This window comes from Oncorhynchus masou, unplaced genomic scaffold, assembly GCF_036934945.1.
Source record: "Oncorhynchus masou masou isolate Uvic2021 unplaced genomic scaffold, UVic_Omas_1.1 unplaced_scaffold_2458, whole genome shotgun sequence".
Taxonomy (NCBI): Eukaryota; Metazoa; Chordata; class Actinopteri; order Salmoniformes; family Salmonidae; genus Oncorhynchus; species Oncorhynchus masou.
In genome coordinates this window covers 1-65,274 of record NW_027008911.1, presented here as the reverse complement: position 1 = coordinate 65,274, position 65,274 = coordinate 1, and the positions used below count along the sequence as shown (strand labels likewise).

At 42.7% G+C, this 65,274-nt stretch overlaps 2 protein-coding genes across 11 annotated transcripts; one reads left to right on the top strand and one right to left on the bottom strand.

The window, feature by feature from the left end:
- Positions 1 to 46,425: 46,425 nt before the first annotated feature.
- On the bottom strand, positions 46,426 to 57,288 carry LOC135533570 (putative uncharacterized protein DDB_G0290521). 10 transcript variants are annotated; one of them, XM_064960853.1, is made up of 13 exons: positions 56,992 to 57,163; positions 51,944 to 52,037; positions 50,255 to 50,316; positions 50,008 to 50,040; positions 49,790 to 49,840; positions 49,393 to 49,548; positions 49,261 to 49,299; positions 48,930 to 48,986; positions 48,808 to 48,846; positions 48,523 to 48,570; positions 47,743 to 48,060; positions 47,370 to 47,408; positions 46,426 to 46,863 (listed from the first exon to the last, which is right to left on the bottom strand). In XM_064960853.1, the coding sequence occupies exons 2-13, from the start codon at positions 51,949 to 51,951 to the stop codon at positions 46,853 to 46,855; spliced, it is 861 nt and encodes a 286-aa protein (XP_064816925.1). In that variant the 5' UTR covers positions 51,952 to 52,037; positions 56,992 to 57,163; the 3' UTR covers positions 46,426 to 46,852. The 10 variants fall into 10 exon arrangements, with proteins under 10 accessions (XP_064816925.1, XP_064816926.1, XP_064816920.1 ...); XM_064960854.1 differs by lacking the exon at positions 56,992 to 57,163 and adding an exon at positions 55,704 to 56,495; XM_064960848.1 differs by lacking the exons at positions 51,944 to 52,037; positions 56,992 to 57,163 and adding an exon at positions 50,815 to 50,974.
- Positions 56,790 to 64,731, top strand: LOC135533569 (casein kinase II subunit alpha-like). The gene is made up of 13 exons (XM_064960846.1): positions 56,790 to 56,871; positions 57,637 to 57,733; positions 57,966 to 58,040; positions 60,122 to 60,250; positions 60,392 to 60,503; positions 60,629 to 60,730; positions 62,179 to 62,229; positions 62,341 to 62,400; positions 62,901 to 62,984; positions 63,238 to 63,348; positions 63,517 to 63,618; positions 64,029 to 64,129; positions 64,533 to 64,731. Exons 4-13 carry the CDS (start codon positions 60,150 to 60,152, stop codon positions 64,714 to 64,716), a joined length of 1,008 nt encoding a protein of 335 aa, XP_064816918.1. The 5' UTR covers positions 56,790 to 56,871; positions 57,637 to 57,733; positions 57,966 to 58,040; positions 60,122 to 60,149; the 3' UTR covers positions 64,717 to 64,731.
- Positions 64,732 to 65,274: the final 543 nt, after the last annotated feature.

Here is a 65,274-nt window from a genome sequence, read left to right as displayed (position 1 = left end):
GAATGTATGAATGTATAGAATGTATGCATGTATATAATGTATGCATGTATAGAATGTATGCATGTATAGAATGTATGCATGTATAGAATGTATACCTTTATAGAATGTATGAATGTATAGAATGTATGCATGTATAGAATGTATGCATGTATGAATGTATAGAATGTATGCATGTATAGAATGTATGCATGTATAGAATGTATGAATGTATAGAATGTATGCATGTATAGAATGTATGCATGTATAGAATGTATACCTTTATAGAATGTATGAATGTATAGAATGTATGCATGTATAGAATGTATGCATGTATAGAATGTATACCTTTATAGAATGTATGAATGTATAGAATGTATGCATGTATAGAATGTATGCATGGATAGAATGTATGAATGTATAGAATGTATGCATGTATAGAATGTATGAATGTATAGAATGTATGCATGTATAGAATGTATGAATGTATAGAATGTATGCATGTATAGAATGTATGAATGTATAGAATGTATGCCTTTATAGAATGTATACCTTTATAGAATGTATGAATGTATAGAATGTATGCATGTATAGAATGTATGAACATATAGAATGTATGAATGTATAGAATGTATAGAATGTATGCATGTATAGAATGTATGCATGTATAGAATGTATACCTTTATAGAATGTATGAATGTATAGAATGTATGCATGTATAGAATTTATGAACATATAGAATGTATGAATGTATAGAATGTATATAATGTATGCATGTATAGAATGTATGCATGTATAGAATGTATGCCTTAGATTTGCAACATAGAATGAATACATAATGTTTGACTAAGGCAGCTAAACATCAGAAAGAGGATGACAATGTTAAAATACTCTTCACTATCAGGAAGGAATCATATTTATACAATGCATGAAGAAATATTTCAGATTTATAATGCTGTGAATGGTTTTAATTCAAAGTTCAGCGACTATAAAAGTTTTACAACAGTATAATTGGTCATTGGATTTGGACTTTTGGAAACATGAAAACATATTCTGACCATATATCCCAATAATGAATCCAGAATTAATGTATCCTGGAAGTCATTGGACATTGTTAGAATCCTCCAGAATAAACCAGCTAATGAGATAATTGCCCTTTAAATGATTGAACCAGTGCTGAACCCTGTATTCATTCTGCTGCTGGTATTTGAACCAGATTGAGTGAGCTCTTTTAGCTCTTTGATGTGATGCTGAAAGTAAAACTGGTCTCCATAACAGCTCTCACTCATTTCTCCCATTAAGGCTGTCCCAAATGGCACCCCATTTCCTTTAAAGTGCTTTACTTTGTACCAGGACTCATAGGGCTCTGGTCAAAGTAGTGCACTATATAGGGAATAGGGTGCCATTTGGGACACAATCCAGTGCTCATTACTCCCAGAAAAACACCCTTCAGCAGCCACTCGTTTCTTTGTTTCTAAAGAAGAAGAATATAATTAAATGAAGCATATGTGAACTATTCAGTATATAATACGAGTGCAGTTTTGTCTTTTCAACACATTTCAAGACCTGCAGAGTGGGCTAATGAGCTATTGTAGACTGTAGAGAGAGAGCACTGTGTAAAGTAAAACATCATTGTCTCTTCAAAGTTTTTCCAAGTGTTTTTACCCTCAACTGAGGCAGAAAATGTATGAAAATAAAGTCATACATGCTTAAGCTATGACTTACTGTGTAGGAGACTACATGCCTCAACCATATCATGCCTATCGAGTGTACTTTATCAAAGCTCCATACTATACTCTCTATTCCATTTAGACAGAGCATGGCCAGCATGTATGAATGATGTATATTCTAGCTCTAGATTTATAGAATTATAAAGTGGAAAAACCCAGTAAATCTATAGTCTCCATATCAAGGTTAGAATGCCAGGGATCTTGGCTCCATGGGAACTAGTGATGATGCTTGGCAGTGAAGACTCCCATTACAAACCAGGCTTCTCCTTAGGGTCCAAACATTACAGCAACATTGGTCCAGCCCAGTACCTTTAGTTAAATGGATACTGGATATTGACTATTTAACCAAATGCAAACTCAGACGTGCTGGTGACACTTCATAAAAACGTTTATGAGTAAGCCATTATAACTACTTGTACATTTTTACCAATATTGAAATGCTTATTTATAAATAGTTGATTAAATAGTTTAATAATCATGCTTATTCATGAAAGTTATGATAAAGTGTTACCAATCGAACAAAAATTGAAGTGAATGTTTTGTGTTCAGAGGAAGCTTGTTGTTGACTGTTGCGTTCCCTCTCTGCTGTGAGCAGTACTAATAGTATGTACTCTAAATGGCACCCTTTTCCCATAGTGCACTACTTCTGACCAGAGCCCTATGAGTCCGCGCACTATAAAGTGAATAGGGTTCCATTTGTGACGCTGCATAGAGTTGAGTGCTGTGCAGTGCTGCTGCTCCTGCAACTGTATTCCACCTCATGCCTTGTATTTTATTCAAATGATCTTCACTGGGTATTTTATCATGGACAGACATGTGGAAGTAGTTTAAGACTAATCCAACACGAAACCGGAGTCAGTCCTAAAGTGCACATTAAATAAATGAGCGCATTTAAATTAATTGTCATATTAATGTAATTAGATTATCAGCAACAGGATCGTCGTAAAGACAAATTAAATTGAATAGAGATAAAACATAGAACAAATTCTTATTTTCAATGACAGCCTCGGAACAGTGGATTACTGTTGGACTCTGGCATCCTATTAACTGTAACTTCCGGTTACTCGTCCAGCGCTCTAACCACTAGGCTCCCTGCCACCTCAGTGTCAACGTATGACACTGAGCATGATGAATTTGTTTGAATGTATTTTTTCCAACTAGTTAGTCATGTTGGAGTAGTGCTGCCCTATTCAGGACAATGTAATCATTTTAACTTTTATTTATTTCATAGAATAGCCAGGACACAACTATTTCATTAAGTCAAAAAGAAAGCGTGGAAAATCCATGCTTAGTAAATCAGTATTTTAGATACTGTTTCAATACAAAAGGGATATGCGATTAATTGATAAGCCTCCTTGAAGGGCGTATTTAACTAATGCAGATGAAACCTCCTTAATATAACAATAATATTTATTCAACAAATGATGTTCACATCTAAAGAAAACAGAAATAGATTCCAGCAGACTCTCTTATCCAGAGACTTACAGTAGTGAGTCATTTAGCAGACTCTCTTATCCAGAGAGACTTACAGTAGTGAGTCATTTAGCAGACTCTCTTATCCAGAGAGACTTACAGTGGTGAGTCATTTAGCAGACTCTCTTATCCAGAGAGACTTACAGTAGTGAGTCATTTAGCAGACACTCTTATCCAGAGAGACTTACAGTAGTGAGTCATTTAGCAGACTCTCTTATCCAGAGAGACTTACAGTAGTGAGTCATTTAGCAGACTCTCTTATCCAGAGACTTAGGGTAGTGAGTCATTTAGCAGACTCTCTGTCAGGATTTGGCCAGGGTTGTTCCGGTTTTTGGTCACTAGATGCCCCCATTGTGCTTTTTGACCTTTTGTTTTCCCTTGATCCCCATTATTATTTGCACCTGTGCCTCGTTTTCCCTGATTGTATTTAAACCCTTAGTTTTCCTCAGTTCTTTGCTCGTATGTTAGCACCCAGCCCTAGTATTCTGTGAACTCTTGTTGATCCCGGTGGACTCTCTTGTGGAATTCTGTTTTTTGTTCTTGTTTATTTATTTTTGAGTATCTTTTGAGGCTTTTTATGCTATACCTACCACCTTGTGGATTTACCTTTGTCTTGGAGGATTACCTTTGTTCTTGTGGAATTCCTTTTGAGGTTGTGGAGTTACATGTTTTCCTGAAGGACTTCACTTTTTACAATACACCGTCTCAAGTACTGCTGTGTCTGCCTCATCTTCTGGGTTCTGCCGACTATTCGTGGCTCAGTTGGTTAAGTGACTGTTTCTCACTCCGGAGTCAGAGAGACTTACCTTAGTGAGTGCTTACATTTTCATTCTGGTCCCCCGTGGGATTTGAACCCACATTCCTGGTGTTGAGTCAAGCAGACACTCTTACAGTTGCAAGCAGACTATGCTCTACCAACTGTAGTCACACAGGACCACAATTACAGAATTGTGTTAGTGTATAAATCACCCAGGAACATTTATTCTGAACAAAAATATATGCACAACATGTAACGTGTTGGTTCCATGTTTCATGAGCTGAAATAAAAGATCCCAGAAATGTTCAATACACCCAAAAAGCATGTTTCTCTCAAATGTTGTGCACAAATTTGTTTACATCCCTGTTAGTGAGCATTTCTTCTTTTTCCAAGATAGTCCATCCACCTGACAGGTGTGGCAAATCAAGAAGCTGATTACAGCATGATTACACAGGTGCATCTTGTGCTGGGAACAATAAAAGGCCACTAAAATGTACAGTTTTGTCACACAACACAATGCCACAAATGTCTCAAGCTTTGAGGTAGCGTGCAATTGGCATGCTGACTGCAGGAATGTCCGCCAGAGCTGTTGCCAGAGAATTTAATGTTAATTTCTCTACCATATGCCGAATTTGTCAGTTCGTCCAACCCGTCCTCACAACCGCAGACCACGTGTAACAACCCCAAACCAGGACATCCGTCTTCTTCACATGCGGGATCCTCTGAGACCAGCTGATGAAACTGTGGGTTTGCACAACCGAATAATTTCTGCACAAACTGTCAGAAACCGTCTCAGGGAAGCTCATCTGCGTGCTCGTTGTTCTCACCAGGGTCTTGACCTGACTGCAGTTTGGCGTCGTAACTGACTTCAGTGGGCAAATACTCACTTTTGATGGCCACTGGAAGGCTGGAGAAGTGTGCTCTTCATGGACGAATCCCGGTTTCAACTGTACTGGGCAGATGGCAGACAGCCATCATCTCATGTTTCAGCATGATAATGCATGGCCCCATGTCGCAAGGATCTGTACACTATTCCTGGAAGCTGAACATGTCCTAGTTCTTCTATGGCCTGCATACTCACCAGACATGTCACCGATTGAGCATGTTTGGGATACTCTGGATCAATGTGTACTACAGCATGTTCCAGTTCCCACTATCCAGCAACTTCACACAGCCATTGAAGAGGAGTGGGAAAACATTTCACAGGCCACAATCAACAGCCTGATCAACTCTATGCAAAGGAGTTGTGTCACATTGCATGAGGCAAATGGTGGTCACACCAGATACTGACTGGTTTTCTGATCCATGCCCCAACCTTTTTTTAAGGTATCTGGGACCAACAGATGCATATCTGTATTCCCAGTCATGTGAAATCCCTAGATTATCTCCTAATGAATTTATTTCAATTGACAAATTTCCTTATTTGAACTGTAATCTTTGAAATTGTTGCATGTTGCGTTTATATTTTGGTTCAGTGTATTAACATTCTGTCCGTAGCCATAAGATTTCCCCAAAAGCTTCAGTAAGAAAACTGACCAGAGCTTGTTTTGAAATCTGATTAGACTCCATTTGACTCCAGGAGCATTGATTAGGAGCTCCTGCTCCCTCTCCGCTTAGCTCACATATGGTACGGCCTAGCTCTGACTCAAGAAACAATGCCATTCCAATAACTTACAACCTCCTCACCAAAAGCGAATGGACGTAATGCAAGCCAGGTGTGTCACAAAACACAGAGAGGTGAGAAGGGAAAATATGAGGCTCTGCTTGCTGCTCCCGAGGCTGGCTTCCTGGCCAGACAACCTGGACCCCAAGGAAATAACCACAGGAGAAAAATCAAAGGGTGCTCTGTTTTGATAGAACAGACAAATGCTAAACATCCCATTCTGATTCAAACACTTTATTTTTCACTCTGTTGGCCAAGATTACAATGATGTCATTGTGACTGCAGACTGAAAAATAAGGTGAAATGGAGAGCTGGGCTACATCAGTTCATGCAGCTAATCTAATCTAATCCCAAATGGCACCCTATTCCCTATATAGTGCACTACTTTTGACCAGAGTCCTATGGCCCATAGTCAAAAATAGTGCACTATTAAGGGGATAGGAGTCATCTTCAGTGAGTGAAAACCAGGAGGTCTGATGATGTTTTCTCTCTTTCAGAACAAAGACAGAGACAGAAAAACAACTTTAAGAAGATAACGCCTGAAGGACAGAAACATCCAGAGGATAAATATCCAACACTAATGTGAAGGATCAGTTCACTTTGCCTATTCTTCAAATGAAAGTTGTAATTGCAGTTGTGTACTTAATAAGAATACAATATTTGTATCATGTATATATATATATATATATTGAAAGCACAATGGTGTATTTAAGACCATGGAGGATTTGATATGTGTGTTAAGGGAGGATGTGGCAGCAAAAAGTCCATGAAACATGGGATGATATATAGACTCATGACCATTTAGTTAATATCTATCCTTAAACTACTGGGCATTATAATGAACAGGCAGAGGAGGACAGCTCTTTCAACGGCTGCAGCCCAAAAGGCACTATATTCCCTATATTGTGCACTACTTGGGCTCTGGAAACACAAATGACTCATTACTGAAACTTCCACGGACTTCAGAGCACCCAAATATGACATAACACAACTCTAGAACCCTCTCTGGACTGTATGCCCTTCACTCTCATCAATACGTGCTGGATGTTCGTGTTATTGATGTTAAACATGTTGTGCTATTACGCTGATGGATCTGAAGTGTACTGGTTGGATCATGGGAGAAAGAATCCTTTAGGAAGAATCCGCAGTAGTTCAGTACCATGCAAACCCCGACATCCCCCAACCTTTCATCAATTACCAATCAGATGGATTTCTAAAGCTCTTCTTTTTTTTACATCAACAGTTGTGACAGAGTGCTTTTCAGAAGCACAAGCAGAAGCACAGCCCTCAGCCTCAGACAGTGGTGATGGTGACTGGCAGAGCAGAGGAACAGATCCTAGATTACATCTGCAGGTAGAGCTCTGGAAGTCTGCCTGTCTCGTCCCCTGACTGTCCTCTCGTTTACCTTTGGAATTCCATGTGCTCCCTCCGTCTCTCCTCCTCTTCTCCTGCGTTCTTCCTTCTTTTTCCCAGGAGCGCTACTGACTCACAGGCTCTGTTCTGATCGCTTTACAATGTGTGCAGGGTTCACTCAGATTGTCCTCTGTCCTGCATCTTCACTGCTTCCTTTTCTATCTGCCATCCGTGACCCCTGTTTGAAGAAGAAGAAGAGGTCCACTTCATTGTGCTTTATCCAAGGATGTCCAACTGCTCCTTGTCTTGTGCTTTTTGTCCGACCCCCTCCGAAGACGTACACACACATGCAGTGGTTTGAGAGCTCTGACAGATTTCGCTCCACCTCCTGAAAAATCATCAAGATCTTTTCATAAATAGTTGAACATTTGGAAATCTGGGCCAATGTTGTGTATTGTTTATGTGTTTTTGTATTGTTTATGCATTGTTCGATAAAAATATGTTTTATGCTAATGCTCCTTTTCGTGTTATATCATGTGGTCTTCGGATCACAGTTAGTGCAAATCTTTGAAGTCAAATATCTATTATGTTGCCATAGTAGCTAGGTGGCTAGATTGTCTGAACTGCTTGTGTGGAGCAGCTTCATAGAACACTCCCACCATTCCCAGACCCCAGACCAAACCTCTCAGATCATCACCAGTGACATCAGCTAAGAAAACACAGTCCATAAGGACATCTGGTTTTGGGTTGATGATACTCTCTCTGCCCAATGGAAACCCAGTGACCTGTGGACAGTTTAATCAGACCATATAACCCACATCTTTCCCTTCTCTTTACTTAATCTATCATCCAAAAACAACAAACGGTCATCATCTGTCTGCCCCTGGACTAGTGGAAAGAACCTAACTAGACTAGACTAGACTAGACCACCGGTGACAAACAGTGTTAATGGGTTATTAGGACCACCGGTGATGCTGCTGGAGTGACAGACAGTGTTAATGGGTTATTAGGACCAGGACCAGCGATGATGCTGCTGGAGTGACAGACAGTGTTAATGTGTTATTAGGACCAGTGACAGACGGTGTTAATGGGTTATTAGGTTGCTGCTGGAGTGACAGACAGTGTTAATGTGTTATTAGGACCAGTGACAGACGGTGTTAATGCCAGCAGTGATGCTGCTGAAGTGACAGACAGTGTTAATATGTTACTAGGACCAGCGGTGATGCTGCTGGAGTGACAGACAGTGTTAATGGGTTACTAGGACCAGCAGTGATGCTGCTGGAGTGACAGACAGTGTTAATGGGTTATTAGGACCAGCGGTGATGCTGCTGGAGTGACAGACAGTGTTAATGGGTTATTAGGACCAGCGGTGATGCTGCTGGAGTGACAGACAGTGTTAATGGGTTATTAGGACCAGCGGTGATGCTGCTGGAGTGACAGACAGTGTTAATGGGTTATTAGGACCAGCGGTGATGCTGCTGAGTGACAGACAGTGTTAATGGGTTATTAGGACCAGCAGTGATGCTGCTGGAGTGACAGACAGTGTTAATAGGTTATTAGGACCACCAGTGATGCTGCTGGAGTGACAGACTGTGTTAATAGGTGATCAGGACTACCAGCTGCTAGCTCAGATCAATAATCACTCCGGGGACACAGATGTACAATTCCTACACCAAAAAATTCTTATTGGTAGCACTTTACTGTAGGTGTCCTTATCCATGCATTCATAAAGCCTTTTATAACAGCCATATAACACATTATGTATATGTATATAACAGCTGTCATAAGTAGTTTTAAATAGCATGAGATGTTATAACATCAGTTATAATGAGTGTTAAAAATGACTGAACATAACGTTGATGTACGCTCTAATGTCAACTATTATTACATCTGCTACTATACAGTCTGCCTGACAACTTATGTCATATGTTATAGCAGGGTGTTATCTCATTTACAACCTCTCTGTCACAGTGAATGGAAAGATGGGCATCATAACCATGTCATATGCCCTTATAGAGGGTGCATAGACACCTTAAGTAAAGTGACATTAGGTGTTATAGAACTATGAATGTTCTTATACCACAGAATGAGTTGATAGAATCACAAAACATTACCATTCAAAGGATCTCCAAGAAACATGGGCAAATGGGAGCATTGATGTACTTACTCATAATAATACAAACACAGGGTGATTCTTGGTCTTAAGACATTCTACTTTGCAACAAAGTATACACCTCACACACATGGTTATGGGCTTACAACAATAATACACCTGCACCATGTCAGATACACAATTATAATGTCTTACATTTTGAGTTTGCATCCCCATATTACACTGTACATACAGTACCAGTCATAAGTTTGGACACACCAACTCATTCAAGTTTTTCCCCCCTATTTTCTACATTGTAGAATAAAGGTAAAGACATCAAAACAACACATATGGAATAATGTAGTAACCAAAAATTGTTTCAACAAATCAAAATATATTTATACTGTATTTGAGATCAAAGTAGCCACCCTTTGCCTTGATGACAGCTTTGCACACTCTTGGCATTCTCTCAACCAGCTTCACCTTGAAGGCTTTCCCAATATTCTAAAAATGTTAATATTATCTTCAGCTATAGATTTAATTTTTGATTGTACTTATGCTTAATGGTGGCCAATGAAAACTATACTGTGACTAGTACATCCTGAATAATTTCGCTAGTTAAATTTACTCAGTATGGCTAGCTTATTAGTGATGTGTGATTCGCAAACAATTAGTACATTTTTGTAGTGACTAAGAGTAAAGATTAGTCTCTGTGACCCGCTATCGAGACAGTGAATGTGTCATTAGGAGAGTTGTTTTAGGTCTAAAACATGCCTTGTTCACATGAAGTTGGGACCTCGTGAATAAGTCCATCCTACTGGGAAAAATGCACGCGTACACCCCCCCCCAACTCGTAATTACAACTAAGAAACTCTGGTATTATCTCTGGACCAAGCTTTCCCACATGCTGAACTCTGATGTCACGCACCACTGAAAATGTCAACAAATATGACTGCAATTTCTTAGTCAATGGTGAGAAGCTCTTTCCAAGCACGTGAACGCTCTAAGTCGTTCCTCCGAAGTCAACATGACGTTGCACCGATCAATCAGACATGACAACAGTCCTCTCCCTGGGAGGAGGAGCAACGTACTACGATTGGCTCCTCCTCAGTTGCACAATTTTTTTTTTTTTTTATTTTTACCTTTATTTTACTAGGCAAGTCAGTTAAGAACAAATTCTTATTTTCAATGACGGCCTAGGAACAGTGGGTCAACTGCCTGTTCAGGGGCAGAATGACAGATTTGTACCTTGTCAGGTCGGGGATTTGAACTTGCAACCTTTCGGTTACTAGTCCATCGCTCTAACCACTAGGCTACCCAAGTCCAGTGGCACAATCAAATAGCGTAAAGCGCTTTGCTAAGAGGCAGATTGGTGTGAACCACCCTCTTTTTATAGCCAAAGGTGCTGAGTTCCATATCATCTTAGGGTGCCACTTTTGCCCATATATCTCAACTTAAGCTAGCTTTTACCTAACCTTAACCCTTACCTTAAGCCAGGTTTCCCAAACTCGGTCGGGGGGCCGAGTGTCTGTGGGTTTTCGCTCCTCCCTGTTACTTGATTGATGAATTAGGGTCAGTAACTGGTAAAGAACTCCCCTCACCTGGTTGTCTCGGTCTTAATTGAAAGGAAACACCAAAACCCACGCAGACACTCGGCCCTCCATGGAAGGAGTTTCACACCCCTGCCCTAAGTAGTTGTTTTACATGCCGAAACTTAAGCTAACCAACTAATGTTAGCACTTCCTGTTAACGTCACTCTCTTTTGAGGTGGTGTGTTTACATCTCAAGCACATTCTTTGCAGTTCTGAACCCAGGGAATGGGACAGTTTTATCTCTCCAATTGAGCAATACTTGAGGCCAGTGTACACTCAGTTATGCTTGAAATTGGACAATGAGTCCCTTTACAATGAACAAGAATCTTGTAAACTGAGTCCCTTTACAATGAACAAGAATCTTGTAAAACCAGCCACACAAAATCTTTACAAATAAGTTTAAAATAGTATTTCAAATACTGTTAAAACCAGGGTTGTTCTGGAGCTGAGTATTTATTTAAACAAATGTTAAAATCAGAGAAAATAAAATGTTTAAATACAAATACCTATGTTTTATTTGACCCAGGTCTGCATAACTTAACAATAATGTAACGTTAGAGGTTGACTTTTGACTTTGACAGCTCATTGATGTTGAAAAGTGGTATAATGTGGTATAAGTTGCAATGTACTACGTGTGAAACAGGTAGGAGTTGTATACTGCTAGGTGAAACTGTAGGTGTCAATAGGAGTTGTATACTGCTAGGTGAAACTGTAAACTGTAGGTGAAACTGTAGGTGTCAATAGGAGTTGTATACTGCTAGGTGAAACTGTAGGTGTCTGTTGTAGGTGTCAATAGGAGTTGTATACTGCTAGGTGAAACTGTAGGTGTCAATAGGAGTTGTATACTGCTAGGTGAAACTGTAGGTGTCAATAGGAGTTGTATACTGCTAGGTGAAACTGTAGGTGTCAATAGGAGTTGTATACTGCTAGGTGAAACTGTAGGTGTCAATAGGAGTTGTATACTGCTAGGTGAAACTGTAGGTGTCAATAGGAGTTGTATACTGCTAGGTGAAACTGTAGGTGTCAATAGGAGTTGTATACTGGTGAAACTGTAGGTGTCAATAGGAGTTGGTGAAACTGTAGGTGTCAAAACTGTAGGTGTCAGTTGTATACTGCTAGGTGAAACTGTAGGTGTCAATAGGAGTTGTATACTGCTAGGTGAAACTGTAGGTGTCAATAGGAGTTGTATACTGCTTGGTGAAACTGTAGGTGTCAATAGGAGTTGTATACTGCTAGGTGAAACTGTAGGTGTCAATAGGAGTTGTATACTGCTAGTGAAACTGTAGGTGTCAATAGAGTTGTATACTGCTAAACTGTAGGTGTCAATAGGAGTTGTATACTGCTAGGTGAAACTGTAGGTGTCAATAGGAGTTGTATACTGCTAGGTGAAACTGTAGGTGTCAATAGGAGTTGTATACTGCTTGGTGAAACTGTAGGTGTCAATAGGAGTTGTATACTGCTAGGTGAAACTGTAGGTGTCAATAGGAGTTGTATACTGCTAGGTGAAACTGTAGGTGTCAATAGAGTTGTATACTGCTAGGTGAAACTGTAGGTGTCAATAGGAGTTGTATACTGCTTGGTGAAACTGTAGGTGTCAATAGGAGTTGTATACTGCTAGGTGAAACTGTAGGTGTCAATAGGAGTTGTATACTGCTTGGTGAAACTGTAGGTGTCAATAGGAGTTGTATACTGCTAGGTGAAACTGTAGGTGTCAATAGGAGTTGTATACTGCTAGGTGAAACTGTAGGTGTCAATAGGAGTTGTATACTGCTAGGTGAAACTGTAGGTGTCAATAGGAGTTGTATACTGCTAGGTGAAACTGTAGGTGTCAATAGGAGTTGTATACTGCTAGGTGAAACTGTAGGTGTCAATAGGAGTTGTATACTGCTTGGTGAAACTGTAGGTGTCAATAAACTGTAGGAGTTGTATACTGCTAGGTGAAACTGTAGGTGTCAATAGGAGTTGTATACTGCTAGGTGAAACTGTAGGTGTCAATAGGAGTTGTATACTGCTTGGTGAAACTGTAGGTGTCAATAGGAGTTGTATACTGCTAGGTGAAACTGTAGGTGTCAATAGGAGTTGTATACTGCTAGGTGAAACTGTAGGTGTCAATAGGAGTTGTATACTGCTAGGTGAAACTGTAGGTGTCAATAGGAGTTGTATACTGCTAGGTGAAACTGTAGGTGTCAATAGGAGTTGTATACTGCTAGGTGAAACTGTAGGTGTCAATAGGAGTTGTATACTGCTAGGTGAAACTGTAGGTGTCAATAGGAGTTGTATACTGCTAAACTGTAGGTGAAACTGTAGGTGTCAATAGGAGTTGTATACTGCTAGGTGAAACTGTAGGTGTCAATAGGAGTTGTATACAATGGAGTTGTATACTAGGTGAAACTGTAGGTGTCAATAGGAGTTGTATACTGCTAGGTGAAACTGTAGGTGTCAATAGGAGTTGTATACTGCTAGGTGAAACTGTAGGTGTCAATAGGAGTTGTATACTGCTAGGTGAAACTGTAGGTGTCAATAGGAGTTGTATACTGCTAGGTGAAACTGTAGGTGTCAATAGGAGTTGTATACTGCTAGGTGAAACTGTAGGTGTCAATAGGAGTTGTATACTGCTAGGTGAAACTGTAGGTGTCAATAGGAGTTGTATACTGCTAGGTGAAACTGTAGGTGTCAATAGGAGTTGTATACTGCTAGGTGAAACTGTAGGTGTCAATAGGAGTTGTATACTGCTAGGTGAAACTGTAGGTGTCAATAGGAGTTGTATACTGCTTGGTGAAACTGTAGGTGTCAATAGGAGTTGTATACTGCTAGGTGAAACTGTAGGTGTCAATAGGAGTTGTATACTGCTAGGTGAAACTGTAGGTGTCAATAGGAGTTGTATACTGCTAGGTGAAACTGTAGGTGTCAATAGGAGTTGTATACTGCTTGGTGAAACTGTAGGTGTCAATTGTATACTGCTAGGTGAAACTGTAGGTGTCAATAGGAGTTGTATACTGCTTGGTGAAACTGTAGGTGTCAATAGGAGTTGTATACTGCTAGGTGAAACTGTAGGTGTCAATAGGAGTTGTATACTGCTAGGTGAAACTGTAGGTGTCAATAGGAGTTGTATACTGCTAGGTGAAACTGTAGGTGTCAATAGGAGTTGTATACTGCTAGGTGAAACTGTAGGTGTCAATAGGAGTTGTATACTGCTAGGTGAAACTGTAGGTGTCAATAGGAGTTGTATACTGCTGAAACTGGTGTCAATAGGAGTTGTATACTGTGAAACTGTAGGTGTCAATAGGAGTTGTATACTGCTAGGTGAAACTGTAGGTGTCAATAGGAGTTGTATACTGCTTGGTGAAACTGTAGGTGTCAATAGGAGTTGTATACTGCTAGGTGAAACTGTAGGTGTCAATAGGAGTTGTATACTGCTAGGTGAAACTGTAGGTGTCAATAGGAGTTGTATACTGCTTGGTGAAACTGTAGGTGTCAATAGGAGTTGTATACTGCTAGGTGAAACTGTAGGTGTCAATAGGAGTTGTATACTGCTAGGTGAAACTGTAGGTGTCAATAGGAGTTGTATACAAGTTAGGTGAAACTGTAGGTGTCAATAGGAGTTGTATACTGCTTGGTGAAACTGTAGGTGTCAATAGGAGTTGTATACTGCTTGGTGAAACTGTAGGTGTCAATAGGAGTTGTATACTGCTAGGCAAACTGTAGGTGTCAATAGAGTTGTATACTGCTAGGTGAAACTGTAGGTGTCAATAGGAGTTGTATACTGCTTGGTGAAACTGTAGGTGTCAATAGGAGTTGTATACTGCTAGGTGAAACTGTAGGTGTCAATAGGAGTTGTATACTGCTAGGTGAAACTGTAGGTGTCAATAGGAGTTGTATACTGCTTGGTGAAACTGTAGGTGTCAATAGGAGTTGTATACTGCTAGGTGAAACTGTAGGTGTCAATAGGAGTTGTATACTGCTAGGTGAAACTGTAGGTGTCAATAGGAGTTGTATACTGCTTGGTGAAACTGTAGGTGTCAATAGGAGTTGTATACTGCTAGGTGAAACTGTAGGTGTCAATAGGAGTTGTATACTGCTAGGTGAAACTGTAGGTGTCAATAGGAGTTGTATACTGCTTGGTGAAACTGTTGTCAATACTGCTTGGTGAAACTGTAGGTGTCAATAGGAGTTGTATACTGCAATAGGAGTGTATACTGCTAGGTGAAACTGTAGGTGTCAATAGGAGTTGTATACTGCTAGGTGAAACTGTAGGTGTCAATAGGAGTTGTATACTGCTTGGTGAAACTGTAGGTGTCAATAGGAGTTGTATACTGCTAGGTGAAACTGTAGGTGTCAATAGGAGTTGTATACTGCTAGGTGAAACTGTAGGTGTCAATAGGAGTTGTATACTGCTAGGTGAAACTGTAGGTGTCAATAGGAGTTGTATACTGCTAGGTGAAACTGTAGGTGTCAATAGGAGTTGTATACTGCTAGGTGAAACTGTAGGTGTCAATAGGAGTTGTATACTGCTAAACTGGTGAAACTGTAGGTGTCAATAGGAGTTGTATACTGCTTGGTGAAACTGTAGGTGTCAATAGGAGTTGTATACTGCTAGGTGAAACTGTAGGTGTCAATAGGAGTTGTATACTGCTAGGTGAAACTGTAGGTGTCAATAGGAGTTGTATACTGCTTGGTGAAACTGTAGTGAATAGGAGTTGTATACTGCTAGGAAACTGTCAATAGGAGTTGTATACTGCTAGGTGAAACTGTAGGTGTCAATAGGAGTTGTATACTGCTTGGTGAAACTGTAGGTGTCAATAGGAGTTGTATACTGCTAGGTGAAACTGTAGGTGTCAATAGGAGTTGTATACTGCTAGGTGAAACTGTGCTGTGAAACTGTAGGTGTCAATAGGAGTTGTATACTGCTAGGTGAAACTGTAGGTGTCAATAGGAGTTGTATACTGCTAGGTGAAACTGTAGGTGTCAATAGGAGTTGTATACTGCTAGGTGAAACTGTAGGTGTCAATAGGAGTTGTATACTGCTTGGTGAAACTGTAGGTGTCAATAGGAGTTGTATACTGCTAGGTGAAACTGTAGGTGTCAATAGGAGTTGTATACTGCTAGGTGAAACTGTAGGTGTCAATAGGAGTTGTATACTGCTTGGTGAAACTGTAGGTGTCAATAGGAGTTGTATACTGCTTGGTGAAACTGTAGGTGTCAATAGGAGTTGTATACTGCTAGGTGAAACTGTAGGTGTCAATAGGAGTTGTATACTGCTTGGTGAAACTGTAGGTGTCAATAGGAGTTGTATACTGCTAGGTGAAACTGTAGGTGTCAATAGGAGTTGTATACTGCTAGGTGAAACTGTAGGTGTCAATAGGAGTTGTATACTGCTAGGTGAAACTGTAGGTGTCAATAGGAGTTGTATACTGCTTGGTGAAACTGTAGGTGTCAATAGGAGTTGTATACTGCTTGGTGAAACTGTAGGTGTCAATAGGAGTTGTATACTGCTAGGTGAAACTGTAGGTGTCAATAGGAGTTGTATACTGCTAGGTGAAACTGTAGGTGTCAATAGGAGTTGTATACTGCTAGGTGAAACTGTAGGTGTCAATAGGAGTTGTATACTGCTTGGTGAAACTGTAGGTGTCAATAGGAGTTGTATACTGCTAGGTGAAACTGTAGGTGTCAATAGGAGTTGTATACTGCTAGGTGAAACTGTAGGTGTCAATAGGAGTTGTATACTGCTAGGTGAAACTGTAGGTGTCAATAGGAGTTGTATACTGCTAGGTGAAACTGTAGGTGTCAATAGGAGTTGTATACTGCTAGGTGAAACTGTAGGTGTCAATAGGAGTTGTATACTGCTAGGTGAAACTGTAGGTGTCAATAGGAGTTGTATACTGCTAGGTGAAACTGTAGGTGTCAATAGGAGTTGTATACTGCTAGGTGAAACTGTAGGTGTCAATAGGAGTTGTATACTGCTAGGTGAAACTGTAGGTGTCAATAGGAGTTGTATACTGCTTGGTGAAACTGTAGGTGTCAATAGGAGTTGTATACTGCTAGGTGAAACTGTAGGTGTCAATAGGAGTTGTATACTGCTAGGTGAAACTGTAGGTGTCAATAGGAGTTGTATACTGCTTGGTGAAACTGTAGGTGTCAATAGGAGTTGTATACTGCTAGGTGAAACTGTAGGTGTCAATAGGAGTTGTATACTGCTAGGTGAAACTGTAGGTGTCAATAGGAGTTGTATACTGCTTGGTGAAAATAGGAGTTGTATGGTGGTGAAACAATAGGAGTTGTATACTGCTAGGTGAAACTGTAGGTGTCAATAGGAGTTGTATACTGCTAGGTGAAACTGTAGGTGTCAATAGGAGTTGTATACTGCTTGGTGAAACTGTAGGTGTCAATAGGAGTTGTATACTGCTAGGTGAAACTGTAGGTGTCAATAGGAGTTGTATACTGCTAGGTGAAACTGTAGGTGTCAATAGAGTTGTATACTGCTTGGTGAAACTGTAGGTGTCAATAGGAGTTGTATACTGCTAGGTGAAACTGTAGGTGTCAATAGGAGTTGTATACTGCTAGGTGAAACTGTAGGTGTCAATAGGAGTTGTATACTGCTAGGTGAAACTGTAGGTGTCAATAGGAGTTGTATACTGCTAGGTGAAACTGTAGGTGTCAATAGGAGTTGTATACTGCTAGGTGAAACTGTAGGTGTCAATAGGAGTTGTATACTGCTAGGTGAAACTGTAGGTGTCAATAGGAGTTGTATACTGCTAGGTGAAACTGTAGGTGTCAATAGGAGTTGTATACTGCTAGGTGAAACTGTAGGTGTCAATAGGAGTTGTATACTGCTAGGTGAAACTGTAGGTGTCAATAGGAGTTGTATACTGCTAGGTGAAACTGTAGGTGTCAATAGGAGTTGTATACTGCTAGGTGAAACTGTAGGTGTCAATAGGAGTTGTATACTGCTAGGTGAAACTGTAGGTGTCAATAGGAGTTGTATACTGCTAGGTGAAACTGTAGGTGTCAATAGGAGTTGTATACTGCTAGGTGAAACTGTAGGTGTCAATAGGAGTTGTATACTGCTAGGTGAAACTGTAGGTGTCAATAGGAGTTGTATACTGCTAGGTGAAACTGTAGGTGTCAATAGGAGTTGTATACTGCTAGGTGAAACTGTAGGTGTCAATAGGAGTTGTATACTGCTAGGTGAAACTGTAGGTGTCAATAGGAGTTGTATACTGCTAGGTGAAACTGTAGGTGTCAATAGGAGTTGTATACTGCTAGGTGAAACTGTAGGTGTCAATAGGAGTTGTATACTGCTTGGTGAAACTGTAGGTGTCAATAGGAGTTGTATACTGCTAGGTGAAACTGTAGGTGTCAATAGGAGTTGTATACTGCTAGGTGAAACTGTAGGTGTCAATAGGAGTTGTATACTGCTAGGTGAAACTGTAGGTGTCAATAGGAGTTGTATACTGCTAGGTGAAACTGTAGGTGTCAATAGGAGTTGTATACTGCTAGGTGAAACTGTAGGTGTCAATAGGAGTTGTATACTGCTAGGTGAAACTGTAGGTGTCAATAGGAGTTGTATACTGCTAGGTGAAACTGTAGGTGTCAATAGGAGTTGTATACTGCTAGGTGAAACTGTAGGTGTCAATAGGAGTTGTATACTGCTAGGTGAAACTGTAGGTGTCAATAGGAGTTGTATACTGTAGGTGTCAGCTGCTAGGTGAAACTGTAGGTGTCAATAGGAGTTGTATACTGCTAGGTGAAACTGTAGGTGTCAATAGGAGTTGTATACTGCTAGGTGAAACTGTAGGTGTCAATAGGAGTTGTATACTGCTAGGTGAAACTGTAGGTGTCAATAGGAGTTGTATACTGCTAGGTGAAACTGTAGGTGTCAATAGGAGTTGTATACTGCTAGGTGAAACTGTAGGTGTCAATAGGAGTTGTATACTGCTAGGTGAAACTGTAGGTGTCAATAGGAGTGTATACTGCTAGGTGAAACTGTAGGTGTCAATAGGAGTTGTATACTGCTAGGTGAAACTGTAGGTGTCAATAGGAGTTGTATACTGCTAGGTGAAACTGTAGGTGTCAATAGGAGTTGTATACTGCTAGGTGAAACTGTAGGTGTCAATAGGAGTTGTATACTGCTAGGTGAAACTGTAGGTGTCAATAGGAGTTGTATACTGCTAGGTGAAACTGTAGGTGTCAATAGGAGTTGTATACTGCTGTAGGTGTCAATAGGTGAAACTGTAGGTGTCAATAGGAGTTGTATACTGCTAGGTGAAACTGTAGGTGTCAATAGGAGTTGTATACTGCTAGGTGAAACTGTAGGTGTCAATAGGAGTTGTATACTGCTAGGTGAAACTGTAGGTGTCAATAGGAGTTGTATACTGCTAGGTGAAACTGTAGGTGTCAATAGGAGTTGTATACTGCTAGGTGAAACTGTAGGTGTCAATAGGAGTTGTATACTGCTCGGTGAAACTGTAGGTGTCAATAGGAGTTGTATACTGCTAGGTGAAACTGTAGGTGTCAATAGGAGTTGTATACTGCTAGGTGAAACTGTAGGTGTCAATAGGTGAGTAGGTGTATACTGCTAGGTGAAACTGTAGGTGTCAATAGGAGTTGTATACTGCTAGGTGAAACTGTAGGTGTCAATAGGAGTTGTATACTGCTAGGTGAAACTGTAGGTGTCAATAGGAGTTGTATACTGCTAGGTGAAACTGTAGGTGTCAATAGGAGTTGTATACTGCTAGGTGAAACTGTAGGTGTCAATAGGAGTTGTATACTGCTAGGTGAAACTGTAGGTGTCAATAGGAGTTGTATACTGCTAGGTGAAACTGTAGGTGTCAATAGGAGTTTGTATACTGCTAGGTGAAACTGTAGGTGTCAATAGGAGTTGTATACTGCTAGGTGAAACTGTAGGTGTCAATAGGAGTTGTATACTGCTAGGTGAAACTGTAGGTGTCAATAGGAGTTGTATACTGCTAGGTGAAACTGTAGGTGTCAATAGGAGTTGTATACTGCTAGGTGAAACTGTAGGTGTCAATAGGAGTTGTATACTGCTAGGTGAAACTGTAGGTGTCAATAGGAGTTGTATACTGCTAGGTGAAACTGTAGGTGTCAATAGGAGTTGTATACTGCTAGGTGAAACTGTAGGTGTCAATAGGAGTTGTATACTGCTAGGTGAAACTGTAGGTGTCAATAGAGTTGTATACTGCTAGGTGAAACTGTAGGTGTCAATAGGAGTTGTATACTGCTAGGTGAAACTGTAGGTGTCAATAGGAGTTGTATACTGCTAGGTGAAACTGTAGGTGTCAATAGGAGTTGTATACTGCTAGGTGAAACTGTAGGTGTCAATAGGAGTTGTATACTGCTAGGTGAAACTGTAGGTGTCAATAGGAGTTGTATACTGCTAGGTGAAACTGTAGGTGTCAATAGGAGTTGTATACTGCTAGGTGAAACTGTAGGTGTCAATAGGAGTTGTATACTGCTAGGTGAAACTGTAGGTGTCAATAGGAGTTGTATACTGCTAGGTGAAACTGTAGGTGTCAATAGGAGTTGTATACTGCTAGGTGAAACTGTAGGTGTCAATAGGAGTTGTATACTGCTAGGTGAAACTGTAGGTGTCAATAGGAGTTGTATACTGCTAGGTGAAACTGTAGGTGTCAATAGGAGTTGTATACTGCTAGGTGAAACTGTAGGTGTCAATAGGAGTTGTATACTGCTAGGTGAAACTGTAGGTGTCAATAGGAGTTGTATACTGCTAGGTGAAACTGTAGGTGTCAATAGGAGTTGTATACTGCTAGGTGAAACTGTAGGTGTCAATAGGAGTTGTATACTGCTAGGTGAAACTGTAGGTGTCAATAGGAGTTGTATACTGCTAGGTGAAACTGTAGGTGTCAATAGGAGTTGTATACTGCTAGGTGAAACTGTAGGTGTCAATAGGAGTTGTATACTGCTCGGTGAAACTGTAGGTGTCAATAGGAGTTGTATACTGCTAGGTGAAACTGTAGGTGTCAATAGGAGTTGTATACTGCTAGGTGAAACTGTAGGTGTCAATAGGAGTTGTATACTGCTAGGTGAAACTGTAGGTGTCAATAGGAGTTGTATACTGCTAGGTGAAACTGTAGGTGTCAATAGGAGTTGTATACTGCTAGGTGAAACTGTAGGTGTCAATAGGAGTTGTATACTGCTAGGTGAAACTGTAGGTGTCAATAGGAGTTGTATACTGCTAGGTGAAACTGTAGGTGTCAATAGGAGTTGTATACTGCTAGGTGAAACTGTAGGTGTCAATAGGAGTTGTATACTGCTAGGTGAAACTGTAGGTGTCAATAGGAGTTGTATACTGCTAGGTGAAACTGTAGGTGTCAATAGGAGTTGTATACTGCTAGGTGAAACTGTAGGTGTCAATAGAGTTGTATACTGCTAGGTGAAACTGTAGGTGTCAATAGGAGTTGTATACTGCTAGGTGAAACTGTAGGTGTCAATAGGAGTTGTATACTGCTAGGTGAAACTGTAGGTGTCAATAGGAGTTGTATACTGCTAGGTGAAACTGTAGGTGTCAATAGGAGTTGTATACTGCTAGGTGAAACTGTAGGTGTCAATAGGAGTTGTATACTGCTAGGTGAAACTGTAGGTGTCAATAGGAGTTGTATACTGCTAGGTGAAACTGTAGGTGTCAATAGGAGTTGTATACTGCTAGGTGAAACTGTAGGTGTCAATAGGAGTTGTATACTGCTAGGTGAAACTGTAGGTGTCAATAGGAGTTGTATACTGCTAGGTGAAACTGTAGGTGTCAATAGGAGTTGTATACTGCTAGGTGAAACTGTAGGTGTCAATAGGAGTTGTATACTGCTAGGTGAAACTGTAGGTGTCAATAGGAGTTGTATACTGCTAGGTGAAACTGTAGGTGTCAATAGGAGTTGTATACTGCTAGGTGAAACTGTAGGTGTCAATAGGAGTTGTATACTGTAGGTGTCAATAGGAGTTGTATACTGCTAGGTGAAACTGTAGGTGTCAATAGGAGTTGTATACTGCTAGGTGAAACTGTAGGTGTCAATAGGAGTTGTATACTGCTAGGTGAAACTGTAGGTGTCAATAGGAGTTGTATACTGCTAGGTGAAACTGTAGGTGTCAATAGGAGTTGTATACTGCTAGGTGAAACTGTAGGTGTCAATAGGAGTTGTATACTGCTAGGTACTGCTAGGTGAAACTGTAGGTGTCAATAGGAGTTGTATACTGCTAGGTGAAACTGTAGGTGTCAATAGGAGTTGTATACTGCTAGGTGAAACTGTAGGTGTCAATAGGAGTTGTATACTGCTAGGTGAAACTGTAGGTGTCAAGGAGTTGTATACTGTGAAACTGTAGGTGTCAATAGGAGTTGTATACTGCTAGGTGAAACTGTAGGTGTCAATAGGAGTTGTATACTGCTAGGTGAAACTGTAGGTGTCAATAGGAGTTGTATACTGCTAGGTGAAACTGTAGGTGTCAATAGGAAACTGTTGTCATACTGCTAGGTGAAACTGTAGGTGTCAATAGGAGTTGTATACTGCTAGGTGAAACTGTAGGTGTCAATAGGAGTTGTATACTGCTAGGTGAAACTGTAGGTGTCAATAGGAGTTGTATACTGCTAGGTGAAACTGTAGGTGTCAATAGGAGTTGTATACTGCTAGGTGAAACTGTAGGTGTCAATAGGAGTTGTATACTGCTAGGTGAAACTGTAGGTGTCAATAGGAGTTGTATACTGCTAGGTGAAACTGTAGGTGTCAATAGGAGTTGTATACTGCTAGGTGAAACTGTAGGTGTCAATAGTTGTATACTGCTAGGTGAAACTGTAGGTGTCAATAGGAGTTGTATACTGCTAGGTGAAACTGTAGGTGTCAATAGGAGTTGTATACTGCTAGGTGAAACTGTAGGTGTCAATAGGAGTTGTATACTGCTAGGTGAAACTGTAGGTGTCAATAGGAGTTGTATACTGCTAGGTGAAACTGTAGGTGTCAATAGGAGTTGTATACTGCTAGGTGAAACTGTAGGTGTCAATAGGAGTTGTATACTGCTAGGTGAAACTGAAACTGTAGGTGTCAATAGGAGTTGTATACTGCTAGGTGAAACTGTAGGTGTCAATAGGAGTTGTATACTGCTAGGTGAAACTGTAGGTGTCAATAGGAGTTGTATACTGCTAGGTGAAACTGTAGGTGTCAATAGGAGTTGTATACTGCTAGGTGAAACTGTAGGTGTCAATAGGAGTTGTATACTGCTAGGTGAAACTGTAGGTGTCAATAGGAGTTGTATACTGCTAGGTGAAACTGTAGGTGTCAATAGGAGTTGTATACTGCTAGGTGAAACTGTAGGTGTCAATAGGAGTTGTATACTGCTAGGTGAAACTGTAGGTGTCAATAGGAGTTGTATACTGCTAGGTGAAACTGTAGGTGTCAATAGGAGTTGTATACTGCTAGGTGAAACTGTAGGTGTCAGTTTGTATACTGCTGTAGGTGTCAAACTGTAGGTGAAACTGTAGGTGTCAATAGGTTGTATACTGTATGAAACTGTAGGTGTCAATAGGTGAAAAACTGTAGGTGTCAATAGGAGTTGTATACTGCTTGGTGAAACTGTAGGTGTCAATAGGAGTTGTATACTGCTTGGTGAAACTGTAGGTGTCAATAGGAGTTGTATACTGCTAGGTGAAACTGTAGGTGTCAATAGGAGTTGTATACTGCTAGGTGAAACTGTAGGTGTCAATAGGAGTTGTATACTGCTAGGTGAAACTGTAGGTGAACATTTAATTGAAAATGCCTTCAGTTTGTGTACTGCTGTGTCTGTCTCTACTGGCTACGTGACATCATGGCTATCTATCCCTGCAGTGGCTGCATTGATTTCTTTCATGATTCCGACTAACTGAAACTGCACCGTGGAGCCTACCAATGATTGTAGTTCCCAAAGTAACACATTTTTCAAAAATAATAATTCAGTTACTACACCCGGGGAACAGGGGCGCAACTATCACTGGGGATGTGGGGGGTGGCATATACTTTTATCCACCCAAGTTTTATCATTGGGATGTGATACAAAACTAGGCAATGGTGTGCTTTAGGACCATGCGGACACCTCCGAGTGGTCAGGTAGGCTGTATGGAGTGTATCAGACTGGATAAAAATAATAATAATACAAACAAACGGTATGTTCCCCCCTCTTCTAAAACCAAAGTTGCGCCCCTGCCGGGGACGTCCCGGCTCTGTTTGGGATGGATCAACCTGCTTGCTGCTGCTAGTGTAGACTGGGAGTCAAAGCCACAATACTTAAAGGGTTAGTTCATGATTTGAATTATCATATCTGATTTACAACTGGATGAGACTCCTTTCAGTCCGTCCAATCAGTTTTTAGGACAGTGTTTTGGTTATTGAGAAACTGCCAGTATTCTCTTGGTTGCATTTACTTTGCCTAGCCCCTTAATCGTTTATCATTATCTTTGGACTTGGCTGCGAATATGGAGTTTCTGCCCCGGCCCTCTGAAACCTCTTTCTCAAAGCTACAGAACCGGATCACGTTCTTCATGTGTTATTTTAAGTAGCTTCCGCCCACACTCCACCTCCCTTCTGTTTCTGTCTTTCCTCAGCCTCTTCTGAACCACGGTGATGTAGCCTGTGTCTCTGCCTCTTATTTCTGAACAGCTGAAATGAAGAGCCTGTGGATATTAGAAACGAACATTCAAGTCCATTATGAAGGCTACAACCTTCTCTGTCTGTTTTAACGGACTTTACAATTGCACAAGCAGGGTGCTGTCCTTACACATTGCATTGGAGCAAAAAGCCATTAGCGTTTTGTGTGATGATGTAGGCTAATCTTTTTAGTTGCTGCCTTGTTGTAGCAACTAGCCAGAGTTGCTGCAAAATAACACTACTATTTTGCCTGTCTTCCTCCTGCTTTGCCAATATTTGCAATGATGATGAAAAAATAACACTAAACCGCTAACTAGACTGTGACTCTGTCTTACCTCTGTATCATATGCTGCCTAGATAGATGTATGTAACTATCTTCGAGTTTGTAGGAACATGTTGAGCATGTCTTTTGTGTACAACATGTAAATAATGACATGTAGCCTAACTCCCCTACTCAAACAACAACATGAAATCATGCTTAATGCTTAATAGTCTACTGAGACGTGGAATGCAGTAGCTGGAACATGTCTTATGTGTTCAGCATGACGTTTGTTGGCGACACCAGACAAAGGCCTTCATCACTGATAAAATAAAAACAACACAAGCAAGACACAGACATGCAGTCTAATTAGCGGTTTAATGTTATTTTTTCATCATCAAATCCTTCACATGTGCAGAAATTCAGAAAATCCGGAAACACAAACACTTTGATTATTTTTCTCAGCTATTCAGGGGGAGGAAGTCAGAGGTTTTGAGAAGAAGGTGAGGAAAGAGGACACGAGGAGTAAGCAATTGAGATTCTCCCAGGGTTTGGCAGCGCTTCAAATGCAGACCCGATCAAGTCAATCAGAATCCTTTTAGAAACCAATGGGATGGCCTAACTGTCACGCCCTGACCTTAGTTATCTTTGTTTTCTTTATTATTTTGGTTAGGTCAGGGTGTGACAAGCGTGGTTGGTTTAGTTTTTGTGTTGTCTCGATGTTTTTGACCTGTCTAGAGTTTTTGTATATCTATGGGGTTTTAGTATGTCTAGGTATATGTAGGTCTATAGTGGCCTGAATTGGTTCCCAATCAGAGACAGCTGTTTATCGTTGTCTCTGATTGGGGATACTATTTAGGTTGCCATTTTCCATTTTGGTTTTGTGGGTTATTGTTTATGTGTAGTTGCATGGCAGCACTAGTTAGATGTATCGTGGCATGTTAGTGCGCTTTCGTTATTAAAAGAGGAATGTATACATATCACGCTGCGCCTTGGTCTCATCGTTACAATGAATGTGACACTAACCTATGTGGGTTAAATGGTTGGGAAGTTCAGCTTCATGAAACATTCTCATTTAACCATGCGTCATTTGTTTAATTTTCACCCAAAATATAACATACGCCCCTCTGTCTCCAAGACCTCAAATTCTTTTGTAGTAACCTTGTGGTGTTTATTTTATCATTAGGGTCGACATGAACATAAGACCCTTGCAGCCTACTGTGGGATCCTCAAAAAGAGACATCAGCACGTTCACAAGACCTCTGACACAGCAAAGGATCCGTTGGTGTTTTCACCTATGAGATGTTCAGTCCCTCCAAGAAGAAGCACACTGAGGTAATAGCTGTCATGTTCTCTGTGCCCTATGACTATAACTGGCACTCAAACTGGTTTGCAGTGGGAGTCTTCACCAGGGACAAAAGCTGTGATGACACTCTTTATGATGAGATGTATAACAGTGGGCAGAGGAAATGTCAAGCAAATGGCTCCAGTATCGCTTATAAAAGCCATCATGTGACCATCAAGGCCTCGACGTCAAACAGTGGCTGTGCAGTCATGAAGATGGAGGTGTGTGACAATTGACAGCGTAGACATTACTAAAGTTAAATCACTGATGGTGTCCAAGTGTTTATATGCAATTTCAATGTGATTTTTCCAGAATAACTTCAACTCTAGTCAATAAATGGCAAACTAAACTGAGATTGTGTTTGGTTATGAGTTTCCAAAAAACAAAGCAAACATTGTATTGAACTTTTGAAATTAATTTGTAGAGTATGTTGTTTTTATACCCACTCAATAGCTGACATGCCTCCTATGTTAAAATGAATACAGTTATCCAGTTCCGATGTACAATTCTGCATTTTGGTGCTTCAAGCCGGGTCTCAGTGCATAATGCTCCACAGGCAAGCCGGGTCTCTCAGTACATAATGCTCCACAGGCAAGCCGGGTCTCAGTACATAATGCTCCACAGGCAAGCCGGGTCTCTCAGTGCATAACGCTCCACAGGCAAGCCGGGTCTCTCAGTGCATAATGCTCCACAGGCAAGCCGGGTCTCAGTGCATAACGCTCCACAGGCAAGCCGGGTCTCAGTGCATAACGCTCCACAGGCAAGCCGGGTCTCTCAGTGCATAATGTTCAACAGGCAAGCCAGGTCTCAGTGCATAATGCTCCACAGGCAAGCCGGGTCTCAGTGCATAACGCTCCACAGGCAAGCCGGGTCTCTCAGTGCATAACGCTCCACAGGCAAGCCGGGTCTCTCAGTGCATAATGCTCCACAGGCAAGCCGGGTCTCTCAGTGCATAACGCTCCACAGGCAAGCCGGGTCTCTCAGTGCATAACACTCCACAGGCAAGCCGGGTCTCTCAGTGCATAATGCTCCACAGGCAAGCCGGGTCTCTCAGTGCATAACGCTCCACAGGCAAGCCGGGTCTCTCAGTGCATAATGCTCCACAGGCAAGCCGGGTCTCTCAGTGCATAATGCTCCACAGGCAAGCCGGGTCTCTCAGTGCATAATGCTCCACAGGCAAGCCGGGTCTCTCAGTGCATAATGCTCCACAGGCAAGCCGAGTCTCTCAGTGCATAATGCTCCACAGGCAAGCCGGGTCTCTCAGGGCATAATGCTCCACAGGCAAGCCGGGTCTCAGTACATAATGCTCCACAGGCAAGCCGGGTCTCTCAGTGCATAATGCTCCACAGGCAAGCCGGGTCTCTCAGTGCATAATGCTCCACAGGCAAGCCGGGTCTCAGTACATAATGCTCCACAGGCAAGCCGGGTCTCTCAGTGCATAACGCTCCACAGGCAAGCCGGGTCTCTCAGTGCATAATGCTCCACAGGCAAGCCGGGTCTCTCAGTGCATAACGCTCCACAGGCAAGCCGGGTCTCTCAGTGCATAACGCTCCACAGGCAAGCCGGGTCTCTCAGTGCATAACGCTCCACAGGCAAGCCGGGTCTCTCAGTGCATAACGCTCCACAGGCAAGCCGGGTCTCTCAGTGCATAACGCTCCACAGGCAAGCCGGGTCTCTCAGTGCATAACGCTCCACAGGCAAGCCGGGTCTCTCAGTGCATAACGCTCCACAGGCAAGCCGGGTCTCAGTGCATAACGCTCCACAGGCAAGCCGGGTCTCAGTGCATAACGCTCCACAGGCAAGCCGGGTCTCAGTGCATAACGCTCCACAGGCAAGCCGGGTCTCTCAGTGCATAATGCTCCACAGGCAAGCCGGGTCTCAGTGCATAACGCTCCACAGGCAAGCCGGGTCTCTCAGTGCATAACGCTCCACAGGCAAGCTGGGTCTCTCAGTGCATAACGCTCCACAGGCAAGCCGGGTCTCTCAGGGCATAAAGCTCCACAGGCAAGCCGGGTCTCTCAGTGCATAATGCTCCACAGGCAAGCCGGGTCTCTCAGTGCATAATGCTCCACAGGCAAGCCGGGTCTCTCAGTGCATAATGCTCCACAGGCAAGCCGGGTCTCTCAGTGCATAATGCTCCACAGGCAAGCCGGGTCTCAGTGCATAATGCTCCACAGGCAAGCCGGGTCTCTCAGTGCATAATGCTCCACAGGCAAGCCGGGTCTCAGTGCATAACGCTCCACAGGCAAGCCGGGTCTCAGTGCATAACGCTCCACAGGCAGGGACGGCATGCACCCCAAACATCTGAGGGGGCGCAAAGTAAGTGGCGATGGTTGGGGGGGGGGGGGGGGTTGGAAAATGTAGCATTTTTCAAACACCTGAAACAGCATTTTCTTGCAATCTAGAGCCATAATCATTATGCTTAATTCTATGTAAACAATATATGTTTATTTTTCAGCATTTCTAAGCATACCTCTTGAGCTGCCTCCTGAACGGTGGTTCTTTTTTTAAAGATGCTAAATATGCTTCTCTGCATGTTTAGTTATTGCTTGCTTTTCTAAAGTCTACCCACCTTACCAGCAGTCATGCCAGCTAAGATACTGTTGTTAGACAAGCCATTTACTCTAGCGTACTTCATTGATAGCCTGAAAGTGAAAAATGTGTTGCAGTTGATTGAAGGGGAGAAGTAGCTGGAGGAACACATTTGCTTGGGGTTTTATTGCTTGCTCATGCAGGGGAACCTGGTCTCCTGCACAGTGTTTGAAGTAGATCCATTTCTGGTTGTACACTTGTTAAGGAAGTCACCACAGATGGGAAGCTTAAGGCACAAACACATTATGACTGTGCTAACTGATCCAACAAAGCATTCCAACCAACTTCCTGTAAACACTGACTGAATGGATAAGTGATACACAGTGAAAGTTTTGTTTTCATACATCATTACTGGATAAAGACTTTGGTCCTCTCAGATGGTTTGTGTTATTTCTTTCTCCTGCCCGACTATCTAATTCACAGCCACTTCATTTTAGATTCCTCTTTTGTCAAATAAGTACATTGTAGTGATAGATTAAAACAGCTTATAGTTGACTTGTCCAGCGCGGGTTTAGTTAACGGTTGTGATCTGGGATGTGATCTGGGATTTGCTCGTGAGCAGGATTGGACTGACGTTGCCAACCCGCTGTGGCTACTAAAACTCCCCTTATGGAAGCCATTGCAGTTGACGGGAGTGTAAAGTAGGAAGTAGACTTTCTCTTGGTCCCCTCCCACAAGCCACTATACCCTCCTCCTTTAATATCTGCTTCTGATTTATTTAAGTTCACGTCACCCACATTCTTCTCATCCAGAATACTGGCTCTAGTCCTCTTTATGAGAGGCGGAGGTCTGCATTACTTTGACTATATTTCCCTTTGAGTCATTAGACTGGAACAATTAAAAGGAGGATGATTCATAGTGTATCATTAGACTGGAACAATTAAAAGGAGGATGATTCATAGTGTATCATTAGACTGGAACAATTAAAAGGAGGATGATTCATAGTGTATCATTAGACTGGAACAATTAAAAGGAGGATGATTCATAGTGTATCATTAGACTGGAACAATTAAAAGGAGGATGATTCATAGTGTATCATTAGACTGGAACAATTAAAAGGAGGATGATTCAGTGTATCATTAGACTGGAACAATTAAAAGGAGGATGATTCATAGTGTATCATTAGACTGGAACAATTAAAAGGAGGATGATTCAGTGTATCATTAGACTGGAACAATTAAAAGGAGGATGATTCATAGTGTATCATTAGACTGGAACAATTAAAAGGAGGATGATTCATAGTGTGTCATTAGACTGGAACAATTAAAAGGAGGATGATTCATAGTGTATCATTAGACTGGAACAATTAAAAGGAGGATGATTCATAGTGTGTCATTAGACTGGAACAATTAAAAGGAGGATGATTCATAGTGTATCATTAGACTGGAACAATTAAAAGGAGGATGATTCATAGTGTATCATTAGACTGGAACAATTAAAAGGAGGATGATTCATAGTGTATCATTAGACTGGAACAATTAAAAGGAGGATGATTCATAGTGTATCATTAGACTGGAACAATTAAAAGGAGGATGATTCATAGTGTGTCATTAGACTGGAACAATTAAAAGGAGGATGATTCATAGTGTATCATTAGACTGGAACAATTAAAAGGAGGATGATTCATAGTGTATCATTAGACTGGAACAATTAAAAGGAGGATGATTCATAGTGTATCATTAGACTGGAACAATTAAAAGGAGGATGATTCATAGTGTATCATTAGACTGGAACAATTAAAAGGAGGATGATTCATAGTGTGTCATTAGACTGGAACAATTAAAAGGAGGATGATTCATAGTGTATCATTAGACTGGAACAATTAAAAGGAGGATGATTCATAGTGTATCATTAGACTGGAACAATTAAAAGGAGGATGATTCATAGTGTATCATTAGACTGGAACAATTAAAAGGAGGATGATTCATAGTGTATCATTAGACTGGAACAATTAAAAGGAGGATGATTCATAGTGTGTCATTAGACTGGAACAATTAAAAGGAGGATGATTCATAGTGTATCATTAGACTGGAACAATTAAAAGGAGGATGATTCATAGTGTATCATTAGACTGGAACAATTAAAAGGAGGATGATTCATAGTGTATCATTAGACTGGAACAATTAAAAGGAGGATGATTCATAGTGTATCAGTAGACTGGAACAATTAAAAGGAGGATGATTCATAGTGTATCATTAGACTGGAACAATTAAAAGGAGGATGATTCATAGTGTATCATTAGACTGGAACAATTAAAAGGAGGATGATTCATAGTGTATCATTAGACTGGAACAATTAAAAGGAGGATGATTCATAGTGTATCATTAGACTGGAACAATTAAAAGGAGGATGATTCATAGTGTATCATTAGACTGGAACAATTAAAAGGAGGATGATTCATAGTGTATCATTAGACTGGAACAATTAAAAGGAGGATGATTCATAGTGTATCATTAGACTGGAACAATTAAAAGGAGGATGATTCATAGTGTATCATTTGAGTCTGAACAAGCCAGTTTTATGAAATGTTTATGCTATTATTTTTAGGATAAAGCAATCCTTCTCAACCCCCCTTAAATGATTTAGATGCACTATTGTAAAGTGGCTGTTCCACTGATGTCAGAAGGTGAATTCACCAATTTGTAAGTCGCTCTGGATAAGAGCGTCTGCTAAATGACTTAAATGTAAAATGTAAATGTAATTAAAACCACTGCTTTTGTTCCACTGTGCAGAATGTGATCCTGGATTCTTCAAATGAAACCACAGATGATACCACTACTATAGACTACTAAAGAGGTCCTGGAGTTTTCTTCAATGACCAGACGTATTGTAAAACCCCTTAAACTGTCCCTCGAAAGAGAAGGCAAGGAATTCCACCTCACATTATTGGGCTTTCTCCCCATTGACCATAGTCATATCATGTTTATTTTCATCAGAGGTTCTTGACGACGGCCATATCTTTTAGAGAGAGCTGAAGCACTAGTGGTTATAAACTACACACTGACCTCTGTTAAATATGAGCTGTTTGAATGCGTTTCAACATCTGTCCTGGAAGCAAAGTGATACTAATGATCCAGAGTTGTGGTGACGTCCCCAAATGGCACCCTACTCCCTTTACAGTGCACTATACGGCTCTGGTCAAAAGTAATGCATTATATAGGGAATATGATTTCATTTGGGACAGACACTCTGTGCATGCCTTGTGCTGAGAGGGAAGTGGAGCCTGCCAACTCCTGCAGTTGCCTATCACTGAGAGCACTGGGCCAGAGCCGCCTGCCCCCCCCCCAACACGTTTCCTCCTCTCCTCTCCTCTCCTCTCCTCTCCTCTCCTCTCCTCTCCTCTCCTCTCTTCTCTTCTCTTCTCTTCTCTTCATCTCCTCTCCTCTTCTCTTCTCTTCTCTTCTCTCCTCTCCTCTTTTCCTCTTCTCCTCTACTCTTCTCCTCCACTACTCTTATTTCCTCTCCTCTTCTCCTCCTCTCTTCTCCTCTCCTCTCTTCTCTTCTCCTCTCCTCCTTTTTTTCTCTCCCCTCACACTACAGCGCATCCAGATGTCCAGAGCTTGTGGACTTGACTGTGTCTAGCTAAATCAAACAACTACTGCATGGGAGTTCAGTCGAGCTCTCCAGTTCACTACATATCCAAATCCAATTGCTTTGTTGAGTATTTCTGTCAGTTGTGTGAATATAATATAGTCTACAGGTATATCAATTTGTTGATATTCTGTTTGAATTACGTTTTTGTCTCTTTTTGTGAATACCTGGTCACTTCTCACGTAACCAAGCCAACGATGATGTCCTTCATTTTTCTGTTTCCCCCTGACGTAACCATAACATATGATCGTCAACGTCACAAAACGTAAAGTTCTGGGGAGAGTTTTCTCTTCACTAAGAACTAAAACAGTGATGAGCATAGACAGACAAGTGAGACATTCTGCATGTTACTGGTGCTGTTGCCAAGCTAGCCACCTGTCGCTCCGTTGTTGGGAATTTGTAAGGACTTCCTTTCATCCGGCTGTAGCATGGCTCCGCGTGGGCCACTGAGGGTCCTGCCAGAACAGAGAGCTGTAGCATGGCTCCCCGTGGGCCACTGAGGGTCCTGCCAGAACAGAGAGCTGTAGCATGGCTCCCCGTGGGCCACTGAGGGTCCTGCCAGAACAGAGAGCTGTAGCATGGCTCCCCGTGGGCCACTGAGGGTCCTGCCAGAACAGAGAGCTGTAGCATGGCTCCCCGTGGGCCACTGAGGGTCCTGCCAGAACAGAGAGCTGTAGCATGGCTCCCCGTGGGCCACTGAGGGTCCTGCCAGAACAGAGAGCTGTAGCATGGCTCCCCGTGGGCCACTGAGGGTCCTGCCAGAACAGAGAGCTGTAGCATGGCTCCCCGTGGGCCACTGAGGGTCCTGCCAGAACAGAGAGCTGTAGCATGGCTCCCCGTGGGCCACTGAGGGTCCTGCCAGAACAGAGAGCTGTAGCATGGCTCCCCGTGGGTCACTGAGGGTCCTGCCAGAACAGAGAGCTGTAGCATGGCTCCCCGTGGGCCTGCTGAGGGTCCTGCCAGAACAGAGTGCTGTAGCATGGCTCCCCGTGGGCCACTGAGGGTCCTGCCAGAACAGAGAGCTGTAGCATGGCTCCCTGTGGGTCACTGAGGGTCCTGCCAGAACAGAGAGCTGTAGCATGGCTCCCCGTGGGCCCGCTGAGGGTCCTGCCAGAACAGAGAGCTGTAGCATGGCTCCCCGTGGGCCACTGAGGGTCCTGCCAGAACAGAGGGCTGTAGCATGGCTCCCCGTGGGCCACTGAGGGTCCTGCCAGAACAGAGAGCTGTAGCATGGCTCCCCGTGGGCCACTGAGGGTCCTGCCAGAACAGAGGGCTGTAGCATGGCTCCCCGTGGGCCACTGAGGGTCCTGCCAGAACAGAGAGCTGTAGCATGGCTCCCTGTGGGTCACTGAGGGTCCTGCCAGAACAGAGAGCTGTAGCATGGCTCCCCGTGGGCCACTGAGGGTCCTGCCAGAACAGAGAGCTGTAGCATGGCTCCCCGTGGGCCACTGAGGGTCCTGCCAGAACAGAGAGCTGTAGCATGGCTCCCCGTGGGCCACTGAGGGTCCTGCCAGAACAGAGAGCTGTAGCATGGCTCCCCGTGGGCCCGCCGAGGGTCCTGCCAGAACAGAGGGCTGTAGCATGGCTCCCGTGGGCCACTGAGGGTCCTGCCAGAACAGAGGGCTGTAGCATGGCTCCCCGTGGGCCACTGAGGGTCCTGCCAGAACAGAGGGCTGTAGCATGGCTCCCCGTGGGCCCGCTGAGGGTCCTGCCAGAACAGAGAGCTGTAGCATGGCTCCCCGTGGGCCACTGAGGGTCCTGTCAGAACAGAGGGCTGTAGCATGGCTCCCCGTGGGCCACTGAGGGTCCTGCCAGAACAGAGGGCTGTAGCATGGCTACCCGTGGGTCACTGAGGGTCCTGCCAGAACAGAGAGCTGTAGCATGGCTCCCCGTGGGCCACTGAGGGTCCTGCCAGAACAGAGGGCTGTAGCATGGCTCCCCGTGGGCCACTGAGGGTCCTGCCAGAACAGAGGGCTGTAGCATGGCTCCCCGTGGGCCACTGAGGGTCCTGCCAGAACAGAGAGCTGTAGCATGGCTCCCCGTGGGCCACTGAGGGTTCTGCCAGAACAGAGAGCTGTAGCATGGCTCCCCGTGGGCCACTGAGGGTCCTGCCAGAACAGAGGGCTGTAGCATGGCTCCCCGTGGGCCACTGAGGGTCCTGCCAGAACAGAGAGCTGTAGCATGGCTCCCCGTGGGCCACTGAGGGTCCTGCCAGAACAGAGGGCTGTAGCATGGCTCCCCGTGGGCCACTGAGGGTCCTGCCAGAACAGAGAGCTGTAGCATGGCTCCCCGTGGGCCACTGAGGGTCCTGCCAGAACAGAGAGCTGTAGCATGGCTCCCCGTGGGCCACTGAGGGTCCTGCCAGAACAGAGGGCTGTAGCATGGCTCCCCGTGGGCCTGCTGAGGGTCCTGCCAGAACAGAGAGCTGTAGCATGGCTCCCCGTGGGCCTGCTGAGGGTCCTGCCAGAACAGAGAGCTGTAGCATGGCTCCCCGTGGGCCTGCTGTGGGTCCTGCCAGAACAGAGAGCTGTAGCATGGCTCCCCGTGGGCCACTGAGGGTCCTGCCAGAACAGAGAGCTGTAGCATGGCTCCCCGTGGGCCACTGAGGGTCCTGCCAGAACAGAGAGCTGTAGCATGGCTCCCTGTGGTACACTGAGGGTCCTGCCAGAACAGAGAGCTGTAGCATGGCTCCCCATGGGCCTGCTGAGGGTCCTGCCAGAACAGAGAGCTGTAGCATGGCTCCCCGTGGGCCCGCCGAGGGTCCTGCCAGAACAGAGAGCTGTAGCATGGCTACCCGTGGGCCACTGAGGGTTCTGCCAGAACAGAGAGCTGTAGCATGGCTCCCCGTGGGCCCGCTGAGGGTCCTGCCAGAACAGAGAGCTGTAGCATGGCTCCCCGTGGGCCTCTGAGGGTTCTGCCAGAACAGAGAGCTGTAGCATGGCTCCCCGTGGGCCCGCTGAGGGTCCTGCCAGAACAGAGAGCTGTAGCATGGCTCCCCGTGGGCCCGCTGAGGGTCCTGCCAGAACAGAGAGCTGTAGCATGGCTCCCTGTGGGACACTGAGGGTCCTGCCAGAACAGAGAGCTGTAGCATGGCTACCCGTGGGCCACTGAGGGTTCTGCCAGAACAGAGAGCTGTAGCATGGCTCCCCGTGGGCCTGCTGAGTGTCCTGCCAGAACAGAGAGCTGTAGCATGGCTCCCTGTGGGACACTGAGGGTCCTGCCAGAACAGAGAGCTGTAGCATGGCTCCCTGTGGGCCTGCTGAGGGTCCTGCCAGAACAGAGAGCTGTAGCATGGCTCCACGTGGGCCCACTGAGGGTCCTGCCAGAACAGAGAGCTGTAGCATGGCTCCCCGTGGGCCTGCTGAGGGTCCTGCCAGAACAGAGAGCTGTAGCATGGCTCCCTGTGGGACACTGAGGGTCCTGCCAGAACAGAGAGCTGTAGCATGGCTCCCCGTGGGCCTGCTGAGGGTCCTGCCAGAACAGAGAGCTGTAGCATGGCTCCCTGTGGGCCTGCTGAGGGTCCTGCCAGAACAGAGGCCTGATTGAAAGCCACTGTAGATGGACGGAGGCTGAAGCTGTGCAACAGAGTTGGATTCATAACCTCAATTTCTTAAAATTGGAATTGCTAACTTTTCTAATACCTGGTGTGACTTGGAGCCCTGTAAGGGGCAGGATGGAAGCCATACTGCTAAGGAAGCACAGTGACTCCTGTTACAGCTGCAGTAGCAGGAGTTTTTGGAGGAAGGCTCACACAGTACTCCCATCCTCAGGATACAGAGATCCAGGTCAGGATCCAACCGAGTGGGTAGTGCAGGAGCAGATGCCTGCCTGGGGTTCTCCAGAGAACAGACGTCTAGACCGGGGGCTGGTTTCAAGTGAGAGCAATTTGTTACCTAAATCTGTTGCAAACTGCTATATCTCTTGAATCCTTTGGGATCATGAAGAATGCTGTGAGATCGATCATGAAGACTGAAATACAGAGAAAGAATAATACGACCAGTGTTCACCAAAGCAATGCTGTTTTAATCAACGTCACGAAGCTGATTTAATCAAAGTCACTAAGCTGTTTTAATCAATGTCACTAAGCTGCTTTAATCAACGTCACTAAGCTGCTTTAATCAACGTCACTAAGCTGCTTTAATCAAAGTCACTAAGCTGTTTTAATCAATGTCACTAAGCTGCTTTAATCAACGTCACTAAGCTGATTTAATCAACGTCACGAAGCTGCTTTAATCAAAGTCACTAAGCTGTTTTAATCAACGTCACTAAGCTGCTTTAATCAACGTCACTAAGCTGCTTTAATCAACGTCACTAAGCTGCTTTAATCAAAGTCACTAAGCTGTTTTAATCAACGTCACTAAGCTGTTTTAATCAACGTCACTAAGCTGTTTTAATCAACGTCACTAAGCTGTTTTAATCAATGTCACTAAGCTGATTTAGTCAACGTCACTAAGCTGATTTAGTCAACGTCACTAAGCTGTTTTAATCAACGTCATTAAGCTGATTCAATCAACGTCACTAAGCTGATTTAATCAACGTCACTAAGCTGATTTAATCAAAGTCACTAAGCTGTTTTAATCAATGTCACTAAGCTGCTTTAATCAACGTCACTAAGCTGCTTTAATCAACGTCACTAAGCTGATTTAATCAAAGTCACTAAGCTGCTTTAATCAATGTCACTAAGCTGATTTAATCAAAGTCACTAAGCTGTTTTAATCAACGTCACTAAGCTGTTTTAATCAACGTCACTAAGCTGTTTTAATCAACGTCACTAAGCTGTTTTAATCAATGTCACTAAGCTGATTTAGTCAACGTCACTAAGCAGATTTAGTCAACATCACTAAGCTGTTTTAATCAACGTCATTAAGCTGATTTAATCAACGTCACTAAGCTGATTTAATCAACGTCACTAAGCTGATTTAATCAAAGTCACTAAGCTGTTTTAATCAATGTCACTAAGCTGATTTAATCAACGTCACTAAGCTGATTTAATCAAAGTCACTAAGCTGCTTTAATCAATGTCACTAAGCTGATTTAATCAAAGTCACTAAGCTGATTTAATCAACGTCACTAAGCTGCTTTAATCAACGTCACTAAGCTGATTTAATCAAAGTCACTAAGCTGTTTTAATCAATGTCACTAAGCTGCTTTAATCAACGTCACTAAGCTGTTTTAATCAACGTCACTAAGCTGTTTTAATCAACGTCACTAAGCTGTTTTAATCAACGTCACTAAGCTGTTTTAATCAATGTCACTAAGCTGATTTAGTCAACGTCACTAAGCAGATTTAGTCAACGTCACTAAGCTGTTTTAATCAACGTCATTAAGCTGATTTAATCAACGTCACTAAGCTGATTTAATCAACGTCACTAAGCTGATTTAATCAACGTCACTAAGCTGATTTAATCAAAGTCACTAAGCTGTTTTAATCAATGTCACTAAGCTGCTTTAATCAACGTCACTAAGCTGATTTAATCAACATCACTAAACTGATTTAGTCAACGTCACTATGCTGATTTAATCAACGTCACTAAGCTGCTTTAATCAACGTCACTAAGCTGCTTTAATCAACGTCACTAAGCTGATTTAATCAAAGTCACTAAGCTGCTTTAATCAATGTCACTAAGCTGATTTAATCAAAGTCACTAAGCTGTTTTAATCAACGTCACTAAGCTGTTTTAATCAACGTCACTAAGCTGTTTTAATCAACGTCACTAAGCTGTTTTAATCAATGTCACTAAGCTGATTTAGTCAACGTCACTAAGCAGATTTAGTCAACATCACTAAGCTGTTTTAATCAACGTCATTAAGCTGATTTAATCAACGTCACTAAGCTGATTTAATCAACGTCACTAAGCTGATTTAATCAAAGTCACTAAGCTGTTTTAATCAATGTCACTAAGTTGATTTAATCAACGTCCACTAAGCTGATTTAATCAAAGTCACTAAGCTGCTTTAATCAATGTCACTAAGCTGATTTAATCAAAGTCACTAAGCTGATTTAATCAACGTCACTAAGCTGCTTTAATCAACGTCACTAAGCTGATTTAATCAAAGTCACTAAGCTGTTTTAATCAATGTCACTAAGCTGCTTTAATCAACATCACTAAGCTGTTTTAATCAACGTCACTAAGCTGTTTTAATCAACGTCACTAAGCTGTTTTAATCAACGTCACTAAGCTGTTTTAATCAATGTCACTAAGCTGATTTAGTCAACGTCACTAAGCAGATTTAGTCAACGTCACTAAGCTGTTTTAATCAACGTCATTAAGCTGATTTAATCAACGTCACTAAGCTGATTTAATCAACGTCACTAAGCTGATTTAATCAAAGTCACTAAGCTGTTTTAATCAATGTCACTAAGCTGCTTTAATCAACGTCACTAAGCTGATTTAATCAACATCACTAAACTGATTTAGTCAACGTCACTAAGCTGATTTAATCAACGTCACTAAGCTGATTTAATCAACGTCACTAAGCTGTTTTAATCAATCTCACCAAGCTGTTTTAATCAATGTCACTAAGCTGATTTAATCAATGTCACTAAGCTGATTTAATCAACGTCACTAAGCTGTTTTAATCAATCTCACTAAGCTGATTTAATCAACGTCAAGCAGTGGCCTACTGTAGTCAGTTAGATAGATCGGAGGCTGTTTACCGTAATAAGAGGTACTAACACTTGTACACAGCTGTGAGCGTTTTATCCTTTTACAAGTCCAATGAAACAGGAGGCCCTTCCCATTTTACAAGGCTCCAATCTAATATACATGTTTAGCATATTCCGACATATGTGCACAAGACTTCCAATCCACCGCACCTTTGGGCCCACGGCCACTTGGCCCTGTAACCAGCTTTGCTTTGCACGTACAATTTTGGAACTGAAAAAAACTGAGCTGATATGTTTTGATTGTAAAGGAAGCATAATGCTCCTCCAGGCTAACCTGTCACCTCCCAGTGGTTTACCACAAAGCATGAGAGGAGAGGAGAGGAGAGGAGAGGAGGGGAGGGGAGAGGAGAGGAGAGGAGAGGAGAGGAGAGTGAGAGGAGAGGAGAGGAGAGGAGAGGAGAGGAGAGGAGAGGAGAGGAGAGGAGAGGAGAGGAGAGGAGAGGAGAGGAGAGGAGAGGAGAGGAGAGGAGAGGAGAGGAGAGGAGAGGAGAGGAGAGGAGAGGAGAGGAGAGGAGAGACCACATACCCTAAAGCCTGTGTACTACAGCCAGTAGCATAATGCCAGGGTCCAGTGCTCTCTGTCCTCTTCAATATGGCCTGGATTTACAGACTGGAAAAATCTCTCTGTGCTGTCAATCACTGGATTTAATAAAAACAAAATATAATTTTGCGGTCTCGCTTGCTTTCCGTCCCCTCTGAGAGTTTGAACACGAGGGAGGGTGTTTGCATGCCGAACTGTGAAAATCTATGGCTTTTATTACCCCTCCTCCACTAACGCTTAGGAAAATTGAGATCGTTGCAACAAACCCCCATCTGGTCCACATTAGCTAAACCACCTTGAGTTTTTCTAATCATCAAATGAAACGTTTGTTTATTAGAATTAGAAAAAAAACTCAACAGCTCAAAGCTCCTTCTTCAATCCAGACATGGTGCCACTACTTTTTCAATGGTGTTTAAACAGATTTCCTAAAGAAAAATAGCCTTCACCCCCCCACATGATACCACCTCCACTTCACTGAGCCTACAGACTGTGTTTGCTTGGCTTTGTGATGGAGTCAAACATGCGGTGGGTCAGTTGTATATTTAGCCAGCGTCTTCCTGAGCCAGCCAGGGATATTGTCTACATCCCAAATAGCACCCTATTCCCCATGTAGTGCACTATTTTTTTGCCAGGGCCCCATCCTATTCCCTGTGTAGTGCAGTACCTATAGGGCTCTGGTCAAAAGTAGTGCAGGGGAATAGTGTGCCATTTTGGACGCAGACATTGAGAGGTGTGAGGAGGAAGGGAACATTATAGACAGAGTGGTCTGCTTATATTGTCCCCTACATCTAATGGAGGTTTGAGCTTGATGTATTTCTTCATGATCCTTTGAATGATGCTCTATTTGTAATGTTTCTGAATGAATAGATGAAGGGAAGACAGAATGTAAATGAGTTGTGATATGGGACCAATAGGGGCATGATAACTGCAATTATAAACTGGGTGGTTTGAGCCCTGAATGCTGATTGGCTGACAGCCGTGGTATATCAGACCAAATATCACACCCCTTCTGGCCTTATTGCTTAAGTATAGTGTAAACATTTTGTCAAACTCATTTGTAGGTATGCCTACTATCCACCAAATGACTATTTATTGATATCAGGGTCAGTATGATCATTTCAAAAGCTCATATTCCTAACCCCAGGGTTCATAACACTGATATTTGACATTTTTCAATGACATGTCAAAGAAAAATAGTATTTCTGAAATACACTGTGTACTAGGTTTAAATCAATGAAAATATATTCTAACCTCATTCTTGGTATTTGGCATTCCCACAAAACCCAGGTATGCACCACAACAGACCAAAATGTCATAGGAAACATTGGCATTAATATAAGACAAATGCCACACATTCAGAGAACAGGAATGATCCCAATATCGCCGGAGGTGCCTATTACCCAAAACCCAGGTCCAGGTTTCACGTCTCTCTCTGCCCAGACATATTAGGCCTGTCTGTGAACTGTCAAACACAGGGGCCAATGACTAATCGAAGAGCACTGCCGTCCTGTGCTTCGTTTCAAGCCAAAGCGCCTTCGAAAAGCAGAGAGAGAGAGCGAGAGAGACCATTTCTACTCTGACAAATCTACTCAGGACTTGGCCAGCTGGGGTGTGTACTCTTGTGATTTCCCCTTGAACCCCCACATTCCCGTTTTCTCTCCTACAGCTACTGAATAAAACTCTAAGACTAAGAGGTCTGGGGAGAAGGTGAGGAGGAGGAGTGGTGAGGAGGAGGGGAGAAGGGATGAAGAGGAGGAGGGAGGAGGAGGGGTGAGGAGGAGAGGGGATTAGTAGGAGGAGGGGTGAGGAGGAGGGGAGAAGGGATGAAGAGGAGGAGGGAGGAGGAGGGGTGAGGAGGAGGGGGGATAAGTAGGAGGAGGGGTGAGGAGGAGGAGAAAGAGGAGAGGTGAGGAAGACAGGTGAGGAAGCAGGCTTCCTTCAGAAGCCCAGACAGCCTTTTCATATCCCTCAATGTGTCTTCATTCATTTAACCTTCACCTGGTAAAGTCATTGGAGAGAGAAACGTCTTCCTCCCCAAGAGACCTGACTACAGACACATGTTCTCTTTCAGTCTACAGCAAAGGAAACATCTGTTTATTCCAGACACACAGGCTGATTCCATGCTTGGTGCTGTAGTTGTAGACAGGTTGTGTTAAGAACCAGAAGAGGTTCAGATGTAACTCTATCCAGTGCCCACAGGTAGGAGGGGAAAGTGGGGGAGGACCAAAGCACTAGACACCAGCCCCCATACTAACGACATTACAGTGACCACAGACAGCTATGAGCTGAAACCTAACCACACACAGTTTAAGAATAGGGATTGGATAGGATAAATCTTCATCAGGTTCAGAGTGAGATTTATAAATACATTAAATGAACACATTAAAATCAGCTGACAAATCACCACATTTGACTGCAAGATTTTTCTTGTCATTCTGTATTTGTAACTGCCTACATGGATTGCTACACGCACACACTACACACACATACAGTCCAATAGGTGACGAGATCTACACAGCACACACTACACACACATACAGTCCAATAGGTGACGAGATCTACACAGCACACACTACACACACATACAGTCCAATAGGTGACGAGATCTACACAGCACACACTACACACACATACAGTCCAATTGGTGACGAGATCTACACAGCACACACTACACACACATACAGTCCAATAGGTGACGAGATCTACACAGCACACACTACACACACATACAGTCCAAAAGGTGACGAGATCTACACAGCACACACTACACACACATACAGTCCAATAGGTGACGAGATCTACACAACATTAGACTGGCACATGTTTATTTATTGAACCTTTACTTAACTAGACAAGTCAATTAAGAACAAATTCTTATTTACAATGACAGTCTACCCCAACCAAACCCGGCCGTGATTGGGAGTCAACTGTACGCCTCCCGATGTGACTCCCAATCACGGCCGGATGTGACACAGCCTGGATACGAACCAGGGACTGTAGTGATGCAGTGTCTTGGACTGCTGCGTCACTCAGAAGCCCACATCAGTCAAGTCAGCTTCATAATATGTTCCCTTCAATATATTCTAAATGATTTCAACATGTTTCCAAGCCAAAGAAAACAGCCAGAAACCAATTAGGATGGCTGCCATTCAAGGTGGCATAGCCTGGCAAATGATCCCAACCACAGTTAAGCATGGTTCAAGGGTTTTCAATAAACTCATTCCCTCTCGTCTGGTTTAATTTAAAATGTTTAACATTCAACAACGCAAAATGGGATGCTTTGGCGACTGCATTTTGATTAGCTGTTACTTAGCTCTACACCAGAACTGTCCAGTTGTTCACTAAATCAACTAACTCCTTATTACGGTCATTACAGCAGAGGCTGAAAGACTCAATCTGTCACCTCTCAGGAATAGGATTGCAACATTTCCCAAAATTCCCTGGTTTTCAAGAAATCCCGGTTGGAAGATTCCCGGAATCAATAGAGGGAATAAGCAGGAAGTCTAATATTTTGGGGAAAGTTACTGTAATTTTGGAACTCTACAGCAGAGGCTGAAAGACAAAATCAGTAACATCTCAGGAAAGTCAGCTCTCATCCAGGAAGGAGGACCATTTTGTCCTCCTACAAAGGGGTAATTGGTGCATTCATTTTGGGACATTTAATGAATGATATCTACCCATTATATTTTTGTATAAACTGCAGATTTCCCCTTTAAGGAGTGACTTTGAAATTGATTTTAAACTGCAGCCACAAATGGCTTCAAAGGAATTATAGTACATTAATAGCTCAAATCCTAATGTATTCTTAATCCAGACGTAATAATGGTAGAAACAGATGGATTGACCAGATTGTGTGAGAACAGCCAAAGCCTGATCTTGCATAGTTCCACTGGACATTGAGAACAAGAGTGCTACCCATTACCTGACCACAACCACCAGGAAAATGAAGTGTGACCGTACGTGGTCGAGTAGGGGGAGCTTTTCCCCTGTGGCAAAACCTTACCCATGTTCAATACAATCAGTCCATTGATGTTTCCTCGTCTTCTTGGGTCTATTGAATACTAAGACCGTGAGGTTTGGATAAATCCAGACGCACAAATGTATGTGTGTTACAAACAAAGCCTGGAGGGCAGACACGGTGCAGTCCTGTCTTCCACCCAGCAGAGCAGTCGGCCCAGGGACACCAGTTCCCCCTGTCTGTTAACCCTCCTCTGACCACAACACTACCGGACAGAATCTACGGTCCAAGTCCACCCATTTAGTGTTAAAGACATATTGTGTAATAACCAATGGCAATAACCCATAAACCAAATATCTATGTTAACCTCTGTTTAACTTGTTAAGAGAAGGAGCAGCCTGACCTTTCATCTTAGCAGTTTAAGTAGTATGACATGATGCATGGAGGAGAGCCTCCTGTCTGGCCCACTAATGACTGCCTCAGCAGAGGAGAAATCAGACCCGGCAGCGGCTCACAGAGGAACTCAACTGTCAGACACCATCACTTCTCCCATTTAGCACTGGGTTGTAATTCATCCTTCCCAACAACCCGACGACTCAGTTTGGATTTGTTTAGTCTGCCTGTTCAGGTCCTGTCTGAACAATACAAGTGGGATATGTTCATTTAGTTAAGTTTGTGTTTGTTGAGCTCTCTCTCTCACTCTACTTGAGTGTGTGTGTGTGTGTGTGTGTGTGTGTGTGTGTGTGTGTGTGTGTGTGTGTGTGTGTGTGTGTGTGTGTGTGTGTGTGATTTTACATTGATTGTCATGTAAAATCAGTTTCATAAGAGAGATAAAGAGATGTCGTACTGTTTAGGACTTAGGAGAAATCCATTCCGCTCACTCATTCCCCAAGATGCTGTCCTCTAGATGAGGGGATGGGATATTTCTGTCTAAACATTTGTCTAAGGATTCTTCTTCCTCTCCATAAACCCCAGAGCAGCTCACCATTTGGGACTTCTCTGTCCAGGCACCACCCTGTTCCTGGCAGGTTCCAGGTTCTAAGACAGCAGATAGAAGAGCTAGCTTCCTGTGCAGACTGCTTTTTACAGAAACAGAGTTTAATAAGCATCAGAGCCAGTACATGGAGGTCTGGAAAGGAACACTGAGAATGTAATAGTGGAGGATCTCCGTGGTTGGTATCCACCACAAAATGAAGCCATATTGGAGTGTCACTTCAGATTCCAACTTGTGGTGTGTTTCCTATATAAGTAAACAGTGACTACTCTTACAGCTGGAATCCTTATTGGTGAAACAACCAGGTCCGTTTGGGATATTACAACAACATAGAGGTTACTGGAAACAACCAGGTCCGTTTGGGATATTACAACAACATAGAAGTTACTGGAAACAACTAGGTCCGTTTGGGATATTACAACAACATAGAGGTTACTGGAAACAACTAGGTCCGTTTGGGATATTACAACAACATAGAAGTTACTGGAAACAACCAGGTCCGTTTGGGATATTACAACAACATAGAAGTTACTGGAAACAACCAGGTCCGTTTGGGATATTACAACAACATAGAAGTTACTGGAAACAACCAGGTCCGTGTGGGATATTACAACAACATAGAAGTTACTGGAAACAACTAGGTCCGTTTGGGATATTACAACAACATAGAAGTTACTGGAAACAACCAGGTCCGTGTGGGATATTACAACAACATAGAAGTTACTGGAAACAACTAGGTCCGTTTGGGATATTACAACAACATAGAAGTTACTGGAAACAACCAGGTCCGTGTGGGATATTACAACAACATAGAAGTTACTGGAAACAACCAGGTCCGTGTGGGATATTACAACAACATAGAAGTTACTGGAAACAACCAGGTCCGTGTGGGATATTACAACAACATAGAAGTTACTGGAAACAACCAGGTCCGTGTGGGATATTACAACAACATAGAAGTTACTGGAAACAACCAGGTCCGTGTGGGATATTACAACAACATAGAAGTTACTGGAAACAACCAGGTCCGTGTGGGATATTACAACAACATAGAGGTTACTGGAAACAACCAGGTCCGTTTGGGATATTACAACAACATAGAAGTTACTGGAAACAACTAGGTCCGTTTGGGATATTACAACAACATAGAGGTTACTGGAAACAACTAGGTCCGTTTGGGATATTACAACAACATAGAAGTTACTGGAAACAACCAGGTCCGTGTGGGATATTACAACAACATAGAAGTTACTGGAAACAACCAGGTCCGTGTGGGATATTACAACAACATAGAAGTTACTGGAAACAACCAGGTCCGTGTGGGATATTACAACAACATAGAAGTTACTGGAAACAACCAGGTCCGTTTGGGATATTACAACAACATAGAAGTTACTGGAAACAACCAACACAGTTTTTCCCCCTCAGACATTGCAGGTGCGATAGAAAAGCACAATATGTACTGCAGTTGCTTTTATTATGATGATCCTCAGCTGGGAAACAAAAACAATAACAACGGTGTTTGGGCGGCCAGTGGCGATGTTTCCACCTACTGGGGATTCCAGCTGTAAGGTCCAGTGAATTTACCTTCTACCAATCGTGACACAAGACTATGGTAGCCGACTAAGCTAAAGCCTAGACATCAGCTCAGGGAGCTACCACAAGTCCTCAAGTCTCAGACAAGGTAACTCATCACGCGAGGGTCACAAGCTCATCATGTATGTATATTTTGTAATCAGCTGCTCCTCATTCTGTGCCACTGGTTTTGCTCCACAGCAGTTGATGTTGAAGCTGTGCCTCAGGCCATGTACATGTGTTACTGCCTGTGTGCAAACAGCAAGGCTGATGTGTCAGGGCAGTCACCCCATGTCAACTCCAACACATGGGAGACATCACTATAAAACACTGTTGGATGAGAGAAGCGTTTATGTCTGGAAAATTGCTGCCGCAGCAAGAAGGTAACTGTGACATGTTCTGTCAACATATTTTTCTTCCGTTGTTGAATCACTGACATATTATATTTTATACAAAGTTACCAAATGTTGTTTGTATGGGCCAAGTTGACAGTTGAATGATTGGGTGAAGTTGAAATGTAGAAAATGTTTTGTGTAGAATGGTCATGTAGTCCAAGCAGTTGTGTAACACTGTAAGACATTCTGTCTTCAAACAATGTATTGTCTTTCCTTACAATTGTGAATGTGCATGTATACACAGCCTTTTATTGAATTACCTCGAATTAGTACAACAAACAATGCTTTTTGAGAAACCTTTATTTCATCAGATTGATCAGATCAGATTGGAGCCAAACATCTTATTTCCATTCACCCACAATTCAAATTGCCTACCGGCAGTAAGATCATGATCAAGATCAAGTGAAAAATTGGTGGTAAATATCCACAGATGTACTGACGTCTCTGTCATGAATATAAGTGTGCGAGGGACTCTGCGGTCTGGTAGAGTCGGTGGAGCTTGAGGGAGACGACACACGAGTGAGAGGCAGGGAGATTTACAGGCCCTGCAGGGTAGAGCTGAGCCAACTCTACCTGGAGGAAGCCTCTGGCAATGACAGGCTCCTGGCTGGAGCTCCTGGCTGGGGCTCCTGGCTGGGGCTCCTGGCTGGGGCTCCTGGAGGCTATCCAATCACTAGAACACAGAGCAGACAACATGGAGAACACTCAGTATGATTTAAACATTTTGCCTGTGAGTGGTAAGATAAGTCTGAAAACAGTGGTGTGTTGTTGAATGTGTAATATGGATGTAGGTTGACCTCCGGTAGGTAACACCTCTGGTCTGTTTCTACTTAGGTCTTAGAAGCAGTGGTCTTATTTGAAACAGAAATTGTTATACAAAGTATTCACTGGGGTAATGTTTCGAATTCACCACATCAATTTAAATATTTTTGCAAAACAGGAAATATTTTCAGACCTGCTAGAGAACATTTGTGGGTTTCGCAATACGAGAAAGTGATATTTTCCTCACCAAAGTGTTTCCAGCACATATTTAGGTGGATATAAATAATCTGCTGTTTCTCTGTATCTTTCCTTACCAGAACACATAACCCTACTTACCCTCTGAACAGAAGTGCTCAGGGACCTCAGGGTTTTTACTGGGATTGTTTTATTGTTCATGGTGTGTTTCCTCAAACCTACCGACTGGGTTCGTCTCAGTGCTGATGTCATCTCTGGTTTCTGTTAGGATAGAAAGCAATCATTCAGATATTTTTCAATAATATAGGTTCAGTAGTTAAAGAATTCTGCTGTGGATCTTCATTTTTGTAAAGCCGTAGTTTGGAATCATGGTAGAATAGAAGCCAGATGAACCTCTACTCTACTCCATTGGGTCTACCATTGACATGATCCATACTGTCCAAGTCCTGCTGTTCTCTGGCTGTGTCCAACACTCCATTCACTACACCCCTACAACTATCCCTACGTAGGGCCTGCTCCGGGGCTGTGCCTGTGACCTCTTGGCTTTGGATATCTCTATCTCTACTGTTTAGACTTGTATTCTCATCATTTTCACCTCCATTGACTGTAGTCCCCTGCTCTCCGGGCACACAGACAGTACCCTGACACCCCACCATCACATCCTCTTCACTGTTGAGATCAATGAGCACTCTGCTGGTTCTCTCTCTCCCCACTGTGGGGTCCCTCTGAGCCGCTCTATCCAGCTCCTCGCTCCCATTGGTTGGATCCTGCCTGGTGGTTGTCTGCCTGGTGGTTGTCTGCATGCTGTCAACATGGTCTGGGTTTATGGTTCTCCTTCCTGGAGGTTGTTTGTATTTTCTCACATCACTTGGAGGAGAACTGTCAGTCTCGTCGCTGCTACTGTTGTCTGTCACTGTATTGGGGATGAAGAGTCGGTTAGAACTGTCAACTGATTCCATTTTAAATTTACTCTTTGTACAAAAATCTATGGATATGAATAAGTGCTATTGGTTTAATATGTTTTTATTCTAAGTATGTTAATTCTATGTTTGTTTAAATACACTGTTCATCGAGTAGATTATGACATATCTTGAATCTCAGTAGAGGGTTTGGCGGCTGCTACAACCACGACCACATGATTTTTTCCGTCTCTGTTGCTGTCCTACAACAAGACAAGCCCTGTTGATGTCATGTTCAGTCTCTTACATAGTGTTAGTTACATGTCCATGGGATGTAATTATAAGAGGCTGGAATTCTGACCAGCAGAATTAGAATCCTGTGGTACCTTCTGCATTTCTGTTTGAGGTGAAAAACAGTGACACTACATCAATTATCTAGCTACCATTTCTTTACATTGATGTAAAACATGACGTACCAGTTTGTGTAATCTTTGTATTAGATCCCAGAGAGTCATCATAATCCTCTGAAGAAAGAAAGAGAGAGAAAGAGATAAAGAGAGAAAGAACGAAAGAAAGAAAGAGAGAAAGAAAGAGAGAAAGAAAGAAAGAAAGAAAGAAAGAGAGAGAGAGAGAGAGAGAGACAGAGAGAGAGGGACAGAATCAGAATTGGTGTGGCCGTAACAGTTTATGAAATCAATATTACCAGATTCATTTTCCCCTACGGATATTTCAGTGACAGATTATTTTGATATTTAATATACCTCTGCTTTCTGCTGAGTTACTTTCAGATCGTTCTGCATCTGTGGGACATTGAATAAAACAACTCTGAAAATGATATTGAAACTTCCTATATAGCATTATTTTCAAACCATATTCCACACACCTGTAAGATCATCGGAGTTGCATTTCTCTTTGGATCTGTCATCTGAGTCTACAACATCTGATACATGATCAGATAATGATCAATAACACAAAAAACACATGATCAACCACATATCAATAACACTAACTACTGACTATTGATAACTTCCCAGCTCAACCTTCCCCACACTAACCTGTTAAACAAGCAGAGTTTGCAGTCTGCGTAACATTTGACATTTCTGGAAGACTAATGATTGCGGAGTAATGACACGCGTAATGTAACATTGATTTCATTATATTTCACAACAAAGTTTCACCGTTTGATTATAAACTAAACGTAATAAAAAAACTACCTGCAGAGTTCTCTGTTGGTCTTAAAGGACTTGGTCTTGCTGTTGAACACGGTAATAAATTAGGTCAACATGGCAATAACAGATGCTAGTTAGAAACATTTCCCTCAAACATCAAAATCTACTTTCACTAACCTGGGGTTGGAGCTGGTTTACCACAGGGGTTTTGGGGACCTGGGGTTGGAGCTGGTTTACCAGAGGGGTTTTGGGGACCTGGGGTTGGAGCTGGTTTACCAGAGGGGTTTTGGGGACCTGGGGTTGGAGCTGGTTTACCAGAGGGGTTTTGGGGACCTGGGGGGAGTAGAAAATAAATAAGGGGCGGCAGGGTAGCCTAGTGGTTAGAGCATTGGCCTAGTAACCGAAAGGTTGCAAGTTCAAATCCCCAAGCTGACAAGGTACAAAATCTGTCGTTCTGCCCCTGAACAGGCAGTTAACCCACTGTTCCTAGGCCGTCATTGAAAATAAGAATTTGTTCTTAACTGACTTGCCTAGTAAAATAAAGGTAAAAAATATATAAGTGTGAAGAACAGACCTTTGATTTTTCCTGAGGTGCTTTGAGTAGCGGGAGCAACATCAAGGGCACCTGTAACAACATCCGAGAATGAGCTACCTAACCAACAGCTTATTAGAATCTCACCACCTCTGATCATGTTTTGAAAATGTGATTTCTCCATCAAGACTAACAACTGTTTGGGTCTCATCAACACCAGACAATAAACAGGTGCATTAGCATGTAGCCAACCATCTCACCATTCAAAAAGCTTAACACATCGTCACTTCTGTCTGAAAAGGAAGCAGGACTATTATTAACTGATTGAATCTCCAGAACCTCAGTAATATCATGTCATATTACTGGATCAGACCTTTTCACCACAGCAATAAAAGCAAGTTGTTTTTGGCCAGTGTATGACATGCTGAACAATTCACTGGAAAAGCTCAATGGAGCAAATCGATATAGGCTGATATATGATCCTTGTTTAGGGTAAATGAAGCTTACCTTTCATTGGTACCATGAACACAACAGCCACTAGCATCAGAACTGACAGAGAACACAAGGAGCTACGAGAAAAATAAAGAGCATTGGCCTTTTCAGTTGAACAGTTGACTAGGTATCCCCCCATTCCCTTCCCTTTTATAAAGAAGATAGTTGTCCAGTTGACTAGGTATCCCCCCCATTCCCTTCCCTTTTATAAAGAAGATAGTTGTCCAGTTGACTAGGTATCCCCCCATTCCCTTCCCTTTTATAAAGAAGATAGTTGTCCAGTTGACTAGGTATCCCCCCATTCCCTTCCCTTTTATAAAGAAGATAGTTGTCCAGTTGACTAGGTATCCCCCCCATTCCCTTCCCTTTTATAAAGAAGATAGTTGTCCAGTTGACTAGGTATCCCCCCCATTCCCTTCCCTTTTATAAAGAAGATAGTTGTCCAGTTGACTAGGTATCCCCCCATTCCCTTCCCTTTTATAAAGAAGATAGTTGTCCAGTTGACTAGGAGGAGGAGGAGGTTTTTTGACCAGGTGAGACTGAACATGGACAGGGCGCATGAGAAGGAGAGCCACCTGAGAAGAATCAAGGGGACCAAGTGTTTCGACATCTGGGTGAATGACATGGAAGAAGGATGACGACGCCAGGACAGCGGAGTCAATCACCACCTTCCGGAGACACCTGAAACCCCACCTCTTCAAGGAATACCTAGGATAGGATAAAGCAATCCTTCTCACCCCCCCCTTAAATGATTTAGATGCACTATTGTAAAGTGGCTGTTCCACTGATGTCAGAAGGTGAATTCACCAATTTGTAAGTCGCTCTGGATAAGAGCGTCTGCTAAATGACTTAAATGTAAATGTAGGTATCCCCCCCCCCCATTCCCTTCCCTTTTATAAAGAAGATAGTTGTCCAGTTGACTAGGTATACCACCATTCCCTTCCCTTTTATAAAGAAGATAGTTGTCCAGTTGACTAGGTATACCACCATTCCTTTCCCTTTTATAAAGAAGATAGTTGTCCAGTTGACTAGGTATACCACCATTCCTTTCCCTTTTATAAAGAAGATAGTTGTCCAGTTGACTAGGTATCCCCCCATTCCCTTCCCTTTTATAAAGAAGATAGTTGTCCAGTTGACTAGGTATCCCCCCATTCCCTTCCCTTTTATAAAGAAGATAGTTGTCCAGTTGACTAGGTATACCACCATTCCCTTCCCTTTTATAAAGAAGATAGTTGTCCAGTTGACTAGGTATACCACCATTCCTTTCCCTTTTATAAAGAAGATAGTTGTCCAGTTGACTAGGTATCCCCCCCATTCCCTTCCCTTTTATAAAGAAGATAGTTGTCCAGTTGACTAGGTATCCCCCCCATTCCCTTGCCTTTTATAAAGAAGATAGTTGTCCAGTTGACTAGGTATACCACCATTCCCTTCCCTTTTATAAAGAAGATAGTTGTCCAGTTGACTAGGTATACCACCATTCCTTTCCCTTTTATAAAGAAGATAGTTGTCCAGTTGACTAGGTATCCCCCCATTCCCTTCCCTTTTATAAAGAAGATAGAAGAACAGTGTTAAATCTAATGCTTTGTAAGACTAAGTCAAGACAAGGCACAACATTTCAATTAAATGTTACATGACCTAAATGTTACATTGTTATAAAGAATATATCAATCAAAGAGGCCATGATGCAATAAAAAATTGACTTACAGCTCCATGGTGGGTGGAAGTCATCACACGAGTCCTCTATCTCTTTGTTAAAAGACCCATCAGAGGTTTTATACCTGTCCTTATAGCTGATTGGCTGGAACCACAGAGACAATAGACACAGACCCACTTCTATGAGATAGAATGGGGGCTGTGTCAGGTGTCTCTGCAGGAAACAGTGCATGACCGTGGGAATGTTTTAAGATTGAATGAATCAGATGAGCATTTAAACAAAAAGGTTTACAGTTTACAAATGACTAATTATAATATCAGTCTACAAACAACTGACCAACTTAGAAGACAAATATAAGATGTGACTGTTCATTCAAGAGGTGTACAAAACAAAGACCTTCTCTTTCTAGACTATGTTGATTATAGGTGACTGGTTCCTGTGGTCAGTGATGCAAACAATACATGCCTCTGGCATTTCCTTCTCATTGTTACAGCAATTTAGAAGAGGGTAGGCCTACACAATGAGTGGATTAATTGATACCGCACTCTGAAAGTGTAGCATAAGCATATACAGTGAGTGTACGAAACATTAGAAACACCTGGTATTTCTATGACATAGACTGAGCAGGGGAATCAAGGTGAAAGCTATCTCTTATTGATGTCACCTGTTAAATCCACATCAATCAATTTAGATGAAGGGGAGGAGACAGGTTAAATAATAATTTTTTAGCTTTGAGACAATTGAGACATTGATTGTGTATATGTGCCATTCAGAGGGTGGATTGTCAACACAAAATATTCAAGTGCCTTTGAACAGGGTATGCTGGGTTTTTCAGTTTTCCTTGTGTATCAAGAATGGTCCACCACCCAAAGGACATCCAGCCAACTTGACACAACTGTGGGAAGCATTGAAGTCAACAGAGGCCAGCATCCCTGTGGCACGCTTTTGACACCTTGTAGAGTCCATGCCACGACAAATTGAGGGCTGTTCAGAGGGCAAGATGGGGTGCAACTCAATATTAGGAAGGTGTTCCTAATGTTTTGTCCACTCATTGTACGTTGTCCATTAGCCATAACGACCAAAGAGAAAGTATTTTCATTCTGTATTCAATATTTTTCTTATCAAAGGCATTCTTCTTTGGTCGTTCAATATTTCTCTGTTTTCAAATTCTTCTTTGGTCGTTCAGAACAGCACTGTTTAATTGAACATTGCAAAACCCTCTGATATTGCCGACTACTTTAATGACTTTTTCCTTGGCAAGATTAGCAAACATTGACATGCCAATAACAAACTCTAAACCTTAATTTTCATGCATAACTGAATCTGAATTATGTAAAGTGAGTGTGGAAGAGGTGAAAATATATTGCTGTCTATCAATAATGACAAACCGTCTGGTACTGACAACTTGTATGGTAGCAGACTATTGCCACTCCTATCTATCTCAGCCTACAGGACAGTGTGTGTCTCAGGGCTGGAGGGAAGTAAAAGTACTTCTGATACCCAAGAATAGCAAAGCACCTTTTACTGGTTCAAACAGCCGACCAATCAGCCTGCTACCAACCCTTAGTCAAATTTTGGAAAATAATGTGTTTGACCAGGTACAATGCTATTTCACAGTAAACAAATTAACAACAGACTTTCAACTCACTTATAGGGAAGGGCCCTCAACATGTACAGCCTTGACACAAATGACTGATGATTGGCTGAAAGAAACTGATAATAAGAAGATTGTAGGAGCTATTTTGCTAGACTTCAGTGCAGCTTTTGACATTATTGATATGCTGCTGCTGAAAAAACATAGACTACCATTCAAAGGTTTGGGGTCACTTAGAAATGTCCTTGTCCATTAAAATAACATACAATTTATCAGAAATACAGTGTCGACATTGTTAATGTTGTAAATGACTATTATAGCTGGAAACGGCAGATTTGTTATGGAATATCTACATAGGAGTACAGAGGCCCATTATCAGCGACCATCACTCCTGTGTTCCAATGGCACATTGTGTTAGCTAATCCAAGTTAATAATTTTAAAAGGCTAATTGATCATTAGAAAACCCTTTTGCAATTATGTTAGCACTACTGAAAACTTTTGTGCTGATTAAAGAAGCAATAAAACTGGCCTTCTTTAGACTAGTTGAGTATCTGGAGCATTAGCATTTGTGGGTTCGATTACAGGCTCAAAATGGCCAGACACAAAGAACTTTCTTCTGAAACTCGTCAGTATATTCTTGTTCTCAGAAATTAAGGCTATTCAATGCAATAAATTGCCAAGAAACTGAAGATCTCGTACAACGCTGTGCACTACTTCCTTCACAGAACAGTGCAAACTGGCTCTAACCAGAATAGAAAGAGGATTTGGAGGCCTCGGTGCACAACTGAGCAAGAGGACAAGTACATTAGTGTCTAGTTTGAGAAACAGACGCCTCACAAGTCCTCAACTGGCAGCTTCATTAAATAGTACTTGCAAAATACCAATCTCAACATCAACAGTGAAAAGGTGACTCCAGGATGCTGGCCTTCTAGGCAGAGTTGCAGAGAAAAAGCCATATCTCAGACTGGCCAATAAAAGGAAAAGATTAAGACGGGCAAAAGAACACAGACACTGGACAGAAGAACTCTGCCTAGAAGGCCAGCATCCCAGAGTCGCCTCTTCACTGTTGACTTGAGACTGGTGTTTTGCAGGTACTATTTAATGAAGCTGCCAGTTGAGGACTTGTGAGGGGTCAGCGGCGCCGTTGTTTTGGGTCGCCTACTGGGATCCGATCCATTGTCCTGGGTGGTGGTCCAAACAGAGGATCCACTTCGGGAAAGTCGTATTCCTGGTCGTAATGTTGGTAAGTTGATGTTGCTCTTATATCTAATAGTTCCTCCAGGCTGTATGTAATAACACTTAAGATGTCCTGGGGTAACAGTGTAAGAAATACTGCATAGTTTCCTAAGAACGCGAAGCGTTCCTCTCTGTCGGCGCCAAACACAAAGCCGGGGAAACATTTTCTGTTGCTGCAGGATTCATTTCCTGCTGAAGCAAATGGGCTCAAATTAAGATCATACATATGTGTTTTTATCACACCTGGACTACGGCCGAGTTATATGATCAAATGCTGCAAAGACGGACATATGCAATTGGCCAAAAACAGAGCAGCACAGTTCGCCCTTAAATGTACACTGAGGGCTAATATCAAGAAAATCAACGTGAATCTCTCCTGGCACAAAGGGGAGAGATTGTATTCATCACTACTTGAATTTGTGAGAGGTATTGACGTGCTGAAAGTACTGAACTGTCTGTTCAAGCAGCTAACACACCTCAGACAGCCATACATACCCCACAAGAAATGCCACCAGTGGTCTCTTCACAGTCCAGAACAGAGGCTGGGAAACACAGTACTACATAGAGCCATGACTACATGGAACTCTATTCCACATTAGGTCATTCAAGCTAGCAATAAAATCAGATTTAAAAACCTCCAGATAAAACAAAACCTCAAGGCACAACGCAAACTGTGAAGAGACACACACACCCACACATTGTAATATTGTATTGTTGTAATATTGTACATTTTGTACTGTACATTTGTAAAGGTGGAGCATATATGCAAATGTTTATAGTGCACAATGTATTGTGTGATGTGTTGTTTTATTTATGATGTAGACTATTGTTTTGTTGTGATATATTGTTTTGTTCATGTTTGGACCCCAGGAAGAGTAATGGCTGCCTTGGCAGAAGCTAATGGGGATTCTAATAAAATACTAATGTTTTGGAGTTATGCATTAGTTCGATGTCCATGGGTCCGGAACGTCATACATACCTGGGGTGCATTCAGTTCGATTAAACAGTAGCTAGGTAAATGACGGTTTGTACTGAACAACACGTTTCTTCAAAACATTCAACATTTCAACATTCTTGAACAGACGTTGAGGTAGGCTTTCTCTGCTTCGTGGGTGTAGTAGGGTGTGGCTTGAAACAATGAGTGACGAAAGGGCAGTGGAGCGTTCCCCAACCCACAACCCAATCCCTCCCCGTTTTTCAATTGGCTAGAACAGCACAGCACTGTTTCCGTTGTGCGTTGTCCCTTTCTGGAACATCATTGGTCTTGTCCCAGTGAGAACAGATTAATATTGTGGAAAATAACTACGGAGGAAGTACGACCATAGTCAATCAACAATATAATAATAACTTTAGTAAGAATATTTATATTTAATTTATAATCTATGCGATTAGATAGGTTCAGAATGTATGTGAAACAGCAGAAATAAATGGCACATGTAAATCATGAGGGTGGTTAACGGAGAGGTGGGTTGGACTGAAAGTAGCTGAGTGCTGGGGTTATGTTCTATTATAGTCATGACTATAATTTTTTTAAATGAATAAGTACTATCTATCTAGATGTAATGTATACTAAGAATTTGTTCTTAACTGACTTGCCTGGTTAAATAAAGGTAAAATTTAAAAAATTTAAATATCAAAATATCGAATTACTTTGTGTTTGCTGTGTAACTACTGTACAAAATGTGTGTGTGTGATTTACATGTAACAACAAAAGAAAAAGCTGTAAAAACGAAGTTTGTTTTTGTCCTTCGAAGTGGGACAATGTATAATGTATATGTTATGTATTTTTTGCCCCCCCCCCCCCCCCCCCCCCCAAAAAAAAAAAAAAAAAAAAAAAAGAAATTAAAAGTACGATGTGGATATGGACTCGCATACACTACCCATCTAATGTCGAAACTTCTGGCATGTGGCGCACAGTGAAAAAAAGATATATATAATATGTATAATATAATTAGGGTTGAATTTTGACACAGAGGTTCTCACATTTAACCACGAGGTGTCAGTAAGGGTTTTCAGAGAAGTATAGCCTCGTGTTTTCTCTCTCCCATTTTCCACACAAAGAAACCACAGCGCCCCTCGCAGGAATGGAGGTGCACATTGCCGCTAAACCAAGCATCGCCATATTGATGTTCCAACAACGTCGAGAGGTAATACACGTTAGCTTATTTACCTACGTGAGATGGACATTGTTTTGAGTCAACTTTGCATGTTATTGCATATAAGACAAATACTCTTAAAGCATACATAAGTATGTTTAGCTTTCCTACCATTAGTTATCAAGGTAGCCCACAGAATGTTAGCTAAGGCGTTGTCAGCCAGTTGCCTCCCTCATGCACTCCGTTGTCACTTTTTTTGCTTCTGAAAACAAATCAGATTTTCTGGCTTGTGGTAGCTAGCAATCTTCAACGTATGTAAGTCAGCTAATACTATTTACTGATTTACTAACCTTTATAGATGAATACCTGCCCAGCAATTCATGTTTCGTGAATATAACTATAGATAACATTTGCTTGTTAGTTAGCTAGCTAACCTAGTATTCCCATCCGGCTTTTGGTGCGGTGCAGTTCATCATGGAAGCAGCTAGCGCGAGCTCGTTGGCTACATGTGCAGGCCATGGCTCGTGCGTGTGTGACTGTCTCGAGGGAGTTTCACCACAGATTATTAAACCGTGTGGGTCCCAGCCGGACACTGGTTATCATAATGAAACTGCTTTGTGCACCACAGATGTTTCTGATCGGTTTCATCATACAGTGAATGATTTTCAGCATTGTTGACACTTGACAGACCGGTAAACAATACCATAGAAATAAAGCTCGTAAGCAGTGACAGGTTTTTGAGTTAAGTCAGAGGTTGAGTCGAGACTCTTTGGCCAAGTATTGTACTAAATCAATCACATGTATGTCTTTCAACAGGGCATATGACAGTGGGAATCCTAGTGATGACTCTACTGAGCCCGGTGCCCCCTGATTAGACTGGTTGGATGTCCTCCTTAACAACTACAACAATCAGGTTTGTTGATTTTTAGCAAACTATTATCTTACATTTTTTTGACCAGTATATCAGAGATTTCCAAAACACAGAATGAGCTTAGTCCTGTACTTAATTAATTTCCATGTAGAAGGCTTTTTAGTCTAAGACTGGTCTTAAATTGTGTCTGGGAAACCTGCCCATATCATGATGGCTACCTGACTCAAATATGTAGCTAGCCAGCTAACATCTTGTTGTGTGTTTTATCCTGCAGCCTCTACCAAACCAACGTAGCATCAGCTCTGCAGCGACCCCACCTGTCACCTGCAGCTTGGAGGAAACCTCCAAGGTACCATTCACACAGTGATCAATCACACTGTCTTATAGGCCTACTGTGCCAAGTCAAGCGAGACAGCAGTAAAATACCTGATGCCAACAGTATGCCAAACAGAATGATTCATTAGTCTACATTACTTTCAATCAGTCACGTAATTCTCCATCTATGGTTATAGATATTTCTTATATATGGATCTTCCTTGATATCGATTAGATAGGTTCAGAATTTATTAGAAACAGCACAGTTGACAAATGGCACATGGAAATCATCAGAGGGTGGTTTACGGAGATAGGTGGGATGGAATGAGAGTAGCTGAGGGGTGGGGTTAGGGAGATAGGTGGAATGGACTGAGAGGAGCTGAGGGGTGGGGTTGGGGAGATGGGTGGGGTGGACTGAGAGGAGCTGAGGGGTGGGGTTGGGGAGATGGGTGGGATGGACTGAGAGGAGCTGAGGGGTGGGGTTAGGGAGATAGGTGGGATGGACTGAGAGGAGCTGAGGGGTGGGGTTAGGGAGATAGGTGGGATGGACTGAGAGGAGCTGAGGGGTGGGGTTGGGGAGATAGGTGGGATGGACTGAGAGGAGCTGAGGGGTGGGGTTGGGGAGATGGGTGGGGTGGACTGAGAGGAGCTGAGGGGTGGGGTTGGGGAGATAGGTGGGATGGACTGAGAGTAGCTGAGGGGTGGGGTGGGGTGGACTGAGAGGAGCTGAGGGATGGGGTTGGGGAGATAGGTGGGGTGGACTGAGAGTAGCTGAGGGGTGGGGTTGGGGAGATAGGTGGGATGGACTGAGAGGAGCTGAGGGGTGGGGTTAGGGAGATAGGTGGGATGGACTGAGAGGAGCTGAGGGGTGGGGTTAGGGAGATAGGTGGGATGGACTGAGAGGAGCTGAGGGGTGGGGTTGGGGAGATAGGTGGGATGGACTGAGAGTAGCTGAGGGGTGGGGTGGGGTGGACTGAGAGGAGCTGAGGGATGGGGTTGGGGAGATCGGTGGGGTGGACTGAGAGTTGCTGAGGGGTGGGGTTGGGGAGATAGGTGGGATGGACTGAGAGGAGCTGAGGGGTGGGGTTAGGGAGATAGGTGGGATGGACTGAGAGGAGCTGAGGGGTGGGGTTAGGGAGATAGGTGGGATGGACTGAGAGGAGCTGAGGGGTGGGGTTGGGGAGATAGGTGGGATGGACTGAGAGGAGCTGAGGGGTGGGGTTAGGGAGATAGGTGGGATGGACTGAGAGGAGCTGAGGGGTGGGGTTGGGGAGATAGGTGGGATGGACTGAGAGGAGCTGAGGGGTGGGGTTGGGGAGATAGGTGGGATGGACTGAGAGGAGCTGAGGGGTGGGGTTAGGGAGATAGGTGGGATGGACTGAGAGGAGCTGAGGGGTGGGGTTGGGGAGATAGGTGGGATGGACTGAGAGGAGCTGAGGGGTGGGGTTGGGGAGATGGGTGGGGTGGACTGAGAGGAGCTGAGGGGTGGGGTTGGGGAGATAGGTGGGATGGACTGAGAGTAGCTGAGGGGTGGGGTTAGGGAGATAGGTGGGATGGACTGAGAGGAGCTGAGGGGTGGGGAGATAGGTGGGATGGACTGAGAGGAGCTGAGGGATGGGGTTGGGGAGATGGGTGGGGTGGACTGAGAGGAGCTGAGGGGTGGGGTTGGGGAGATAGGTGGGATGGACTGAGGAGCTGAGGGGTGGGGAGATAGGTGGGATGGACTGAGGAGCTGAGGGGTGGGGAGATAGGTGGGATGGACTGAGGAGCTGAGGGGTGGGGAGATAGGTGGGATGGACTGAGAGGAGCTGAGGGGTGGGGTTAAAAGCTCATGTTTTATAATAGTTATGACTAAATCACAATTTATAATGTATAATTACTATCTATCTAGATGTAAAGTACATCAAATTATTGATTTTTTTTGCTATGTAACTACTGTAAAAAAAAAAGTGAATGATTTTCATGTAACAACAAAAGAAAAAGCTGTAAAAACAAAGTTTGTTTTTGTCCTTCGGGGGGCAAAAAATGACATTGCGAAGTGCGATGTTGACTCACATACACCACCCCTATCATGTTTGTTTTTATTCTAATAGGTGTCTGTTTTCTATGTCCCAGGTGATCCAGAGAACATCCTGTGTATAGTATGTCCGGCTCTGTCCCAAGCCGCTCTCGAGTTTACCCTGATGTAAACACACAGAGGCCTCGGGAGTACTGGGACTACGAGTCCCATGTGGTGGAATGGGGGTACGTAGTGCGTGTGTGGTTCAAAGCTGAACACATTGTTTTCTGTTGCATGTTCTGATATGTGTGTTAGATTCTAGTTGGTGTTACCTAGCTGAAATTGTCACGCCATCACATTGCTTGCCAATTCTCTTGATTATGTAGGAACCAAGATGACTACCAGCTGGTGCGCAAACTAGGACGAGGCAAATACAGTGAGGTGTTTGAAGCCATAAATATCACCAACAATGAGAAGGTTGTTGTCAAAATACTCAAGGTTGGTACCATATTCATTTTAATTGATTTTAGTGTTGGCATTTATCCCCTGACTCAAATTTCGCTCCTCACCAAAGAGACATACTGTATGAAGTCCTGATGGTATTTTGTTATGCTTGTCGATAGCCAGTCAAAAAGAAGAAAATCAAGAGAGAAATCAAGATTCTAGAAAACTTGCGAGGCGGTCCCAACATCATCTCACTTTTAGATATCGTCAAGGATCCTGTGGTGAGTGGAGCTCATGATCCTAATTATTATACGTCTGTCCTAGTAAAGTGTAAATCATAACACAACAACATGCTTGTTTTTTGTGTGCCTTTTTTTTTTTTACAATGGCTGTTGTCCAATCACTAAGCAGAAACAATGTGGTTCATATTCAGCTACCTCCATCCAGAGTTTCCCCTAGGATTTTTTTCAGCAGCTGTGGCAAAGTTAGCGGTGCGTGACTAATGGCGGTTTAGAGGCCCTCTTAGCCACAGAGACAAAATGTTGCTGTTTTAAATGGGGATGCATGAGATATCAGTGAACATATCGGAATCGGACAATGTTAGCTAAAAATGCCAACGCTGGTATCGGCCCGATGTCTAGATTAAAGCAGATGTTAAAAACCGGTGTGCAAAGCTGACGTGCATACCTATATAACGTAGGTACATGACGTAATGACGCCGCGTAAAATGTTGCGCTACACGTGCAACACAGCATTCCTAACCTAGCCCACAATGTGTGCTGTGTGGATCGAGCAGTCAACAAGTCGAGCGGTCATATGAAAGAGTAAGAAAATTTCAGCGAGACAACTCAAACGCAAAATCCATTAAAGCCAAAATAATGGAATGAATTGCCCTTGACAATCCAACTGTTCTCTGTCGTGGGTGATATTGGCTTTTGGCGACTGGTCGAGCACCGGTACACACTACCAATTGCTCTATTTTTCAGATGTTGCCCTACCGGAGCAGCCAGCTAGGTCATTATTATTTGACGGCAAATTATTATTTGACGTGCAGTCATATTCAGGTCCTGATTGGTCAACAAGCTTATTTGACACGCAAAGACAAACAAGGGGTTCCGAAGAAATCCTGCTTGAGAATGAAACGGATGAACAACACTGCGTCCATGTGTGTGTGTTAACTATTTAACTGTACTAGAATGCTTAAAAGGCCGCTAAAATTTTAAATATCGGTTTTCGGTATTGTTTGTTTTTGACGGGGAAAATATCGGATATCGGCCAAAAATGTCATATCGGTGCATCACTAGTTTTAAAGCAAATTTCCTGCAATTCAACACATTTTGGAAACGGCTGTGAGAAGATGTGCAGTTTTAAAGCTAATTTCCTGTAATTCTCCACATTTTGCCATGGCTTATGCCTTGTTCTTCTGCTATCTGAGAGACTCAAACATTATAATAAAATCAATGCCATGTCATTTTTATTTTATTTTTTTATTCTCTCTGACTGGCTAGTTTTTATTTTGGTGGTTGTTAGTTGTCAAAGATCATCTTAATTTAAAATATATCACTTTTCTACTTTATACCTGGTTTTAATCATTTGAGTTTACATTGAAAACGTTTTTCCATCCCGATTCTTCTTCTTCTTTTTTTTCAAATGTATTTTTTGTGTGTTCTGGTTGAGTGAATGATTGTAGTTATTGTAGTTCCTCATGCCTTTTCTTATGTCTTCACAGTCGCGAACTCCCGCGCTGGTTTTTGAGCATGTCAACAACACTGATTTCAAGGTGAGGAGAGAGACCATGTTCATCTGTCTGTACAGAATTCTAATAAACCTTACATTCTGAACCAATGTCCAGCCATCTCATTTTGATAGATTTTTTTTCTCTGTATTTCAGCAACTGTATCAAACTTTATCAGACTTCGACATACGGTTCTACATGTTTGAAATCTTGAAGGTAAGGGATTGTTTCAAAGACAAATTAACACCTCACTGCACAACGCCTCTCCCTCAAATGACCTACTTGTTGGGTGTTTGTACTGACATGTGACCTACTGGTTGTGTGTATGTACTGACATGTGACCTACTGGTTGTGTGTATGTACTGACATGTGACCTACTGGTTGTGTGTATGTACTGACATGTGACCTACTGGTTGTGTGTATGTACTGACATGTGACCTACTGGTTGTGTGTATGTACTGACATGTGACCTACTGGTTGTGTGTATGTACTGACATGTATGTGTAACTGATAGATGCACACACACTACATGTTAATGTTTTTAAATCTATGTATTTTGTCTGTAATGTCTGTTATGTCGGACCCCAATAAGACTGTCTCCATTGAAGTCGACTAATGGGGATCCTAATAAATCAAATCACATCTTAGATCCCAATGATACATCTCGCATTGAGACTACTGTTAGCTTAAACCATGACCTAATTGTTTCTTCTCAGGCCCTTGACTACTGTCACAGTATGGGGATCATGCACAGAGATGTCAAGCCACACAATGTGATGATTGATCATGAACACAGAAAGGTATGGATTCAGTCTCCTCCTTTCATTCATTCTGTTACTATAGCTTGGATCACTACCATAATTAACCAGCCCACTTTGTTAGACGTTTTTGTTTCCTTGTTGTTGCTTATTGTAAAGTGTCTTTGCGTTTTTAGAAAAGCTCTATATAAGACCTGTGTATTAATATTGTTATTGTCATAGAACTAGAACTCAGAATTAGGAATTAGAACTTATTAACTAAAAAACACAAAGAATAATGACTATTCTCTTGTAGCTCCGTCTGATCGACTGGGGCTTGGCAGAGTTCTACCACCCTAACCAGGAGTACAATGTGAGAGTGGCCTCGCGCTACTTCAAAGGACCTGAGCTGCTGGTAGACTACCAGGTGAGACCACTCAATACAGTCTGACAAGACTAGTTATAAACATGAAACTAACTAGTCTCGTTGGCCACACATCTATAGTAGCATGTTGTTAATGTAGGTCTAAGTTGGTACAGTAATGTAGTCATTGTTGTTTTAAGCAGAGTGTGCACCCCCCTCTCTTTATTTCAGATGTATGACTACAGTTTAGACATGTGGAGTTTGGGCTGTATGTTGGCCAGCATGATCTTCAGGAAGGAGCCTTTCTTCCATGGACACGACAACTACGACCAGGTAGAACTGTCTCTCATGGTGCTGATCACATTGTCTGGATATTGAATCCTGATGCAACAGTCTCTACTACAACAGCACTGATTTGAGCTATCAAGTTGATGTCTTGTTGCTCTCCGAGTTGACTGCCAGTTGAATTGCAACTTTCTGTAGGATTACAAGTAAGTATTTTGGTTGAGTGTTTTGGTTTGTCTACAATCAGGTGAGATGAATTGAGTCTCTGTGCTGATGAACAACCCTCAAACAATGTGTTGATCATGATGAGACAACAGTCTTTACAACAAGGCTGATGGTTGATATTTAGTGCAAACTTCTAGCCCTCTTACTTGACTGCCAGTTGAATTCCAGATTTAGGCCTTAGGCTTTTGTTTTCGTTTGTCTTCCCTCTAAAATGTTCTGTTTCTGTTTTACAGCTCGTACGGATTGCTAAAGTCCTCGGCACAGAGGACTTGTATGACTACATCGACAAGTACAACATTGAACTAGACCCACGGTTTAATGACATTCTGGGCAGGTAAGAATATCCAACATTTCATCGTCAGATTACTTCAACAGAACTGGGCTTCAGAATGTATTACTAAATGGTCCAAATACTCAATGTGAATGTCAATGTATACCTGACCCCTGCCTTGAGTAATTCAGGTTGATAATGCCCAATATATTGACCCATTTTAATAGAAAGAGTTGAACGGCGAAAGCCCCTCAGACATGACAATTTAACAGAGTACTCATGGGTACAGTCCATTTGGCCACCAGTCTCTTTCCATCTATTCATATGACTTGTTCATTTTGTTTTTGTCTCCTTTTCCCCCAAACGTCTTTGTAAAGTGCATTGAGAGAACTTTGTGAATCTACACTCTGAATGAATGTTGACTTGATTTTATGCATTGACCTCTCTCTCCTGGTCCATTCTCCAGACACTCCCGTAAGAGGTGGGAGAGGTTTGTGCACAGTGAGAACCAGCACCTGGTGAGCACCGAGGCTCTGGACTTCCTGGACAAGCTGCTGCGTTACGACCACAACGCTCGCCTCACGGCCCGGGAGGCCATGGAACACCCATACTTCTGTGAGTTTCCCCTCCGCCTCCACTCAGACTTCTAGACATAGGCCTGCTGCATAAGACACCTAACTGAATGTTTAAGTGTTAGAACCCTCGCTTGATCTTAAGATTATGGTGCTAAATTATACCTCAATACAATACACTTTTCTCTTTTAAGTACTTGCTAAAAGAAGAAGGTTCATATTCAGTGGATTCTCTTGCAGCCATTGAACACATTGAAGCGAAGGCTTTTGAACAGATATTTACAGTTTCTTCACAGGAGTTCGTGTGACTACAGTTTACATTTGACATTTTAGCCCTTTAGCCGATGCTCTTATCCACAGCCACTTACAATTAGTGCATTCATCTTAAGATGTATTGTCGTCTCACCGAGCTATCACAATCATATCAAGTACACTTTCCCTCGAAGTGTGGGTGGGAGGGCCAATAGACCAGAGGTGGTGGAACGGAGGGCTCGGGTTGGGATGTAGGGTTTTCAAATAAGCCTGATGGTAGGGAAGGACAGTTCATCTTGCTGCTGCGTAGTCAAGCATCAGGGTCTTGGAGATGATGCCAGCTTCGACTGGAAGCAAGTGGCGTGTGCGGAGGAACCAGGTGAC

Excerpts from the sequence above, each read along its gene's own strand:
- LOC135533570 (XM_064960847.1), bottom strand. The coding sequence starts at position 50,378 with ATGGGGGGATACCTAGTCAACTGTTCAACTGAAAAGGCCAATGCTCTT. Across the intron at positions 49,300-49,392 it reads TAAACCAGCTCCAACCCCAG|CAAGACCAAGTCCTTTAAGA; the intron begins GTTAGTGAAAGT and ends CGTGTTCAACAG. Across the intron at positions 48,987-49,260 it reads ACCAACAGAGAACTCTGCAG|ATGTTGTAGACTCAGATGAC; the intron begins GTAGTTTTTTTA and ends ATCATGTATCAG.
- LOC135533569 (XM_064960846.1), top strand. The coding sequence starts at position 60,150 with ATGTCCGGCTCTGTCCCAAGCCGCTCTCGAGTTTACCCTGATGTAAAC. Across the intron at positions 60,504-60,628 it reads TTGTTGTCAAAATACTCAAG|CCAGTCAAAAAGAAGAAAAT; the intron begins GTTGGTACCATA and ends GCTTGTCGATAG. Across the intron at positions 62,230-62,340 it reads TCAACAACACTGATTTCAAG|CAACTGTATCAAACTTTATC; the intron begins GTGAGGAGAGAG and ends TCTGTATTTCAG.